Source organism: Primulina tabacum, chromosome 7 (genome assembly GCF_025594145.1).
Source record: "Primulina tabacum isolate GXHZ01 chromosome 7, ASM2559414v2, whole genome shotgun sequence".
NCBI classification, from domain to species: domain Eukaryota; kingdom Viridiplantae; phylum Streptophyta; class Magnoliopsida; order Lamiales; family Gesneriaceae; genus Primulina; species Primulina tabacum.
In genome coordinates this window covers 29,503,400-29,575,488 of record NC_134556.1, presented here as the reverse complement: position 1 = coordinate 29,575,488, position 72,089 = coordinate 29,503,400, and the positions used below count along the sequence as shown (strand labels likewise).

The 72,089-nt window shown below is 36.3% G+C and overlaps 2 protein-coding genes and 1 long non-coding RNA gene across 8 annotated transcripts in view; 2 read left to right on the top strand and 1 right to left on the bottom strand.

The window, feature by feature from the left end:
- Positions 1-38,223: 38,223 nt before the first annotated feature.
- LOC142551221 (uncharacterized) lies at positions 38,224-40,393 on the top strand. The gene is made up of 2 exons (XR_012821537.1): positions 38,224-38,513; positions 39,476-40,393. It is a non-coding gene; the product is annotated as an uncharacterized LOC142551221 (long non-coding RNA).
- Positions 40,236-44,822, bottom strand: LOC142551220 (CDK5RAP3 protein homolog). 2 transcript variants are annotated; one of them, XM_075660338.1, is made up of 10 exons: positions 44,658-44,822; positions 44,446-44,580; positions 44,259-44,353; positions 44,050-44,144; positions 43,808-43,943; positions 43,572-43,724; positions 42,937-43,473; positions 42,530-42,738; positions 42,060-42,192; positions 40,236-40,445 (listed from the first exon to the last, which is right to left on the bottom strand). In XM_075660338.1, exons 1-10 carry the CDS (start codon positions 44,722-44,724, stop codon positions 40,437-40,439), a joined length of 1,569 nt encoding a protein of 522 aa, XP_075516453.1. In that variant the 5' UTR covers positions 44,725-44,822; the 3' UTR covers positions 40,236-40,436. The 2 variants fall into 2 exon arrangements, with proteins under 2 accessions (XP_075516453.1, XP_075516451.1); XM_075660336.1 differs by lacking the exon at positions 40,236-40,445 and adding an exon at positions 40,537-40,744.
- Positions 44,823-70,257: 25,435 nt separating this feature from the next.
- The window catches only part of LOC142550844 (uncharacterized), a 2,675-nt gene continuing 843 nt past the window's right edge, over positions 70,258-72,089 (top strand). For 2 of the 5 annotated variants that reach the window (XM_075659891.1, XM_075659889.1), the window contains exons 1-3: positions 70,261-70,428; positions 70,552-70,666; positions 71,445-71,718. In XM_075659891.1, the coding sequence (XP_075516006.1) occupies positions 70,349-70,428; positions 70,552-70,666; positions 71,445-71,718 (469 nt within the window). In that variant the 5' untranslated portion in view covers positions 70,261-70,348. Of the gene's footprint in view, positions 70,429-70,551; positions 70,667-71,444; positions 71,719-72,089 lie in introns of all 5 variants that reach the window. The other 3 variants (XM_075659893.1, XM_075659888.1, XM_075659892.1) reach the window with 3 other exon arrangements.

Below are 72,089 nucleotides of genomic sequence, written 5' to 3'. Positions count from 1 at the left end.
GTCTGATGATGCAGGCAGCACAAGTCTAAAGGCAGAAGACCCTGTGAGTGGTTCTCTAAAAACAACTCCAGACGTGGGTCTGAGAGTCAGAAAAGAAGTTGAAGTGGTTGCAGTAGAGGTGGCTGCTGGTTTTGATAACGGGAGAGATTCTGGTTTTGATGATGTGACTTCTAGAAAAACTTGTCTCAGAGGGACATTGTCAAGATCAGCAAAGGCTACTATATTTTGGAGACAAATGGTGGTTCTGGGTTTCTTTTTGCATGGGGTGGTTGGGAGTGAGGCTTTGGTCGGAGCAGCAAATTCTTCAGATATGGTCTTATCTGAATCAATCACGACAATCACTCTCTTTCTTTTGACCTTATTCTAAGGAGCTTGTGCCTCAGTTTGATCATCACCAATCTTCTTCTTGAGAGCAACAAAATTAGCCACAATTGGCGTTGGCCTTAAGGCAAGTACGTTATCAGCATCATCCATTGTGACATAAGAACCATCCAGTTCAGAAGTCAGTGAAAAACCAGCATCCTTCAACATTTTTCTGATTTGAACAGCAAAACTAGTACCTTTCCACAAAATCATATCCTTCATGATTTTGAATAAGAAGTGACTCCAATCAATTTTAGCTTCAGAGGTGATGGCTATCATCACTTGAACTTTTTCCTTGGTCAGCCTATCCAAAGTACCAGCCTTGACCAGAAGCGCCTTTGCCACAATATCGACAAGTACTTGATACTCCATCTTCATAAGCTTCTTGAAGCAAGAGGGAGAAAGTTCCTCTCCAGAAGCTGAGAAAGAGGTAATAGCAGAAGACATCTCCTCTTTAGAAACAACTGAACATTTAAAATTACCTGAAATTGGAAGAAAGAAAGTTGACCCCAGTAGTGCAACATCCATGGTAATAGATGCATCTCCCTGTGAGTAAATGATCTTCTCATCCTCAACGGTCGCTTCAACATAGAAATCCAAGAGGGTAGTCTTGTAGATGATAGTGGGTTCTTCCAGAAATCTTCTGAGACTAGATTTTTCAATGGCCTTGAACATCTTGACAAGGGTTTCATCCTTGATGGTCAGAACTGATGCAAAGTGACTTGGTAAGCGTTGAGTGTGTAAGCTCCAGCCATTTCTGCAAATAAGATGGATTCGAAGTAGATTCTGTAGTAGAGAAATGCGAGAGAAAGAAGTAGCTAGTATGCAATAGTCTGAAATCGTAAAAGTTGAAATGAGAGAGAATAGGCGGTTAATATACAAAATGTACAGCAGTCAGTGTAGACATAAGGACACATGTTAATATGTTTACGATTGAGTTTTTGAAAAGTTAAACAGTGAGTGTCAGGTAAGCCAATGATTTTTAAAAATTTTGAAAATTAATGAAAAGGCTGTCCAAAGCGGTTAATAAATTAAATCAGAAGAGGATTTGCCATTTTATGATAATATATACTGGAAGTCATAAAGTACTGAAATATATCAGCACCTTGATAAAAACCAATAGACACATTGTTTTATCGAAAAGACAACTCTCCTTCTATTTTTCACAAGGCACGGAAATATCAGTCAATAAAAATAATATTCCCCCTAAATTAATGCAAATAAACAAATATTAAAAGCGAAGATTCGAGATCCGAGGAATGACAGATGACTCTTGATATTTTTGCAGGAGGTGAACAGTCACTTGACTCTTCGACTACCCCCGAGAATAAATATAAATACCTGCAAACACACAAATGAAATCATTTTAGTCTCTTAACAAATGGATAGTGCAAGTAATTCATCTGAGCCTTCTCCTGAGTCGGATGCAGCAGAGGAGTTCCAAAGGAAACTTCCGGCGTATCGTAAGAAGATGTTTGAAGACATCGTTCTCCAAGAGATGAAGACTTGGAAGAAATTCATTGACCTGTAATCTAAATAATCAGTTAAATTATTCTATATAATTAGATCTAAGCTGCGAAATCATCACATTCACAAACCACGATCATGCAAAGAGAGTGGGGTGATTCCAGCAGGTCTTAGTTATGTTTTCTGCTGTAAATCTCAGTACTGCTGATATCAACAATTGTAACTGCTTATCTATTGTAACACATATGATTTTATGAATGAAAAGGTTTATTTTGTCAGGCTTCTTGTTATCTAGTGTTTCTATTAAATGCATAAAGAAAACAGAAGATAGTAATCAGTAGTTACGATAAATCAATTAAACCAAGAACATTACGAAAATAAGAAAACTTATTCTCAGAAAGAGGTTTTTAAAGATATCTGCTGCTTGTTGATCAGTAGGGACATATTCCAGACGAATGTCCTCTTTCTGCACATGATCTCTAAAAAAATGATGTCTGATGTCAATGTGCTTCGTTCTGGAATGAAGTATTGGATTGTGTGTAATTGCTATAGCACTGGTATTGTTACAAAATATAGGTGATTCAGAGGCTTGAACTCCATAGTCCTTAAGTAGTTGTTGCATCCAAAGTAATTGAGAGCAACAACTTTCAGCAGCAAGGTATTATGCGTATGCAGTAGACATGGCTATGGAAGTCTGCTTTTCACTAAACCAGGAGATCAACCTGTCACCAAGAAATTGACAAAAGCCACGGGCGCTTTTTCAATCCAGTTTGCAACCTGGATAGTCAGCATCTGAATACCCTAATAAGATTGAAAGAAGAATCATTGGGATACCATAGGACGACATTTTCAGTACCCTTTAAATATTTCAGAATTCGTTTAGGAGCAATATAATGCGATTGCTTAGGGTTAGACTGAAATCTCGCACAAATACAAACATCAAACATAATATCATGTCTACTGACAGTAAGATATAACAATCAGCTAATAAGACCACGATACTGAGTTACCTCTACTGAAATTCCATTTTCATCTTTGTCAAGCTTAGTGGATGAGCTGTTGGAGTGGAAGCAGCAGAGCATGTTTCCATGCCAAACTTTTTCAGTAGTTCTTTTGTGTACTAAGCCTGATTTATGAAGATTCCTGTATTGAGTTGCTTGATCTGTAGTCCTAGGAAGAATGTCAATTCTCCCATCAGTGCTCATTTCGAATTGTTCCTGCATTATCTTAGCAAATATTTCACACAATTTGGGGTTAGTTGACCCAAAGATAATATCATCAACATAAATCTGTACTAATAGAATGTGTTTATTTTTAACTAATGTGAATAAAGTCTTGTTTGCTGTGCCGATGGTAATATCATGATTTATAAGAAATTGTGAGAGGGTGTCATACCAAGCCCTAGGTGCCAGTTTCAGACCATACAAGGCTTTGTGAATTTAAAAATATTATGCGGCAATAAATGATCAATAAAACCTGGGGGTTATTCAACGTAGACTTCTTCTTGCAGTAGACCATTTAGGAAGGCACTTTTCACATCCATCTGATAAACTTTGAAGTTCTTGAAAGCAGCAAAGGCTAATAATATTCTGATTGCTTCAAGCTTTACTACTGATGCATAGGTCTCATCATAGTCTATTTTTTCTTTTTGTTTGAAACCTTGAGCCACCATTCTTACTTTATTTCTAACCGCAATACCTTCTTCATTTAGCTTGTTTCTAAATACCCACCGAGTTCCAATAACTGCTTGATGAGATGGTCTAGGTACAAGAAACCACACTTCATTTCTTTTAAATTGATTCAGCTCTTCTTGCATAGCTTCAATCCAACTGGGATCCAGAAAGCTTCTTCAATCTTCTTTGGTTCATCCTGAGAAATAAAAATAGCATGCATATTCATTTATCATTTGCCTTCTGGTTCTTAATGGAGCTGCTGGAATTCCAATAACCAAAGATGGAGGGTGAGATTTTCTCCAAACAAAAGGGTTTAGACGGATTTCTTCCTGATTTAATGGATTCGGATCATGCTCCGCTAAAATAGTAGCAGGTTCTGGAATGTCAGCTGCTAGTTCTGGTACATCCTGTGTCTGAACAACTGGTTCTACCAGAGGAATGTCTGGTTCTGGATTTTGAGCATCTTTGACACTTGGTTCTGCATCATCTTCACTATCCAGTTCCAAATGAATTATGTCTAATCTGTTACTTATATTTGACATGTTAGAAATTCCAAGAGCACTGCTATCTTCATAAAAAACAACATGAATAGATTCTTCAATATTAAGAATTCTATTATTGAAAATTCTATATGCTTTGCTTACTGCTGAATATCCAAGAAATAGTCCACCATCTGATTTTGAATCAATTGCAGACAAATAATTTTTACCATTATTATGCACAAAACATCTGCAACCAAACACATGAAAATATGATAAATTAGGCTTACTCCCTTTCCAAATCTCATATGGAGTCTGATTATGCCTCTTGTTGATCATGGTTCTGTTTTGTGTATAACACGCTGTGTTGATTGCTTCTGCCTAGAAACGCTGAGAGATGTCTGCATCAGCTAACATTGTTCTAGCAGCTTCCTTAAGAGTTATGTTTCTCTTCTCAGCTACTCTATTTTGTTGAGGTGTTTTGGCAGCTGAATATTCATGATGAATACCCTGTTCATCCAAATATAACTCAATATTTTTGTTAGTAAATTCAGTGTCCCGATCACTTCTGATTTTAATGAAAGAAACTGATTTTTCATTTTGAATATTTTTCAGAAGCTTGTTCAGGAGGCTACTGGTTTGATCTTTTCCAGCAAGAAATATTACCCAAGTAAATCTAGAAAAGTCATCAACAACAACAAGAGTATATTTCATTCCTCCTAAGCACATGATAGGGATTGGACCAAACAAGTCCATATGCAATAATTCCAGACATCTTGACGTTGATTTACTACCTTTATTCTTGAAGCTAGATCTTACTTGTTTGCCAAGTTGACATGCAGAACATACATGATTCTTAACGAAACTAATATCAGGTAAACCATCAACTATGTTCTGCTTCTTGAGATTATTGATTGACTTGAAGTTAAGGTGATTCAATCTCTTGTGCCATAGCCAATGTTTATCACTAAGGGAGGCAACTAAACATGTAGGAACATTAACATGATCTTTGTTCTATGATATTTTGTAGGTGTTGCCTTCTCTTTTTCCGGTTAAGACTATAGACTCATTGGCATCTTTAACTTTGCAGGTGTTCTTTTGAAAATATACCGAGTAACCATTACCACACAGTTGACTAATACTGATTAAATTGTAACAGAGATTTTCTACCAAGGGCACATCATTTATAGTGATATTACCATGGATAATCATACCCTTACCCACGGTTTTACCTTTTGAGTTGTCCCCAAAAGTTATCTTTGGTCAAGTACAACTCATTATTTCTGAAAGTAGACTCTTTTGTCCAGTCATATGTCTGGAACATCCACTGTCCAGATACCATGTAGAGCTACTTATCTTGGCTTTCTTCTCCTGTTCTTGCAAGCACAAGTTTTAGTAACTGGTACCCAATCTATTTGGGTCCAAGCCTTATCAGTCCTTTAGGAACCCACATTTGTGCAATTCTAGGTGACCTTGTACTTCGGGTATCCCGGAGGTGTGTGAAACAGATGGTCTGTTATTTCTAACAGAATTCATTTTAGGATGTTGTTCTTCCCTTCTGTTTTTATCGTCTGGTCTGTATCTCTTCTGAACTGATCTGAAGTTACAGTACTGGTAGTTTCTAACCTTCATAGAGGGTTGTCCTCCTGAGTTGAATCCTCTACTGGATCCAGCATTCTGATGGACTCTTCTCTTAGGTTCAACAATACCCAGACCATGATTCTTACTTCTGTTCGTCTGATCTACAAACATTTCAACTTGAATAGTTGGTACTACTGGTTCATGAACTACACTGGATTTAACAAAGTGAATGTATTTGCCTTTTCTCGTATCCAGTTTTGGATTTGTACTTGTTTCAGAAGTGCTTTCATCATTACTGAATCCTAGACCACTCCTGTCTCCTTATTGCTTCTGTAATTCTTGCATCTTCTCTAATGAAACAGAAGACTTTTTCCATGCATTTATCATAACCGATAGCTTCTGATTCTCAGACCTCATCGTCTGGTAATATTCATTTACTCTGTCATTCTCAGTTCTTAATTTACTTATCTCAACTTCCAGATCGCTGCAGCTGTTTCCTTGCAAGTAAGTAAACTTACTGATTTGATCTTTCAAGTTTTGATTTTCAATTTTAACATCCTCGAATGACTGAGAAAGTCTTGAGTACTCTTTTACCATGTCATGCAGTGCTTTAACCAAATCATTTCGTGTAAATTCATCAGAATCAAAATCAAATACCTCTCCAGATGTCGAGGCTGATTTAGTGTTTGACATGAGACATTTGAATTTTTCTTCATCACTATGACTGGAGTGGCTATCTGAGTCAGAAGACTCATAGCTAGAATCCGCCCACTTTGATATACTTTCCTCAGCAATCATTGCTTTGCGGTCTCTTCTGGATTTCCTATCATTCCGCTTGTACTCCTTTTTCTTCTGGTTATCCTTCTTAGGGTTCTGGAAATCAGCAATAAAATGTCCAATTTTTCCACAGTTGAAGCAAGCCATATCACCAGGTGGTGATTCCTTCTTGAAGTTCCGGTTTGGGCTTTGATATGCTCGGTTATTCTTCTTCATGAATTTCGAAAATTTCTTCATGGATAAGGACATTACACCATTGCTAATTTGTTCAGCAATCTTGTCAGATGTGCTTTCAATAGCAGCAGCAGGTGAAATATTTGAAACAACTACATCAGTAGTAGTAGCTGCAAGAGCCTTGGTAGGTGGATTCGACAAGGGCTCTTCTCCGCTTCTTACTTCCAGTTCAAACTCATAAGCTTTCAAGCCTTAAAACAAGTCATGTAGTTCCAAATTGTTCAGATCTTTTGAGACTCTCAGTCGCCATTATCTTGACGTCCCATTCCCTGGGTAAAGCTCTCATCATTTTGAGTGCTACGTCTCTATTGCCATATTCTTTTCCCAGAGCTGCTAGCTTATTTACTAAGCTGCTGAAACGTTCATCAAACTCGCTCATAGTTTCTCCAGCTTTCATCTTAAGATTTTCAAACTTTTGCATTGTCACAGACAGCTTGTTTTCTTTTTTCTGTTCATTTCTTTCACAAATCTGGATAAGTTTCTCCCAGATCTCTTCGGCTGTAGGACACAACTTGATTTTGTTGAAGGTGTTTTTGTCAAGAGTTTTGTAGAGAATATCCTTCGCAACATTGTCTAGGTTTGCTTTCTTCTTGTCCTCGCCTGTCTATTCACTTCTTGGCTTTTCAAGCATTTGTGGTGCACCATCTGTGATGACAAACCACATGTCATCATATTGGCCTGCAAGATGGGATTTCAAACTGATCTTCCAATGATCGATATCTTCTTTTGAGAACATAAGGACTTTGCTGAAATGTGACATTTTTGTTGTAAATTTTCAGAACAAGAAAAATCTACTCTGTTACCACTTGTTGGAGATCGATATAGAGTTTAGAGGGGGGGTGAATAAACTCGTTCCTTTGTTGGACGTTTCTTCAAAGGGTGCTAGAATCTTGTTAGAGATTATAGCTTATCTTGTTCGAATAAATATCCAGCAGATCAAAATAATAAGTGCGAAAACGATCTGATGGTATGAGGGTGAAAACAATAAAATATTAGGCAGTAGACAGTGGTTGTTTCTGGAAGTTCGAAGATGAAATCTTCTACGTCTCCCCTTCTTCTGTTTCCAGAAGGTATCACTAAAAGACTTTGGCTATTACAGTACAACTCTTGTACACACTCACTTCAATAGGACTTACCCTTAGCCTACTGAAACTCTTAGCTTCACAACACAATAAGACGAATACAACAAAGTTTTGGAAAAGACTCTTTTCCAGATTACAGGACTCTTCTTGACAAGATGTAGTAAAGTGTATAGCTCTTGAAGAGATAACAAAACAGCAGCACAATATGATCTCAGAAGATCAGATAAATGCTATAACGAGTGTGCTGCTTTTTCGTATGTTGAGCTTTGAATATAACGAGTAGTTCTTTGATTTGCTTAGAATTACGTTGGATAGATAATGTGTTACTTGATAAAAATGATCGTCGTTTCTTATATAGGATTGATTCCTAAATATATAGAAACCTTGAATCCAACGTCTATAAACAAAACGGCTTCTTTGACTCTGAGTAAATCAGCTTTATCACCGAAAAGGGTCCTGCAGAAAGCTTCAGAGTAATCAGTCTTTGTTTCATACCAAAATTAGTAAGGAGCGTTAAATGTCTTCTTATAGCATTAATGGTGCAATTAATACTAGTACTATGTAAAGTAACGGTAACATTTAAGACTTGTAACTATCAAACAAAAGACGTTAAGTTCTTCTTGTTTAAGATAAGTTCTGCTTCTGCTTTTCTAAGTTCTGATTCTGCTTTTCTAAGCCGTTAAGTAATCGAAAAGTACTGCTTCTGTTTAAGCGATGCAAGAGCTTCTGCTTATTATACTGTCTTCTGATTTAGCTATCAAGGCCTACTGGTTTTGATTCTCATCACCACAATTAAATTAAGTCTAACACATTTTCCCTCACAAAGAGCTCACCGCACACACAAACTTCCACAAGGAAAGCTTCGAAAATTCAAGGTAAATTCACCCAAGGTTTCTCATCGTCGTTCTTCCCTTCGTCAACGAATAATCGTGTGTTAGATACGCAAAGGCACACTATATTCTTTCCTTTACTCATCATCACACCATAATATGTAATTTAATTATGAATTGAAGTTAATCTTTTATTTATTTTTGTTTTTGTGCAAAACATGAATTTTAAAGCATGGTTTTTGATCCAAAATTGTTGTTTTCATACATAAAGGGGCTGCCATGTTTTAGGATTAAAGGGCAATGTTTTTACACGATTTAAAGAGTCCTAGAATGCACTAATATGCTGCACTTGAGACACGAACAAGCTGGAACCAAATTGAACGTTATTTGTCATAGGGCTCGGTTTCAAGGGTAAACCTTGCATGGCTCGGCTTGGGTACGACCAGGGCTGGGCTGGGTCATAGCTGGATCAAGGAAGGAGTCCTGGCCATGCTAGGACTTGAGCACGGTGGCTGGGAAGGAGTCATAGCAAGCTAGGACTCTTCCCGAGCCAAAGGCGCATAGGGCCTGCAACATGCGCTTGGGCATGTGGCTCGGACACAGGGCTTAGGGCTAGGCTACGCTAGGTCTTTAGGGTCCTAAGAGGGTGCACAAGGGTCTGAGTCAGGGGCTGTCTCGGTGGTTAGGGTCCTAGGCGAGTTTGAAGAGTCCTAATTCAAAGGGGTTTCTCGTCCGAGTGCTTGCTGCTGGTGTAGGAGGCGTCAGGCGAGTTATGGTTCGAGTCCTAGGGGTTATAAGGGTCCAGTAGGGTTCCTAGAGGGTCTGGTCAGGGGTCGGCACAGGGTGGTTCGAGCATGGCTCGGTGGAAACGCAAGTTGGCTCATAGGTTCCTTAGGTGGTTCGAACTTAGGGTTTTAATGGCTAGGTTTTGAAACATGGTCCAATGGGGGTCAAATAATGGTTCACGAGGGCTAAATAAATATTAAAAGTCGATGTTTTAAATTTGAAAATTTTATATTAAAGTTTGATTTAATTCGGGATTAAAACGCATAATAAGTAATAATTAAAGAATAAATAAAAGCAATCGATTTCAGCTAAATAAAAATACGAAAAAATTAATGTAAGCTTAAATAATTATTTGGGATGGCCTAGAGTCCACGGAATTAAGAAAAAGTCAAAATCGTGAAATTTTACGTCTAGGGGTAAAACGATAATTTTACACCCAAATATTAATAAACGTCATGGCAGTGTCCTGAATGCAGTTGTATATGTTATAATGATTATTTTAAATGTTTATGGAATTTTATGATGAATTTTTAACACTAAAAGATATGTTGCATGTTTGGTTTAAAAGAAAAACGATTATTATATGCATGAATTTTATAAAGTGATGAACATATGAACTGTTGAAGGAAGTGAAGTAATTGTGACTAATATGAATACGATGATATGTTAATACGTAAGTCCAAGGCTCAGTTTTCGGATGAGAGTGTTGCTGATATCCCTGTCACCCAGTACTGTGGTTATATGTAGATGGATCCATCGCCCCCAATACGAATACAAAAGTCATAATTAACGATCTGGACTCAACGAAAAGAAAATGAAATACGTATATGAATATGATGAATATGAATATGTTGATAATGGTATGAAAATGTTTATGAAAATGTTTATGTTTATGTTTATGCATCATTATGAAAACGTCATTTTACGTAAAAGTATTCTCACTGTTGCATGTATTCTGTATACGTATTATTTGTTATCATGATTATGGTTTGCTGAGTTTTTAGACTCACTAGGTGTGATTGATGCAGATAATTATGATAATAATGATATTGGATGAGGTCTTGAGGTTTGATATGACTGGACTGAAAGTGCACATAAACCGAAGATCAGCGCTAATAGTTTTCCGCACACGATTTATGATTAAAGATTTTAACAAATTTTATTATTTTTGAGTGGTTTTTAATAGGTTGTTAGGAGTTGAAAATGTTTGACGATTTTATGTTCTTAAACTATTTCCTTGGGATTTTCAAATATAGTTGGTTATTTTATTTTTAAAATGGTTTCAAAAATATTTTTTATATATATGTCTGTAGCGGCCGATTTATGGGAGGTTTACAAAAAATATCCTAGTATTTTTTAAGAAAAAGAGTAGTGGACATTTCATGTTTGATCAATTGCAAGGAGCTTTGATATTTTCAAAGATAGATTTACGGTCTAGATATCACCAGCTGAGAGTAAAAGAGACGGATGTGCACAAGATGGCTTTCAAAACACGTTATGGACATTATGAGTTTTTAGTGATGCCTTTTGAATTGACTAATGCTCCGGCGATCTTCATAGACCTCATGAATCACGTATTTCAGCCGTACCTCGATCAGTCTATTATTGTTTTCATCGATGACATTTTGATCTATTCCAAGAGCCGAGAGGAGCATGAGCAGCACTTGAAGACGACCTTGCAAGTGTTACGAGATTGGAAATTATATGCAAAGTTCAGCAAGTGCGAGTTTTGGCTAGAGAGGGAGGAATTCTTAGGCCACATCATGTCAAAAAAGGGAGTAGAGGTCGACCCATCCAAGGTCGATTTAGTTAAGCAGTGGCCAGTTCCGAAAAGTGTGACATAAATCCACAGTTTCTTGGGTTTGGCTGGCTACTATCGTAAGTTCATCAAGGTTTTTTCGTCCATTGCAGTACCCTTGACATCATGAACGAAGAAAATGCAAAATTGTACGGGGACCGGAGTGTCAAAATAACATTGATCAGTTGAATCAAGCACTCAATACCACACCAGTTCTAGCAATGCCGGCAGAACAAGGGTAATATGTGTTGTACACCGATGCTTCGAAGCTAGGAATGGGCTTAGTTCTTATGCAACATGAGAGAGTCATATCATACGCGTCTAGACAGCTGGAAGTACATGAAAAGAATTATCCGACGCATGATCTTGAGCTTGCAGCTGTCGTATTTGCATTGAAAATTTGGAGGCACTACTTGTATGGAGAGAAATGCAATTTTACGGACCACAAAAGGCTCAAATATTTCTTCACGAAAAAGGAGCTGAACATGAGACAAAGAAGATGACTAGAACTTGTAAAGGACTACGACTACGACATTAGCTATCATCCTGGCAAAGATAATGTAGTGGCAGATGCTTTAAGTAGAAAATGGTCAGTCTTGGCCCATTTATCAGTACAGAAGCCTCTACAGTGGAAATTCAGCGGTTTGATCTTGAAGTTTATGCTAGGGTAAAGGCCCCTATTCACTACATTGACAGTACATTCCACCCTGCGAGATAGAATTCGAGCTGGACATTTTAATGATGAGCAATTACAGAAATAGAGACAGCGAGATGAATCGAAGGGAAGCATGTTATATTCAGTCGAGGATGGCATTGTTAAGTATCAAGGTCGACAATTGGTTCCTAGTGGTTATTTACTTAGAGTTGACATTATGACTGAAGCTCACAATACCATTTATTCTGTTCATCCCTGAAGTACCAAGATGTATAAGGACTTGCAACTTTTATATTGGTGGCCGAGAATGAAACGAGATATTATGAGCTTTGTATCCGAGTGCTTAACCTGTCAACGAAGGCAGAGCATCAAAGACCAGCGGGAATTCTTTGACCCCTTCCCATCCCCATTCCCGAGTGGAAGTGGGAGAATATTACTATGGATTTCGTGGTAGGAATGCATGGAATTCCTGTCTCTATAGTGTCGGACAGAGACACATTATTCACTTCATCATTCTGGAAGAGTTTACATGCGGCCTTTGGAACCAAACTACTATTCAGTACCACATTTCATCCTCAGACAGACGGTCAGTATGAGAGAGTCATACAAATTTTAGAGGATATACTCTGAGCCTGTGTGATCGAATTCCAAGGGAGTTGGGAATCGAAACTACCTCTAGTGGAGTTCACTTACAACAATAGCTATCAATCATCTATTGGAATGGCTCCATACGAGACACTCTACAGAAGGAAATGTAAATCTCCTATTCATTAGGACGAGGTAGGAGAAAGGGCTACGATGGGACCCGAGATAGTTCAGCACACCGCTGAAATGGTTGCCAAGATACGAGACAATGAGAATTGCTCATAGTCGATAGAAGAGCTACGCGAACAAAAGAAGACGAGATCTCGAGTTTGAAATAGGTGATCATGTGTTTATAAAGATAGCACCTATGAAGGGTGTTATGAGATTTGGCAAGAAAGACAAACTTAGCCCAAGATTCATTGGACCATTTGAGATACTCTAAAGAGTGGGAGCATTAGCATATTGAGTGGCGTTGCCACCTAATATCGCCGGATTCCACAATGTCTTCCACATATAATGCTCCGTAAGTACATGTCAAACCCTTCACATGTACTGAACTTTGAGCCACTGCAACTTACACCAAACATGTCCTACGAGAAGAAACCTAATCAAATCTTGAGTAGAGAAGAGAGAAGGTTGTAGAACAAGGTAATAAAAATGGTCAAGTCAAGTGCCTGAATCACTCGGAGGAAGAAGAAACTTAGGAGACCGAGTCAGAGATGAGGACTCGTTTACCCGAATTATTCGGTAAGTCTTAATTTCGAGGACAAAATTTTATTTAAGTGGAAGAGGATTTGTAACGTCCAAAAGTCAACCCACGTAAACTGCAAGTATGCAAATGTGTTAAATTGTTTAATTGTTTTATTTAATTAATTTTAAATGCTTATTTGATGTATATTATATGATTATAGGTCTAATTGGATGATTAAATGATTAGATTGCACGATTTCATGATAATTGAATATTTTATTTGAATATTCGATAATAACAACTTCGCCACATACCAAATAGCAAATGACACAAAATAATAACAACAAGATATCATTAAGTATCACAAAAACAGATTTCTCCCCTTCTTAGACCTAGTTAACACACAAATGAAATCCATACACGTGTACGACCATAGCTCACTAGGAATAAGATATAACTGATGCATGACATATGAATACAGTCGACATGTCATTCTCCCACACACAATGCATGTATCACAATGACACTCAACATGTCGTTTCATATGCAACCAACACATATAATCATGCATTTTATCAGCAATTAAACCACCACAATATTCCTCATTAGCACGTAACTCATGCAATGAATATAGAATGAAGGATTTATTCTCCTTAAATTGTATTCATTATGAACATAAAAATTCTTGTATTCATTCATGCTCTTTTCAACGCCATCATCAAACAAGTATGAATCATGCAAATAGAACACACTAGTTGTATTACCCATGTAAACATTTTACTCATCACAAAGATTTGAACATGATGCATACCATTCATTGTCATAACTAAAACTCATCAATTTGACAACTCTTGAAAAATCACAATCACCAACATTTAAATTTGATCTATTCAATATGTCATCATTCTCAAATCTATGACACTTAGGCAACAAGGTTAAATCACAATCATACCTCCTAAATATCACATTTTAGACCCGTTTTCCCAATTCATGAAAACAAAACAATAATGACTTAAGGTTTGGCCTCTTTTTCCTTTTCTGTTTTTCTTTCTATGGTCATATCACTCTTTTGTTCACTCATTCTTTCGACCATATCACATCTTTTTCCACGCATTTCAATAACTTTCAATTGATCATCAAGAAGTTCTTTTCGTTTCAATTGATCAAAGGAAATATGTTTTTCTTCAAATGTTTGGATCAACAAAGTTTCTTCTTGCCTACTCTCCTCCTCCATAGTAGACAGATTAGGCGCTTCGTCCCCAGCTAATGATTCAACCTCCACTATATATTGTTCAATATCATTCGACTCATCAACTAGTGGAATACTATCATCAACAACTTTCTCAACTACCACCCCAAATTCAGGCTCAACTAACACCTCATCCTTCATTCGAGATTCAAAATCACCCACAACATCAACCTCCATTTGAGAGTTAAGCTCAACTGGCGATTTTATTATGGTCACCTCATCACGTGGACATTGACTGATATCATGCCCGACCTCAAAACACCAACAACATATAACATCACAAGTACTAGAAATTGAATTTTTAAATGTACCTTGATATTCATATCTTGTAGTTTCACGTCTCGAGTCCTTCTTTGGCCTACCACTGATTTTCTCTCTCAAGCTCCCCTGCCAAGTGGATGTCAAAGACTCCCTATGCACAACACGCTCACCTCTCCTGCCCACTCCTCTATTCTCTGTACATCGCCTATCATCATCATGATGCAAATGCAATGCTCTACTTCTTTCAATTCCACTACCTCGACTACTCTCATCAACATGCCTATCATGCATCGCCTCTTTTTCACATCCCCTATATTTTTTTCGTAGAGGTTTAAACTCTTTCTCCCACATTCTATCCAACCCTCCTAACATCAATTGAAATTGACGTTCGTCAATCATTATACCTGCAAGAAAACGTTAGTAGAAAACAAATAGTCCTCACCCAAATTCTCATTATCACTCCAAAGAAAATTCACTCGTCTCTCCTTTCTTATTTTTTGCTCACAACAAATACTCACTAGTTACTCCAAAGAAAATTCACTCGCACTCAAGTAATTTCACTCAAATGTGATAGTATTCTCGAAAGTGTGCTCAAGCTTTGTATTTGTATATCAAACAATCAAGTTCAACTTGTGAACAATTGTGATCGACTCACTTAGACTGCGTAGACAAGCAATTTGAAGATAAATAATTTTTTATTTTTTTTTAGACTGTGAGAGCCAATTGAATATGACTCTCTAAAGGAAATAGAACAAGATATCAAAAAGAAATAATGGAGAATTTTCGGAATTTTTGTATATTTTTTTTTGGCTGAGTACTTGCTCGAAAATCACCCAAAAAAAAAATAAAAATCAACTTTTCTTCGAGAATCACAGATTCACGAAGAGATGAAGAACGATAAAAAAAACAGATCTGGAAACGAACGAAGAAATAAACAGATCTGAAAATTGAATAACAAGATACTTACTTGAATTCAATGAATCTAAGCTCTGATACCAAATGACGCGATTCTTCAAACCACGAAAAGCAAACGCACTCAAAAACGGAGTCACGCCCTCGATTCGATGAAATAAAGAAACGGTTGTGTTATCCCGATCTTTTTGAACAAGTAAGTGTGTAATATTCACCTCTAAATTACGAAGAATTTAGCAACAAATATTAACAAATTAAACAATTGGAATTCAAAACGAACCTTCAAAGAACTCGTCTTTGACAATCCGAGTGAAGAACAATCGACAAACGCCACAAAGTCTTAAACTTTGATAAGTTTGATTTGAGAAACACACGAATGTGCATACAAAGCCACGCTTTGAAAAAGTTGAGAGAAAACTCAAAACTATGATTAAACTCAATGATTAATTAATTACAATGTCAAATTTTCGTGTATATATTGTTTCAAAAATCAAAAGATATCAAAAAGATAATTTGTAAACAAAATCTAAACCAAATCTGCGCCAAATCTTCGCGTGTATCTTAAGACACGGACCCCGTGTAGGCCTCCGGGTAAGGGTCCGTGTATACTCGGGAAAAAAATACTCTCCGGAAACAATGGACACGGACCCCGTGTACAGGTCCGTGCTCGGGTCCGTGTAGGCTCGGTAATTCTCATCTTCGAGGATGACGGACACGGACCCCGTGTACAGGTCCGGGATGGGGTCCGTGTAGACTCGGTCGTTTTTAATGGTATTCGTTTGGCTTTCAAGCTTACTCCCATGCATCACGACTCCTTCAAGGCTTGAAACCTTGCTCGCAAGCTCTTCTCGATTGCTCATGCCCCAATGCAATGCATCCTTGAATCTTCTTTCAATCATTAGCACGTCATGCCCGGCCAGATTCATATCAGATAGTTTAAAACGTTTATGATGAAAATATGGGATTTTGTGATTTATGATAAAGCTGTGCAATTTTTACTGTTAAAATGCTATTTTACGAATTTGGAAAAGACGCGATATTTTATGATTAAAAAGAAAAGACAAATATTTTCGAAGGATATGAATTGACTGTGACAAAAAAGATATGATATATGATTATTGGGAATATCGTGAAGGAGTAGGACCAGAGAGGGCCCGTTTATGGGAAAAGACCCAGAGGGAGCTGAACGATCGTATTTCAATTTACTTCGGTGCCTAGTGCCCGTCCCCATTCGCAATGGTGAGCTAAGACTGATCAGTCGACCAAATGATACAACTAGACACTTTCAAGGATCAAACTTCACCCAAAACGATAAATGATGGAAAGCTTTATGATTTGACGATTTATGATGCTTACAAAAGGTTTGAATGTTGTGGATGAGTGAAGGATCGTTTGCAGAGCACCTTGAGGTGCTTCAAACAAAATATTCTCCAAGAGCTGCAATAGCTCATGTTCTAAGAATGTATACATCGATGAATTATATCGAGTTTGGTATAGAACCAAACGGAAAACACTCGAAATGATCCTTCGTTAAGAAACACTGATATATTTGTATATCTTGTATAACTGAATAACCAAAAGACTAGATTAGTTTTTGCATTCATTAGTTCATTTAAGGTGAGAACTGAACCAACGGATGCTATAAATAGTTAAATCAGTTTGAAAACAATAGTTAAATAGTTAAATACACAAGATATGTTTGTGGATGTTCGGAGACTTCAACTGTTCCTACGTCACCCCTTCTACCACTTCGGGTAGGATTCACTAGAAGACTTTGATCGATACAAATACTTGTACAAACCCACCCAACTTACGACTTACCCACTGCCTTAACTGAACTCCTAGACTACCCAGCTTAGGACTTACCCACTGCCTTAACTGAACTCCTAGACTAGACTGAAGGCAGCACCTTCTAGTAAACACTTCTTTAATTTCTATGTGAGAAAGACTACATACACAAATTTAACGTCTTTGTGCAAGACTGTATTTGAGTTGTGGTGTGTGTGTGTGAGAACTGATCTCTGAAAACTACACGAAAGTGTTCTCACACACTGAGGGAAATATGCTTCTAATCTAAAGCTGATCACGTTTAAGTGTTCCATCGACTGGGTTGAATGCTTCTCTCTTAAGCTGATATGACTTTGAAGCGTGCCCTTTTTCTTTTCTCTCTTGTGTATTGTATATGTCTTCACTGATCTTCACCCTCTATTTATAGGCGCGAAGTTAGATCGTACAGTGAGATCCAATTATTGTATCCGTTGCATTTTGAATCTGTTCCTCGAAATTTGTCTTGTTCTTTCTGAACACTTTGTCTTTAAGCTCTGATGCAACGTCCACTATTGTCCTTTGACTGGACAAATGATTTTGTACCTTTGCGCACAGCTGGATTCCACTTAGTTCAGCTTGTCTTGATCTGCAACTGATTGCTCCAAACTGATGTTCTGAACTGGTCAGTTGAGCTAGTCTTCAGTTAGGCTGATGAAATCAGTTGACTCGTCAGTTGAACTCATTTCATTCTTGTTCAGTTGAACTGATCTTCAGTTGGGCTCTTCATCAGTTGAACACTCCTTCAGCTGGCCGGGCTTCTGAGGTTCTCCTACTGAACCACCTATCAACTGAACAATCAGTTGAACTCATTTACGACACATCCGTTGAACTGGTCTAGTTTTATTGATCAGTTGATGCTTTCAGTTGGCGTCTTCGGCAACTTCAGTTTTGGCTCGTAACTGATTATTTCAGTTTCAGTTATCTGCGCACTAAGGTAGATTATTAAAAACAAACAAACAAGTTTTGTTCACATCAAAATTAAGATTGCGAACATGAAATGTTCCAACAATCTCCCCATTTTTGATGATCACAAAACTTCAACAATTGGAGTTTTAAAAAGAAGTTCTCCCCAATGAGAGAATCAAAGAAATAAAGAAAAGCTTTCTAAAGAAAAGTTTTTCAGTTCGAGGAATAGTAGAAAGAAATGCTTCCCCCTCAACAACTGAATGAAATAATTTGAAAATAGTTTTACAGTTCGAGGGATGATTCTAAACAAAACTCCCCCTCAGAATTTGAATGAAAAACTCCCCTTCAAAAATATAATCATTTACGCGATTGATGAAATTTTGGTATCAATCAAGGACTTTAGGCAACAAATCTTAAAATAGTAGTTCAGTTATGTAAAGTCTAACTAGATGAACAAGACGTTTATTTAATCAAATAAGCGTCCCTTGTATTATACATCTGCGCATATCAACCAATGTAACGGAAACTGCTACTCCACTAGCAAACTTTAAATAACATCAAACATCAGTTAATTTACACATAGAACTGAATATAATAACAACTGGTTGCCTTGAATGCTTTGAATGTTGCAAAGATTTTGAGTTTTTTTTTTCCAGAAGATCAGCTAATTTGCCTTCGGACTTGATCTCTGTGCTGGCTAACTGGTCGAGCTGACTCAAACTATACTCAACTGGTGCTGAACCGCATTGATCATCTATATTTGATCTGATATGGCAATTGAGCAGCGGCACTACTGATGATTAAGCTCCACTTAACTCATCAGTTTCAGCTTGTAGTTGGGTTTTGTTTGTTTATCAGTTGGACTGGTAGACTTGCAACTGAAATATTGTCCTTTGAGCAGTTTATATGAACTGCTGTCAGTTGAACTCTGAACCCTGCAAGCTACTTAAAACAACAAAGTTAATGAATCGAGAGAAGTGGCTACGATGTTAGTTGCAGAGCCAGGAACCTTCTCTTTCCTCATGACAAACGCATAAAATATTTAAGAGGATTTTGAAATCCATTTTAAATAACATTTTAAAATATATTTTGAAATATCAGTTTTCAAATGTCCTTCTTAGAACAACTAGCTCTGATATCAATTGAAGAATCGTTTGCAGAGTACCTTGAGGTTCTTCAAACAAAATATTCTCCAAGAGCTGCAATAGCTCGTGTTCTAAAAATGTATACATCGATGAATTATATCGAGTTTGGTATAGACCAAGCGAAAAACACTCGAAATGATCCTTCGTTAAGAAACACTGATATATTTGTATATCTTGTGTAATTGAATAACCAAAAGACTAGGTTAGTTTTTGAATTCATTAGTTCAGTTATGGTGAGAACTGAACCAACGGAATGCTCTAACTAGTTAAATCAGTTTGAAAACAATAGTTAAATAGTTAAATACACAAGATATGTTTATGGATGTTCGGAGACTTCAACTGCTCCTACGTCACCCCTTCTACCACCTCGGGTAGGATTCACTAGAAGACTTTAATCGATACAAATAACTGTACAAACCCACCCAGCTTAGGACTTACCCACTGCCTTAACTGAACTCCTAGACTAGACTGAAGGCAGCACCTTCCAGTCAACAATTCTTTAATGTTTATGTGAGAAAGACTAGATACACAAGTTTAAGGTCTTGGTGCAAGACTGTATTTGAGTGGTGGTGTGTGTGTGTCTGAGAACTGATCTCTGAAAACTACCTGAAAGTGTTCTCACACACTAAGGGAAATATGCTTCTAATCTAAAGCTGATAACACGTTTAAGTGTTCTCTCGACTGGGCTGAATGCTTCTCTCTTAAGCTGATATGACTTTGAAGCGTGCCCCTTTCTTTTCTCCCTTATATATTGTATATATCTTCACTGATCTTCATCCTCTATTTATAGACGCGAAGTTAGATCGTACAGTGAGACTCAAATATTGTATCCGTTGTATTTTGAATTTGTTCCTCGAAATTTGTCTTGCTCTTTCTGAAACACTTTTGTCTTTAAGCTCTGATGCAACGTCCATTATTGTCCTTTGACTGGACAAATGATTTTGTATCTTTGCGCACAGCTGGATTCCACTTAGTTCAGCTTGTCTTGATTTGCAACTGAATTGCTCCAAACTGATGTTCTGAACTGGTCAGTTGAACTGGTCTTCAGTTCGGCTGATGAAATCAGTTGACTCGTCAGTTGAACTCATTTCATTCTTGTTCAGTTGAACTGATCTTCAGTTGGGCTCTTCATCAGTTGAACACTTCTTCAGCTGGCCGGGCTTCTGAGGTTCTCCTAACTGAACCACCTATCAACTGAACAATCAGTTGAACTCATTTACGACACATTAGTTGAACTGGTCTAGTTTGATTGATCAGTTGATGCTTTCAGTTGGCGTCTTCGACAGCTTCAGTTTTGGATCGTAACTGATTATTTCAGTTTCATTTATCTGTGCACTAATGTAGATTATTAAAAACAAACAAACAAGTTTTGTTTACATCAAAATTAAGATTGCAAACATGAAATGTTCCAACAGTGATGATGAGATTCAAGGAGGCGCTGATACTTGAGTAGATCGAGTCTAGCAGTATACTCCCCAGAGACATTATTTTTCGCATTAGCTTGATAGTCAAAGTATTAAAGATTTTGTTAATGATTTAATTAGAGATTTTTATGCTTTATTTTGAAGTTCGTGTTGATCATATTAATGGTTGACGTATGATTTTTTTTAATTAACTATTTATGGCTTTATGCACTTGAGATTTTAAATGTTAAATTAATTTTTGGGTTTTGGAAATATTGAATATTTTAAACTTCCAAGTTTCGAATAATAATAATAATAATAAATATTTAGTAGGATTTTAATGTTTAGAAGTAGTGGACGTTTCAGGTCTACCCTAGTTAACCTCATTCTTTTCATCAACTCCTTGATCAAGAATGTCAGAACTCATTTTTTATTGCACCCGTCAGATCATGATAAGAGCGTCTAGTAGCACCGTCTCATGATCCCCTAGGTATCACTGATAGTGCCTAAAAGAACTTTTAGTCATGGTTAACGTACAGTACGGTCTCTTCAACATCCATATGTCCATGAATTGAATAAAGAAGGAAATGTCGGTGAATGATATATTAATGGTTGTCTGAAATATTTATAATAAATCGTTGTCTTTTTCATTATCTTATGTTTTAGTTTGGTCTTGTAAAACTCTATCGTAATTTCCTAGTACTTTGTTCGATTCGCTTCCTGCTAATAAAGTTTAGAAGTTTTTTTTACTGCCTACAATACTTCAAAGGAGCATTTCCGCACGTTATGCTATTAGGGATGGTGGAATTTCTTGATGGCTAAGTCCCGAGTTGGGTGCCACAACTGCACTTTGTCAATTATAGAAATCATTAAAAATATAAATTTAACCTCACTACATGTGGTAAGCATCACATTTTCATTCTATAAATGAGAGAGAAAACTTCGTTACAAAGTTCGTTCAAGTGTTGTTGCAACAACTTTCATAACTTAATTTTCTCTTTGAATCAAGATCTTGGAATCTCCAGTCAGCAAGGTTTGGTTACCACTATGATTATTTTATTTATATATTTTTGTCTCATTCCTGATGTGCAATATATTGATCTCTATTCAAACCTTTTGTTAACGAATCCATCAATTTATCTTTAAAATTTTCATGTATTCTATTGAGATAACTTCACTAGAGATCACGTGCCTAATGATATGATGCCTATGTCAAATATGTTTTGATTTACGAATATAATTTACGCTCTTCCAATTTTCGATTCAAAGTAACTATCTTAGACTAGCTCGAGATATCGTCCAATAAATTTCTTAATCATTCATCCTCTGCTGCAGCTTTATCCAAGGCTATAAACTTGAATTCCATAGTGCACGTTTGATTAAAAATTTCCATTACATGGCTCCTGTTATATAAAATTTGCTAAAAACAGTAGCGAATAAACGAACTTGTAGAGATAAAGCAATAATCGAAACAAGTGTGATGTTTACAGTATGACCATTGTGTAAAAGAAAACAAAACCAAACCGAGGCATGTAGCATGTACAGTTTCCTTAAAACAGATTCGTCCCCTCCTGTATGTGCTTCGAGGATCGTCTTGGACGTCTGTCTCCCAGGATACAACGGAACAATCAGCAGTGACTTAGCACGAGACACTACTACGATGAACTGAAAACGTACCTTTACTTTATCACCGAGATTTAACGGAGGTCAAATGGAAAGATAACAATATTAAATGCAAGATAATACTTTAAAGAGAAAAGATTTTCATGTACTTGATATGAGGAAATGAACCCACTATATATAAGCCCCAAAATGCACAACAAGAGTCATGGAAGATTAATTAACTCAATTAATCTTCCCATTAACTCAATAATATGAAGAACCAAAGGTCTTCAAGTAATTTAAGAATGTGGAAAGCCAAAAGACACTCCACAATAATGAGCCACAATCAACTCAAGAATGTGGAGAGCCAAAAGACACTCCTACATTCATGAGTTATAACTTTCATTCAAACTCTAAATTTTATTAAAATTTCCAACAATCCCCCACATGAATGAAAATTGATACAAATCTTGGTGACAAAGTTATACAGTTTAATCCTGCATAGGATAGGTAGGTGTTACCCTTTGAACCTTCCCTTATGAAATATATTTGCTTTACTAGCTGACCAGTAGACATGTTGTCCTTGAACTGTTCTGCCGTTTATGTAAATTAAAATATACTTCACACTAGACTCTCCCTGATACTATTCAGTTCTCATGATCGTGTTCGTTTTGGCTATGAACACACGCCTGGCTCTGCAAGAGGGTCTAGAATTGAGCCCTGCAATTCCTTCGAAGCGGCCCCACTTCTCTCTCACATAGGTGATTCTATATTGCTTCTTATCAGAATCATTAAAAGCCGTAAGCTTATCCTCAACATTCACTGTTTCATAATAGGAATGGACTAGGGATAACCCCCACAGTGATTTTCCAAATTAGTGCGATTAGGTTTTCCCATTGAACCTAGTTCTTGGGATCTCCAGCCAGCGTAGGTTGGGTTTTCCTTCGCACCAATTTATTCTATAGGCTGAGCCTCATTCCCCTTGACGATTTCACAACTAACTCTCTGTTTAACCCTTTTGGTTAGCGGATCCGCTATATTATCCTTTGACTTTAGATAGTGAGCAGAGATAACTCCAGTTGAGAGTAGTTGTCTGATGGTATTGTGTCTACGACGTATATGCCTAGACTTACCATTATACATTTTATTTTGTGCCCTTCCAATCGCAGATTGGCTATCACAATGTATGCATATAGCTGGCACTGGTTTTTCCCATCCTGGAACATCTTCTAATAAGTGACGCAGCCATTCAGCCTCTTCAGCACACTTGTCAAGAGCTATAAACTCAGATTCCATTATGGACCTGGCTATTACAGTTTGTTTAGAAGATTTCCACGCAATTGTTGCACCTCCTAAAGTGAATACAAATCCACTTGTAGATTTTGAGTCTTTCATATCAGATATCTAATTTGCATCGCTGTATCCTTCAATAACAGCAGGATATCTGGTATAGTGCAGCCCATGATCACGAGTGTACCTTAAGTATCTTAGCAATCTGATAATTGCTTTCCAGTGTTCAACTCCTGGATTACTCGTGAATCTACTCAATTTTCTTACTGCATAAGCTATGTCTGGTCTTGTACAACTCATTAAGTACATCAGACTTCCAATGACTCGAGAATATTCTGATTGAGACATACTCTCACCTCGATTCTTTGATAGATGCTGACTGATATCAATCGAGATTCTAGCTAATGCAGAGTCATCCTTATTGAATTTCTCAAGTATTTTGTCAACATAATGTGACTGACTTAGAACTAGCTCTTCTGATGTTCTATTAATTTTAATTCCAAGGATTACATCAGCTAAGCCCAAATCTTTCATGTCAAATCTTGAGTTCAATAACTTCTTGATGGATTTGATCATCTTATCATTACTACCAATGATAAGCATGTCATCTACGTAAAGACATAAAATGACATATCCATTTTCAGTGGTTTTTATGTATACACATTTGTCACATTCACTGAATTTAAATCCACTTTCTATAATGGCTTTATCAAATTTTTCGTGCCATTGCTTTGGCGCTTGTTTTAAGCCATACAGAAACTTCACCAGTTTACAAACCTTGTATTCTTGCCCAGTCGCAGAAAATCCTTCAGGTTGTTCCATGTAAATTTCCTCTTCTAAATCTCCATTTAGAAAAGCTATCTTTACGTCCATTTGGTGTACTTCAAGATTCCGCAATGCGGCAATCGCAAGTATCACACGAATAGAGGTTATTCTCGATACAGGAGAATATGTGTCAAAGTAATCAAGCCCTTCATGTTGATGGTAATCTTTAATTACCAATATGGCTTTATAATTATCTATGGTTCCATCTGATTTCATTTTCCTTTTGAAAACACATTTACAGCCTAGTGGTTTGCTTCCCGGAGGAAGATCTACTAATTCCCACGTATGATTTTGTAAAATGGATTCCATTTCGAAATTGATAGCCTCTTTCTATAGAGGTCCCTCAGATGAACTGATTGCTTCCTTGAAACTTTGAGGTTCACTTTCCATCATGAAAATGATGAAATCCGGACCAAAGTATTTCTCAGTCCCAGCTCTCTTGCTACGTCTAGGTTCAATATCTTGATCAAGCTCTTGTTCTTTATCAATTGTCTCATACAATCTTTTGGATGAACTTGGTTCTTCCTTAGATTTGTATGGAAACATGTGTTCAAAGAACGAAGCATTTCTTGATTCCATTATCGTATTCTTATGAATATCAGGTATTTGAGATTCATGTACAAGAAAACGATAAGCGCTACTGTTTTGAGCATATCCAATGAAAATGCAATCGACAGTTTTTGGTCCTATCTTTACTTTCTTTGGAGTGGGTACTGCTACCTTGGCAAGACACCCCCACACTCGCAAGTATTGGTAAGAAGGACTTCTACCTTTCCATAACTCGTATGGACTCTTATCTAGCTTCTTTCGGGGTATCTTATTTAAAAGGTAATTAGCTATTAGAATAGCTTCCCCCCACAAGTTCTGTGGCAAACCAGAACTTAATAACAACGCATTCATCATTTCTTTCAATGTGCAATTCTTTTTCTCTGCAATGCCATTTTGCTGAGGAGAATAAGGTGCAGTTCTTTCGTGTTTGATACCGTGTTGAGCACAAAACTCAGCAAATGGTGATTCATATTCACCTCCACGATCACTTCTTAGCACCTTAATTTTCTTGCTAAGTTGGTTTTCAACTTCACTCTTATATTGGACAAATTTGTCAATAGCTTCATCCTTACTTTTGAGGAGATACACATAACAAAACTTTGTGCTATCATCAACAAAAGTGATGAAGTATTTATCTCCATCACGAGTTTGCACACTTTTTAGATCACATATATCACTGTGAATTAGATCAAGTGGTTCACTATTTCTTTCAATAGTTCGAAAAGATGATCTCGTTAGTTTTGCCCCAACACAAGTTTCACATTTGTGTTGTTTATCAATTTGGAATGCAGGAATGCTTTTCATATTAATTAATCTACGTATTGTATCGTAATTAATGTGTCCAAGTCTACCATGCCATAAACAAGAAGACTCAAGCAAGTAAGGAAAAATATTAACTTTATTCATCACGGGCTTAACAGCCATAACATTGAGTTTGAATAACCCATTACAAACATAACCTTTGCCAACAAACATTCCACTTTTCGACAAAACAACTTTATCTGACTCAAAGACAATACGGAAACCATTCTTGTTAAGAAGCGACCCGGACACCAAGTTCTTACGGATGTCAGGTACATACAACACATTGTTCAGAGTCAGTTTTTTTCCAGATGTCATCTTTAAGACGACTTTTCCTTGATCCTTAATTTCAGAAGTGGCGGAATTTCTAATGAATAGTTTTTTACCATTCTCCGATTCCTAAAGAGTTGCAAACATATCCTTGTCAGAGCAACATGGCGAGTGGCATCAGTGTCGATCCACCACTCCCTTGGGTTCGAACCCACCAGATTAACTTCTGATATTACAGCACATAGATTCATATTCGAAACCTCTTGAGATATGTTCTCGACCACATTCACCTCTCGGTTCCTCTTTGGCTTCTTACACTCAGATGCCTTGTGACCCATACCATCACAGTTGTAGCATTTTTCGGAGAACTTTTTCTTCGAAATGCCTCCCTTGGGTCCCATGTTCAACCTTTTGTTCGAGGAGGAAAATGTTCTCTTTTTCGAGCTTTGACCATGCTCGACAACATTTGCCTTAGCGGCAACAGGAGAAAACAATCGTCTTTCCAAGCTCTTGTTGTCTTCCTCGATGCGAAGTCGAACAATTAGCTCTTCAACATTCATCTCCTTTCGCTTGTGCTTCAAGTAATTTTTGAAATCTTTCCAAGCTGGTGGTAGCTTCTCAACATTAGCTGCCACTTGGAATGATTCGCTTAACGTCATCCCCTTGGCGTGAATCTCGTGAAGAATCACTTGGAGTTCTTGAACTTGGCTGATAACCGGCTTAGAATCCACCATTTTAAAATCCAGAAAGCGGCTTACAAGAAATTTCTTGGCCCCGACATCCTCGGTTTTGTACTTTCTGTCAAGGGATTCCCATAACTCTTTGTCTGTCTTCTTTTCGCAGTACACATTGTACAGCGAGTCTGCCAATCCATTCAGCACATAATTTCGGCATAGGAAATCAGAATGATTCCAAGCCTCCAGTGCACTGACGGATTCAACATCTCCCTCACCCTCTTTCAGGTTAGGAGCATCCTCGAATAGGAATCTGGCCAGGTTCAGTGTTGTCAAGTAAAACAACATTTTCTGCTGCCACCTCTTGAAGTCCACACCAGTGAACTTCTCAGGCTTTTCACCGTGACTTGCTGGAACTAGCAACCGCAGCAGCACGTGGGGTACCATGAGGTACAACTTGAGCCACAGTAGGGACAACATAACCAGTTTTCCTTTGCACGCTGGTTTCAGTAGCCATATCTGAAACAAACCACGTAATGAGTAATCTGTTTTAATTTTGTTATATAAAATTTGCTAAAAACAGTAGCGAAGAAACGAACTTGTAGAGATAAAGCAATAATCGAAACAAGTGTGATGTTTACAGTATGACTATTGTGTAAAAGAAAACAAAACCAAACCGAGGCCTGTAGCATGTACAGTTTCCTTAAAACAAATTCGTCCCCTCCTGTATGTGCTCCGAGGATCGTCTCGGACGTCTGTTTCCCAGGATAAAACGGAACAACCAGCAGTGACTTAGCACGAGACACTACTACGGCGAACTGAAAACGTACCTTTACTTTATCACCGAGATTTAACGGAGGTCAAATGGAAAGATAACAATATGAAATGCAAGAGAATACTTTAAAGAGAAAAGATTTTCATGTACTTGATATGAGGAAATGAACCCACTATATATAAGCCCCAAAATGCACACTAAGAGTCATGAAAGATTAATTAACTCAATTAATCTTCCCATTAACTCAAGAATATGAAGAACCAAAGGTCTTCAAGTAACTCAAGAATGTGGAAAGCCAAAAGACACTCCACAATAATGAGTCATAACCAACTCAAGAATGTGGGAGCCAAAAGATACTCCCACATTCATGAGTCATAACTTTCATTCAAACTCTAAATTTTATTAAAATTTCCAACAGCTCCACCATCAATGATAGCTTCATATCCATTTGTGGATATAATTCGAATAATATTGGATATATCGTATAAAGGTTCTAGGTTTCTTGACCGCGTGGGCAATATTCAAACATGTATTGTTTATGTTCATTAAACTCTCAAATTACAAGTGAATATTCCAAATAAGATATGGCTTTGTCCATTATTCTTAGCCAAATGTAGATTTATATATACTGGAGTTTCAACAAGATTAAGATCATAAGCATTGAATCTTATTTTCAACCTCAATTTAATGAGATTTTGTGAAGACAGTTCCTTTAGATGTCTTAATGAACTTAGTTCCAAGTATAACATCTATTAGATCCATATATCTCCCGTAGTCAACAAAATTTTCACGCTCATATTTATATTATGATCATTGTTCATAATGCGAATTCCATACAATATCATTTTCATGATTGTTTGTTGTTTTGTTTCTTCTTTTGTTGCGACAACTGTTGAGATAACTTGTTATGCTGAAAACTGAAAATTCATAGTTATTTTCATTGCAGCAAACTTCAGTTTTGTCTCTAATTCCCATAGAAAGAATTTCAGTATAATATTTGTCGTCAATTTGTTGTGACAAAATTATGTCTCAATGTTATTTGCCATAGTTGTCGCGACTAACTTTTTCTTACTTTTCTTTGCAAGGTTCGATTTTTGCACCACATACTGATAATCATTAGTATTACTCGTACAACCAATAAATGCAATTATTCATTTTTTGTCCAATTTTTGTTTGCTTCTCTCAAGCACTTCAATATTTGCCAAATACCCGCATACTTTAAGATTTTTGAAAAAAAAAACTTATAATATGTTCGCAATTCATAAGGAGTTTAGTTTTTTTTAGTGTTGAGAATACGAGTGGTCGACGAGTCGTTTCATTCCACAATTTTGGGTAATCATAATATTTCAAATTCTAAGCATTGTAAACTTAGAAATCCAAATCCAAGTTTTTATATCTTGCAATGTTTGGAATTAAGCATGTTTGCTTAAAAAATTCTAAACTTTTTTCAAATTCAAGTATTATGAACTTAAAAATCCAAATTTAAGATTTTATATCTTGCTAAGTTTGGATTTAAGAGTGTTTGATTAAATAATTCAATGCTTTTCCAAATTCTAAGTTTTTTGAACTTAGAAATCCAAATTTGGAATAGATATCTTGCCAAATTTGGAAAATCCAAATTTGGATTTAAGCGTTCTTACTTAAAGAATTAAAAGTTTATAAATTATTCTTGAATTCGACAATTTTGTATTCTTCAATTCTCTCATTTCAACTGTTGTCAGATTGATATTTACATTTCCAAGATTTCCAAAAGTTTATAAATTATTCTTGAATTCGACAACGTCATATTCCTCGAATATATCATTTCAAATGTTGTTAGATTAGTATTCAAATTTCCGAAGTTTTCCAAATCTTAAGCATTACAACTTAAAATTATAAATTCAAGTTTTAATTTCTTGCAAATTTAGATTTAAGTCTATTTGCTTACAAAATTCAAAACGGAGACTCTTGAATTGAAGTCACAATTTGAATTGCAAGTGCACAAAGCTAGTGTGTCAACTAAGGTGGGTTCGGATCGGGTTGAAGTATGGATATTACAAAAAATTCAACTATAATCAAACAATAGAGAGTATAATTTCAAGTTTCTGATAGTCTAACATTTTTTATTATGAGGCATATTGAGTCTTTTAATAATTTTTCAAGGTTTGGAGGGACATTTTTATGATTAGTGGTGTCCCTAGACTAAGATTCATTCTGATATGTCAGATCTTGATCTAATGATATAAATGACACCCCATTTGCTGAGCCACAACTACTGGATCAAATCCCTTAATCGAATTGAATTTAGTGTGTCCATGTGAATTGGACGATCCAAAAATGCATCTCTTCAAGATGATCGCGGCCTTTGGATATAACCCTAGATCTAGCATATCTCAACCATCGTTCTTGATCTAATGGGTCCAGATTTCATCTCCTTGATCTAGATCAATCCCACTCATGTGATCATCATCCAACGATCCTCATCACACCCACCCTTGAATCACAAGACCTCTTCATCCCACCATTCAGATCATGATCCAACGACTATTAACCGTTACCATCTCACTCTTCCTAGTGGCACACAATCATTCGCCACATCACCTCGTCACTGTCATATGTATGTTGGTTAGACCATAGACCACATCACCACCTACCACGTCATCGAACCTAATTTCCAGATCATATCATAGTAGTTACTAAATACACCAAATGATAAATATGGAAGCGTTGAAAGCTTTAACTTTCCAATGTTAAGTACTTTCTCCTCCTATATACAACATTAATGAACTTTAATTGCTCAATTTTAAATATTTAATTTCTCCTTCACCGAAATCCATTTTGGGAGTTGGGGATTTCTTCCATTACATTATGTTATGGGGAAGAGAAAATATATCATTTTATAATGAGTATGTTTCTTGTGAGACGGTATCACGAATCTTTATCTGTGAGACATGTCAATCATACCGATATTACAATAAAAAGTAATACTCTTAGCATAAAATTTAATATTTTTTTATGGATGACTCAAATAAGATATATGTCTCACAAAATATGAGTCATGAGACCGTCTCACACAAATTTTTGTATTTTATAATTACGCACACCGTAACATAAGTATCAAACCAAAGGACCATCTCAAAGTTTTATGTGTCCATTTATCGCCTTTGCTGCCTTAAAGAATATTTTTGCCATTCATGAAATTGGAAGATAATCATTACCAGTTATTTTCTATTTGAATTACATTTTCAGTGTTAAGTATCATCGATCTTTCTTCATATTTTATTTCAACTAATTCTTAGATATTTAGTAAATCGCTTTTTAATTATATTTAAAATAATTTTTGAAAAATAAAAATATATTATACATAAGCAATAAATAATATTTATTTAATATATTATATAAAGACAACATGAGTACCACATCAATAGTATTAATCAATATCAATTCCTGTCAATAAAGAGAGTTTTCTTGTATATCATTGTAGAATTTGACTCACCCGTTTATCATTGAGGTTGAGGGTGTCAATTCGGGTAGGTTTGGTAGATTGGGTCGGGTTGAGCAATAGTATTATTTAAAAATTATTCAACCCAAACCCAACTCGAACCCGAGACAACCCGAACTTAAACCCGATCAACCCGATTTTAATTTTTTTAAAAAAAATTAATAATAATATTTTAATTTAAATACATAATAACAAAATCTCCCTCGTATATATGTTTTAAATTTGAAAGAATAATTGTAGAAAAATAAAATAAATTTACTAAATCAAATAAATAATTGTTTAGAAAATAAAAAAATGTTCAAAATAAATATTAAATTATGAAAATTTATGATATAAATATACAATAAATATTTTTTCAGATATACAACATATATAAATGTAGATAATATTTATTAATTATATTTATTTTTAAAAAATTAAAATTTTCGGGTCAACCCTAATCCAACCCAACCCGATCATTTTTTTCGGGTCAGCTATCGGGTCCAACCCGATCTGAACCGAACCCGAAAATCTCAAACTCAAACCTGATTTTTTTCGGGTTGAAACGTGTCGGATTGGTAGGTCGTGTCTGATTTTGACACTCTTAATTGAGGCTTTAAAGAACGTTGCTTATTATATTTCAAGTTTGGGTTTGATCGTGGAAGATTGTAGAGTCCTAATTTCGAAACTACATTCTTGTTCTTTTATTTTATTGGTAGATTAACGAATCAAATGGCTCATAACTACATAGTTGTTCGATGAATGATTGTGGAAGCCGGGTTAACCTTAATTTTTGTCTGATGTACTGTATCTACCTCTTAGTAATGAATTTGATGTTCATGTTAAAAAAAAAAAAAAAAAGCTTTATCGCAAAGAGACATAAACAGGTGAAAGAAAGACGACAGTTGAGTTAGTAATTGCGCAGAATGAGATATCTGAAAAAGAAGCATTCAGCTATTTCATGTGTATTAAATTACTTGTACAGATACAGGACTTGAAGGGGATGCAGGAATTAGTGCCCATTGTCAGGTCAGGTGTGTCTACTTTATATACCTTCACACTCACTCACTTTTAGAGTTTGCTGTAATTTTGATGCTTAATGAATGAAAATTAAGCAAATAAATCAATGTGTTTGATTGGAAAAATTCGAAACGAAGAACGAAGCTTAATGAACGAATATTAAGTTCGGTGGTTCTGAATTAAACTCGAAATGAGTTCATCAAATGTTGAAAGAAATTCAAACGAGTAGTAGAAACATGCAAGGGACGAAAAACGGAAGAAAAAAAAAATTCGGTCGTGAACAGTAGCAGGCACGCACCCTGCGCGCGGGTCTGCGCACATGCGCGCGGTCGCGAACAGCAGCAGGCGCGCACCCTACGCGCAGGTCTGCGCACATGTGTGTGCTCGACAGGCGCTGTCGAGCGCTGCCGAGCGGCAGCAGGGGCGTCTGCACGCGCCCCATTGTGGTTTTCGTGTCCCTTCGAATTTTTCTGATATTTTTTCGTTTCCTTGGCATTGTTTGATGATTGTGATCAGTTACAATGGCCAAGGGACACAACTATGAATGAAAGATCATGTCTTTTCACATGAAAAACATTAAATGTTTGATTTATTGAAAATCAAAAACACATACACAAAAAACATATCATTTGCATATTGTTCTTCTTCCTTCTTCAACAAGAGAGAGTTCCATTTATTTCCTTGTTATAGAACTTGAATATTTGAGTGCTCATTATTCAAGAGTTGTAGTTGTATCTTGGGAGAAGATTACCACAAACCTTTAGCACATTGTGAGGGGCATATTCTTCTTAAGAAGAAAGTGTTCAACACTTGCCTCTACAAGCCATTTTCATTGTTTTCTTCTTACTTTTCCTATCAAATTTGAATAGCACAATCAACAATCTTAAGAAGAATTTCTAGATTTTTTATCATTTGCAAGAAAAATCTCAATGGCATCATCATCTACAACACCACATGCAACCGTTGCACCAGGAGAGAAACCGGAAAAATTTTCTGGTGCAGATTTCAAAAGATGGCAACAAAAGATGCTCTTCTATCTCACAACCTTGAGTTTGTCAAGGTTCTTGAAGGAGGATCCTCCCACCGTTGTTGAAAACGAGACAGACACCAACATGAGGGCCGCTTTGGATGCATGGAACCAAAGTGATTTCTTGTGCAAGAACTACATCCTCAATGGACTTGACAATGCATTTACAATGTGTATTGTCAAGTCAAGACCGCCAAGGAACTTTGGGATATGCTTGATAAGAAATACAGGGCGGAGGATGCGGGCTTGAAGAAGTTTATTGTTGGGAGATTTCTGGACTACAAGATGGTGGACTCAAAGTCCATGATGAGTCAAGTGCAAAAATTACAACTTCTCTTGCACGAGATTCATGCGGAAGGAATGAGTCTAAGCGAGTCTTTTCAAGTTGCTGCTTTGATCGAGAAACTCCCTCCGTTGAGGAAGGATTTCAAAAATTATTTGAAGCACAAAAGGAAGAAGATGGGATTGGAAGATCTCATTGTGAGATTGAGGATAGAAGAAGACAACAAGAGCACAGAGGCCAAGGCAAGTAAAATGGCAGCAAGGGTGAACATTGTTGAATCGAGTTTCAAAGGGAAGAAGAGGAAGTTTGAGAAGCAACCACAACAAGGCCAACAACCACCAAACAAGAAGAAGTTCAAAGGCACTTGTTATAACTGCGGAAAACCGAATCACATGGCTAAGGATTGTAGGAAGTCAAAGAAGGAAAATCCTCAAGCCAACGTAGTTCAAGAAAGGTCGATACCTTTTGATTTTTCTGAATTTGATTTATTTGTAGTTATTTTGGAAGCAAATTTGGTGGAAAACCCCAACGAGTGGTGGGTTGATACCGGAGCAACTCGACACATATGCTCCAACAAGGGATTGTTCTCCACATATACTCCATCCACCGGGAGAAAACTATACATGGGAAACTCCGCTACATCTGAGGTGGTGGACACCGGAAATGTAGTACTGAAGATGACATCGGGTTTGGAAGTAACCCTTGTTGATGCACTTCATGTATCAGACATAAGAAAGAACCTCGTGTCTAGGTCTCTGTTGGTCAAACACGGGTTTAGACTAGTATTTGAGTCTAACAAGGTTGTATTGACCAAGAATTGTCATTTTATTGGAAAATGATATCTCGATGAGAACCTTTTCAAGTTGAATGTAATGGCTACACGCCAAAACGTTGTTGAAAGTAATAAAGACAAAAGTTCTATTTACTTGCTTGAGTGTTCTCATTTATGGCATGTTCGTTTAGGACATGTAAATTCTAATACCTTACAACGTTTAATGAAACTGAAATTATTGCCTAAACACAACGTCGATTCAACACACAAATGCGAGATATGTGTTGAAGCAAAAATGACCAAAGCGCCTTATCACTCGATTGAAAGATGTACAAGTCCTCTAGAACTAATACACACCGATCTTGGCGCTTTAAAGTTTGTACAAACTAGAGGAGGGAAAAGATACTACGTGACATTCATTGATGATAATATAAGGTACTGTTACATTTATCTTTTGAGGTCGAAAGATGAAGCTCTTGAATCATTCAAAGGTTATAAGACCGAAGTTGAGAATCAACTAGGCAAACAAATAAAGAGGGTTCGAAGCGATAGAGGGGGCGAATAGGGAGCACCGTTTGATGAATTATGCACATCTGTGGGTATAATTCATGAAACGACTGCTCCTTATTCACCACAATCGAATGGCATTGCCGAAAGAAAGAATCGAACTCTGAAAGATATGATGAATGTTATGTTAATAAGTTCAGGACTACCCCAAAAATTGTGGGGGGAAGCAATACTATCGGCTAATCACATCCTGAATAAGATACCTCACAAGAAAAATGAAAAGTCACCTTACGAATTGTGGAAAGGTCACAAACCTTCCTACAAGTACCTCAAAGTGTGGGGGTGTCTAGCTAAGGTTGAAATACCAAAGCCTAAACAAGAGCGAATTGGACCAAAGAAGGTCGACTGCATATTCATCGGATATGCACTTAATAGTAGTGTCTATAGGTTTATAGTGCACAAATCTGAAAATGCAGAAATGAATACGGGCATGACAATTGAGTCAAGAAATTCAGTATTTTTTGACAATATATTTCCTTGTAAAGAAAGGAAATAAAATGGCTCTAGCAAGCGAAAATTTGAGACGGAGCATGCCGGTCAAGTACCTACACATGAGCCAACTCTAAATGAAAATGATATACCATTGGAAGACTCTTCAAAGGAGCAAGAGCCAAGAAGAAGCAAACGGGCTAGAATCTCAAAGTTCTTTGGTACAAACTTCCATACTTTTATGTTGGAGAATGAACCCAAGGACATACAAGATGCTCTGGCTAGCCCTGAAGTTCCTTATTGGAAAGAAGCCATCAACGCTGAAATGGATTCCATTTTGCAAAATCATACTTGGGAACTAGTGGATCTTCCACCAGGTACCAAGCCATTGGGATGCAAATGGATATTGAAAAAGAAAACTAGAACTGATGGAAGTATTGAAAAATATAAAGCCAGGCTTGTGGCCACAGGCTTAGACAAAGAGAAGGACATGATTTTTTCGACACGTATTCTCCAGTTTCAAGAATAACATCCATTCGTGTGCTCATTGCTATTTCAGCTTTGCATAACCCTGAGATACATCAAATGAATGTCAAAACGGCATTCTTAAATGGTGAACTTGAAGAAAAAATATATATGGAGCAACCTGAAGGCTTCATTGTTAAAGGACAAGAAAGAAAAGTCTGTCGTTTAATTAAGTCACTATACGGACTTAAACAAGCGCCCAAGCAGTGGCATGAAAAATTTGACAAGGTATTATTGTCAAATGGATTTAAGTTTAATGAGTGTGAAAAATGTGTTTACATTAAAGGCACTCGAAAATCTTATGTGATAGTATGTCTATATGTGGATGACATGCTAATAATGGGGAATAGCCAAGAGTTGATTAAGGGTACAAAAAAATGTTGACAAAACAATTTGATATGAAAGATATGGGTATTGCTGATGTAATTCTAGGGATTAAAATCTTTAGAACTCCAGAAGCAATAGTCATATCTCAGTTTCATTATGTAGAAACAGTGTTGAAGAATTTTAACGCTTATGACTCTACCCCAGTAAAAACGCCTTTAGACGTGAATGTCCATTTGGCGAAGAATCGTGGAGAACCAGTTTCCCAACTGGAATACTCCAGAATTATTGGAAGCCTTATGTACATCACTAACTGTACTAGACCTGACATCGCTTGTGCGGTTAACAAGTTAAGTCGGTTTACCAGTAACGCTAGTGATGCACACTAGAAGGCGTTGACAAGGGTGCTTAGATTTTTAAAGCACACCTCAGAATATGGACTAAATTACACAAGGTATCCTGCAGTACTTGAAAGATACTGTGATGCAAATTGGATTTCTGACACCAAGGACTCCAAATCCACCAGCGGCTATGTATTTAGCATTGGTGGAGGAGCAGTCTCTTGGAGGTCATCGAAACAAACTTGCATTGCTAGATCTACTATGGAATCGGAGTTCATAGCGCTAGATAAAGCTGCAGAAGAAGCTGAATGACTTTGCAACTTTCTAGAGGACATTCCATGTTGGACAAGTCCAGTGCCAGCAATCTTGATACATTGCGACAGTCAGTCGGCAATTGCAAGAGCATAAAACAGTATGTACAATGGCAAGTCTCGACACATTCGTCGAAGACATAATACTGTGCGACAGTTGATCTCTAATGGAGTTATATCCGTTTATTATATTAAATCAAAGGATAACTTAGCGGATCCGCTTACAAAAGCATTAAATAGATATCAAATGTATTGTCTGTCAAGAGGAATGGGTTTAAAACCTACCAAATAAAGTTTACATAGTGGCAACCCAACCTTGTTGATTGGAGATCCCAAGATCTTGGTTCAATGGGACAACTAAGTTATGAAAACTTGAGGAATCACTCCTCATTCCTAAGACGATGAGTGAAGTTGCCTACAAAGGTAGTGAGGTTAAGTATTGTACATGTAATGATTCCGTAGCTTACAAAAACGGGGTAAGTAGGATACCCTTTTACAAGGATATCACCTATGTACGCGTGAGGACGGGCCGCCTTGATGAAACGCATATGAAGCCAAGATGTGTTCCATAGCCAAAACGGACACAACCGATAAAACAAAATGGAAATGGAAGGAATGTTATCATGTGGGTACAGTTGTCTGGTTTACATGAACCGCCAAGAAGTTCAAGACATCAAGTTCACTTCGTGGCCTAGTAAATCCGATTGTATTCCACTAGGGAAGGTTCAAAGCCAAAAGCTACCTTTCCTGATGCGATAGTTTTTCGTATATACTCTCTCTTATGCATCACGAGCATTCATGCATTAATTTCATTCACGTGGGGGATTGTTTGAATTTTGATGCTTAATGAATGAAAATTAAGCAAATAAATCAATGTGTTTGATTGGAAAAATTCGAAACGAAGAACGAAGCTTAATGAACGAATATTAAGTTTGGTGGTTCTTAATTAAACTCGAAACGAGTTCACCAAATATTGAAAGAAATTCAAACGAGTAGTCGGAACATGTAGAGGACGAAAATAGAAGAAAAAAAATTCGGTCGTGAACAGTAGCAGGCGCGCACCCTGCGCGCGGGTCTACGCGCATGTGCGCGTGCCTGCCAGTAGCAGGCGCGCACATGCGCGCGCCTGCCGAGATCTGAGAGATCTCGGCAGGCGCTGCAGAGAGCGCTTAGCAGCGCGCATGCAGGGGCGCCTGAACGCGCCTCTTCCTGGTTTTCGTGTCCCATCGGATTTTTCTGGTATTTTTTCATTTCCTTGGAATTGTTTGATGATATTAGTCAGTTACAATGGCCAAGGGAAACCACTATGAATGAAAGATCATGTCTTTTCACATGAAAAATATTAAATGTTTGATTTATTGAAAATCAAAAACACATACACAAAAAACATATCATTTGCATATTGTTCTTCTTCTTTCTTCAACAAGAGAGAGTTCCATTCATTTTCTTGTTATAGAACTTGAATATTTGAGTGCTCATTATTCAATAGTTGTAGTTGTATCTTGGGAGAAGATTGCCCCAAACTTTTAGCACATTGTGAGAGTCATATTTTTCTTAAAGAGAAAGTGTTCAACACTTGCCTCTACAAACCATTTTCATTGTTTTTTTCTTGCTTTTCCTATCAAATTTGAATACCACAACCAACACTTTCATTTCAAGAAGAAAATAAACCCATATTTAGTCGTTGCGACTTACGCCCCTCTGCGTCTGCTGGCCAGAATATCTACTTCTAAGGTGTGGTCGTTGTGGTTTGCAGCCCAAAACCGGTTCTGGGCCTGCAAAGAAGGGGCGTGCTGGGGTATCGCACTGTGGTCAGCCGTCGAGGTGCCAGGTGGAGGGTTGTGAGATAGATTTGAGCGATTTAAAGGCATACTTTTGGAGGCATAAAGTTTGCGGTATTCATTCCAAGTCTCCAAAGGTCGTTCTCGCAGGTATTGACCAAAGGTTTTGCCAGCAGTGCAGCAGGTTGTTTTTTTTTTATTCTGCTTGTTTTCCTCCTGATGAATATGATTTAAAGTTTGATTTTTATTGAATTCATTGCAAGCATGAGTGCTAACGTGCAGTCCAATATTTGCTTGGTTCTTTCGGGTTGATTTTGATGAATGAATTGTCTCGTTTACTTTTTTTATGAGATGATTTACTTTTACGTGGAGTTCCTTTGGATTTGCTTATCTCGAGTCCTTCGGGTTGATTCATATGGATAATCATTGTGAAGATATACTTGTGAGTTCTATGAATTTTTCAAAAGATGAAACTTAGTTGGTGTTTGTTGCTTCTGGGTTTGAGTGGATTTACTCTTTTCAGTATTAATAATTTGTTCAAAAGCTCAATCATTTAAACTTATGTTCATGTTATCTAGACATATGCATAAATATGGATTATGGGTAATGTGTCTTGCTTGATACAGCACAGAGAGAGTGATGCAGGGGAAGTAGAGTTGGACTAGAGAGATTATGCTATTTGTTCAATTGCAACTTTAAATATGAAACTCTAAACTGGTCATATGTTTCACTTTGAAGAGAAATGTCGTGAAGAACCTGTTAATAAGTAAGGAAATTAGTCGGGATGTTTTGTAACTGTTATCATCAAGATTATGTACATGATGCATATGGATCAATTATTTCAAGGGGATCTGTGGTGTAAACGAATTTAAAAATGGCCTCTTGCCTACAAAATAAAATCCATGAGATATTGGGGGTTGATGACAAATCAAGTTTCATTTGGTAGCTTGATATGAGCTGTGTTTACTGAATTTTGAACAAAATTGTCGCTGTAGACTGTCAAACATGTGTTTACATGGTGGAATTTGGTACTAAAATGGTTCTTTGACAAGTTTAGCTGTCATATTTCGAGGTTGCATTCTAATCTTTGTGGTAATTAATTTACTTCTTGCTGAGAGAATATTACATAGACAAGTTTGTCTCCAGGTTCCATCAGCTGCCTGAATTTTACCAAGGAAAGCGAAGTTGCTGCCAACGCCTTGCCGGCCATGACGAGCATCACAAGAAGCCCCTTTCTGGATCTTTATTGTCTCCTTGACATGGAAGTCTTTCATCATCCATACATGGTTAGACATCATTGTCGCCAAAAAAACAAAGACAAACAAACAAACAATCCTTGCTTGTATTGTATTTATCAAAATTATGGCTCTACTGCAGAAACCTGTTCACTCAATTGCGCTAGCCATACTAGATAAGCATAGCAAAACAGGAAGCTTTTTACAATGGACTTTAGAGTATCATACCCAAGTCTAACTGGAAGAGAATCATGGTCAAATACTCCATCATCAGATCGATCTGATCTTCTGCAGGGAAATTACACAGTACCTGGAGTAGTACCATCAGAAGAATGTTCAGCGACTCCAGCAGTGCTTTCTCTCTTCTGTCAAATCAGCCCAGCTGCGATCGCTCGAGGCTTGGGATGGCCAGTTTTCACCACTACAAGCACTCCCATAGATCAGCAATTGTTCAACCGGGGTGCGGCCACCATGCCCATGCCCATGGGTTTCCCAGTTGCAAGGAAAGTGGAGCTACTAATACTCTGCTTGTGATGGCTTCTGATCTGGGATCAGGGCCAATTACTCAGCCTTCTAATACTCAGTATACAGGAGAACTAGGGGCTAGATAAAAAGTTCTGTGAACCCGGGGGGGTCTGAGGGCTTTGATTCTTCAGTTCAGTACATGCACTTGGTCACTTTGAATTTTCCTGAATCAAGGTTACTGCCACCTGTGTTTTCAATAACCAATATGTTTATTTATTTATTTATTTCCTGATAGACCAAAGACTTTCTGTGGTTTCTGTGTTGTGATGTAATGCTGATTGGCATGACATTTATTTGCTGTTTATTGATCTCGCTTGTCTCTGACGTGCCACCATAACATGTTCTCCTCAGCATACCTAAATGTGTTATGTGAAATACCAAAACTGTTGTGAAATGAATATATTTAGCACAGTTTAAGACATCGAAACAAAATAAGGTTCTACCATGTTGAGTAACAACAATCAAGTCGGTTTCAAATGTTTTAGATGTAAAATAATTTGTTCTCAGTCCGCACAGGATTTTTATATGTTTAAACTACACCGCTTAACAAGGTATTGATCTCTCCAACGATATTCACAGTCCTTTCATCGAACATTCTTGAAAGGGTACTCTCGCAAAGTTTCTTCAACTCCATGCTTTTCACAAGGGCTGCTTCCTGCACTCAAGAGAGTAAAATGCTATATTTGAGGTCAAAAAAGCATTATGATCTCTCCCTTGATAGAACAGTCTGGTAATAGGGGGAAAAAACTAAGAAACCGTATGTTGTGAAAAAATATATGAACATTTCTAGCATGGAGGTGAAGTCAAATATCAAGAGTCAGAAAATGGAGAATACAAATTAGAAAGCGTCAGAGACTTGAGGAGATTGGGACTGAATAGTTCCGAGAGTGGTATTTTGTGAGGAACCTTTGAACATGCATTGAAGATCTGTTTTTCGGATTTTTGTTTTGCTATCTTTTAAGTTGGTTTAATAGGATTTGGTTCTTTTGGTTTGAATTAAAATAGGAATACGAGGGGTTTATCCTTTGTGGCATTTATGTATTTAGAGTTTGAATTAGGGAAAAGTTTTGTATATTTTTTCGGTTGAATGGAATAAAGAAAGCATCGGAAATTTTATCAAACACAAACTCTCTCAAGATCCAAGGTTCTCTTGTTCACGAGCCTCAAACTAAACAAAACAACATATGGCGCCAAGGCCGAAAACGAAACAAGAAGGAAATCCTTTCCGACTTGCAAGATTTTCTGCCGCATCGTCCCGTAACAAGATTCCAAACACGAAGACATAACATATTTTTATGGGTTCATATATATCGGGTCTAGAAGTTACTTGGATAAGTGGAAAAAGAATTGAAGTTACACCAGAGTTTGTTAAGAGGGGGTATGTCTTTCTTCTCGTAAAAGGATTTAATCCTTGGCTGCGCGTTTCACTACTAATAATTTTCTTGGTGCACAACAATTCTTCAAATTCTGCCATCTATGGTCTAATGCCGAAGATGTTCAAGAGGGAGCTTTTCGCTAGAGAGAATTTTGGGGCCCAACAACAATTCTTGTAAGGCATCTGGTAGTGTCAGTATTTACAAAGTTCATGTAGGTGTAAAACAAGTAGAGATGTTAGAGGATGAACATTCCATCTCGAATACTAAACAGGGAGCAATGGGAAAGACAATACAAGTAAACAGTTCCAGGATTTTCTGGGTGTATCTTTGAGTGGCTCGATAGAGGCTAGTAACTACTCTTATGCATATTTCGACCATAACGCTTCATTAGTTGGAGCTAGGGTAGGGAGAGGGGGAGTGCCTTTCTTCTCGTAAAAGGATTGAATCCTTGGCAGAATGATTAATTTTCTTAGTGGATGAGTTTATTTTCAGTTTTATCATCGCAATTTCTTGTTTGGAAAAATCGCGCGTATCAGAAAGCACGCAAATTGAAAAATGCAGCATTTTCTTAAGTTCTGAAATAGATCAGCTAACCTGCTTTGGCCACGACGAAGATAATGAATTCTGAAGCTCCATCCGTTTAATGTAAAGGTCTTCTAATCCTCCCTTTAACTTAACCTCATGGTGCTTCTTTTCCTCCAGTGTGCTAACCAAACGATCCAAAAATCTGTGATTTTAAATGAATTAATAATGAAATCAATTGATAACGTCAGTACGAATAAATATATATAAAACGAATAAGTAAACCGAATGCAAAAAGGAGTTACCATGCAAGGATTTTGAGGCTATCTAAATTAGCCATGATGCCTAGCAGATTCCAAATGAAGAAGTTTAAACACTGAAGTATGATTTGGTTCATATCAATTTGGTTTAAGAGGATGATGAACTACAGTGTTTGATGCAACGAACATCATAAGACAGCAAAAATATTACTAAGTCCTCACAGGAAGAATAACACATCGGATAAGGAAAGAGAGACAATCACAGCAAATAATTAAGAAAACCTTTTAGAATTGAGTATCATGATCAGGTCCCGAGTTTTCCTATTTGTTAATAATGAAATGGCCGAAGAGACATCAGTGACAATTGCTTGGATTGAGTCAGAAGTGTATTGCTGCAGCACAAAGGGAGCTACTGACTGAACTTGGTGTTGTAAGGATAATGTTTCTTCATTCGTCAATTCAAGAAACCGCTGGTTCAAAAACGCCTTGGCCTGATGTTGGTAGTGCAAATGACAAATGAAAGATAAGTAAAATAAATCAGCATACAAACATAAATAACAGGTTAAGATCATTTGAGAAGTTGCGCTAAAAAAAAGTGAACAGAAAACCCCACACAGAAAGCTAGTCAGCAAGATTCATATCAATGTCATGGTTCAATGTGATAATCAATTCAGTGTGTCCATTGATACCTCAAATAAGTCATCGAGAATCTTATTCCTATATTCTGTCTCCATAAGCAGACTCCTGTCATGGTTATTTCCAGGTTCTTCAGTTTTATGGTGGTGATGTCTTGTACCAGATTCCATGGAGACATTTGGTTCTGTGGCTCCACCAAATTGCGCAGTTTCAACACTAACATCCCAAGACATCTCTTCCACAGAGACATCTGCATTTGGTGAAACCTGAGGATACGTAACACCATATTCGTGAGGAGAATTTGGCGAAATATCACTGGCATTAACAATTTCATAAGGACCCAGTCCATTGCCGTTATCTTCTATTTCTTCCACAGTACCAATATCCCAATCAATCTGAGAGCTCTCTAAAGTAATATCCCAGTCAATGCTGTCAGACAAAATGTCCGCTGAGCCAGCTATAACAGCAGGCTCAGGATGGAATGCTCGAGCATATAAAGAAGCAATAACTTCAGGACTCGCAGAAACATGAAGGGAAGGAGGATTTTGACGAACATTCTGCAAGTTTGTTAAAACCGACCCAGGTTTTTTCTGCAAACAGAATTTCTTAAAAAGGTGGCAAAAATAATGGCAAATGCATTGAAATGCTTCCAGAATCATTTAAGTAAATAAATATGCAATTTCCTCACATTCTTTTCCGTATGAGCATCTCTAACAAAGGTTGAGTATAATTCAATGGCCCGTGAAACAGAATTATCGTTCAGTACTTCTACGATCCTGCTAAAAATACTTGGAAGAGATTGTATTGCAGTTTCAACCAACTCAGATCGCACATTAATACCCTGCAATGTTAGGACACTTAATAATAAATTAGAAAAAGAAAGTTTAAAAAAGCAATGACAGCACTCCAGGCCCTTGGCCATACCTGCAATCCTAACTCCAGACAAGCCTCTGTATATTTTGCAGCAGAAAGAGTAGCATTTCTTTTTATATCAATTTCCTTCCTCTCTAATTCTGCAAGCTGATGTTGGGCCTTTTGGAGTTGCTTCTTTTGATATGGACTTCATAATGGAAACAAATTTGAACGATAAAAGTGAGAGCATATAACAGGCTATTAACAGCTAATTCGAAGCTGAATACTGCCTAAAAGACTACATTTGTTCTTACATTTCATAGTTCACATTTTGGACCATTGTCTGAGCAGCCTCACCAAGAAAAATATGATCTTTCTCATAAGCACGCACTATTGTTTCCCAATCACCCTATAGTACTTGTAAACATTTGTCACTACTTCTATGGAAAAAGTTCAGAGGCACAAACAGACAGCAGAACAAAATTCACATAGCTATGAATGAGACTGAAATTGCGTGTCTTACAGCTGGACCTGAAAGCCGGCCAAATATATTACGGCTTTCTCCAGTCGACTTGAGAAGAATTTCATATATTTTCTTCGCCTCCAGGTAGCCAATCCCTGAAAACTCATAATGCTTGCAAACCGAAATCACACAATTTCTTAAAAACTACGAAGGAATATATTAATTAACATTGGAAGAAATGAAAAACCTTCGGGATCTAGGGTTAGGAAAAAAGGATCAATGTCTTTCGGGAGTGAAGAAAACGCAGTCGTAATCTTTGCCCTCAGAGCAGCCATTCGCTTCCTCCAATCCAATGGAATTCTCTTCCGATCCACCAACCATTCTTCAATAGCGTAAACCTTTTTCTAATTTAACCGAAAAATCATCTAAAAATGATAAATAACAGATTCAGTGACATACCTCCGAGACGAGTAAATGCGATGTCGATAGGGAGGTTTTGAATTTCATCTTGTTTTTGCATCTTCATTCGAGTTCGCGCCGCAGTCGTAGGTCGACTCCACAAAGGCAAGGCCTATGCATAAACTCTCAAATAAAGCCCAAAACGTTGACGCGTTGATGACACTACATGTAAATCGCGCGCCTAATATTATAAGTTCATCCAAAAAAGTTCTAGATAAAAGAAGAATTAAACTTTTGTCATTTGTCAAACATTTAACTATTCCATCAATTTTCATTTACTCCATCAACTCGATCTTTATACCACTGAATGATAAATGTGTTACAATATAGAGAGATATCTAGTGCTAATCCAATATCTTATAAATTCAAGATAATTTTTTTACTCCAAATAAATATTGTTAAAAAGAATTTTAACAAGGGCATGTTTGATAGGTGATATGAGATTATTAATGTAAACCAACTTTGATTGATAACTACGTAATAGTTGAGATAAAATGATATTTGTTAAAAGAAAAAATTTACGGTGAAAAATAAAAATTCAAACTCACAGAATATATTAAACTACACAATTTATAAAATTTTCTCCACTCAATTGTGTTTTTCTTCACAAATTGAGAGACTTATTTAAAGAATTTCTTTAAAAATAATCCAAAAATAAATACATCATTACATAGATCATCATACGCTAATTTTCAATATTTACAACTCTTAATTTCAACATTCAATTATTTCAATACTCCCTCTTGTGATGATAATCATGATATAATGATTGTTTTCATTACGTGTTTTTATACTGCCTCGTTAAAAATCTTACTAGGAAAAAATCATTGGGATAAAAATCATAGAAAGGGAAAAAGAGTGCAGTCATGTAAACTCTCACTCAAGTTAACACGAACGATTATTCACAAATTTCATAGATTGCGCATCCCAATGTTATATATGCTTTCTGAATATTGTAGTAAGAAGTGCATTTGTGAATAGATCTAATGAGTTTTCACTTGATTGAATATAACAAATATCAATATCTGTATTCTTCTCAAACTCTTGCGTGAATGTGAAGAATTTAGGGGGAATATTTTTAGTTTTGTCGTTTCTATGTATCTTTCTTTCATTTGAGCAACACATGCAGCATTATCTTCATATAGTGTCACAAACTTCTTGTCGAATGATAATCCGCATGAAACTTGAATATTTCGGTCATTGATTTTTGCCACACTTATTTACGGCTTGCTTCATGTAGTGCAATAATCTCGACCTGATTTGATGAAGTTGTTACGAGTGTTTGTTTCTGTGAACTCCAAGAAATTGCAGTGCCTCTACGAGTAAATACATATCTAATTGGGGAACGTGCCTTGTGTGGATTAGATAAGTACCCAGCATCAGCATAACCAATTATACTTTGATTGGTATCTTTTGAATACAAAAGTCCCAAGTCTGTCGTTCCTCGTAGATAACGGAATATATGTTTAATTCTATTTCAGTGTCTCTTTGTTGGATATGAGTTAAATATTGCTAATAAATTTACAGCAAAAGATATATCAGGTCTTATACAATTTGAAAGATACATAAGGGCACCAATAACACTTATATATGGTATTTCTGGACCAAGAATAACTTCATCGTCTTCACATGGACATAATGGATCATTTTCTATATTTAATTATCTAACAACAATTTGAGTACTTAAAGGATTTGATTTATCCATATTAAAACTTTTAAGGACCTTTTCTATATAATTTGACAGATGAACAAATATTCCACATTATTTTTTTTCAACTTGCAAACCCAGACAATACTTTGTTTTTCCAAGGTCCTTCATTTCAAATTATTCCTTCAAGTACAACACAACTTCTTGAATTATTTCCAATGATGTTTAAATCATCAAACATACACAGCAATAATTACGCATTCGTATGTTGTTTTCTTAATGAAAACGCAAGAGAATATTGAATTGTTTACATATCTCTTTTTCATTAAGTGTTCACTTAGCTGATTATACCACATTCGACCGAATTGCTTTAACCCATATAATAATCTTTGCAATATTCTTTGGGTTTTGAACTTTGTTCTTCAGGCATCTTAAATCTTTCGGGGATTTTCATATATATATTTCTATCGAGTGACCTGTATAAGTAAGCTGTGGCAACATCCATTAGACGCATTTCTAAATTTTCAGGTACCGTCAAACTAATCAAATACCGAAACGTAATTGCATCCATAATGGGAGAATGCATTTCTTCATAATCAATTCCAGATCTTTAAGAAAAATCTTGTGCAATAAGTCGAGCTTTATATCTTACAATTTCATTTTTCTCATTTCGATTTCGAATAAAAACTCATTTGTACCCAACAAGTTTTACACCTTCAGGTGTAACGATTATAGGTCAAAAAACTGTACTTTTATTTAGCGAATCAAATTCAACCTGGATGGCGTCTTTCTATTTTATCCAATCCTGTCGATTTTTACATTCACCAAAAGATTTTGGTTCATGATTTTCATTGTCATTTATGATGACAAATGCCACATTGTAAGAAAATATATCATCAATTTCTTTTATATATGTTAGGTTCCATATTTTTCCAGTATTAATATAATTGATAGAGATTTCACGATTTTCATCAGTTTGTGGTTCTAACAGAACATTTTCATCATCATATATTTTTGCCGGAATATCATTCTCTACTTTGTGATCATCGTATTTCTCCATGCTTTTTCTTTTTCGAGGATTTTTATCCTTGGAAACGATTGGCATTCTATGCTTCAATCGTTTTATGACATCATGAGTGTCTTTATATTTGTTTCTTTGGAATTTGAATTCGAGCAGAGACATTTATAGCATGTATATATGATTTAGTTACCTCTTTTGTGTCTACAAATGCATCTGGTATTTGATTTACTATTCTTTGCAAGTACACAATTTGCTGTAAATCTTTTTTACATTGTTTAGTTATTGGATCTAGATGTAACAATGATGATATATACCATGTAATTTTTTTTTCGATATGTTTCTTTTCTTCCCCTAACATTTGGAATATTTCCTCATTAAAATGATAATCAGCAAAACGTGTTGTAAACATGTCGCCTATCTGAAGCTCAAGATATCAAATGATTGATGGGCTATCATAACCAATATAAATTTTTATCTTTCTTTGAGGCCCTATTTTTGTTCATTGAGGCGGTGAAATAAGCACATATACCATACATCCAAAAATTATCATATGAGAAATGTCTGGTTCTTTACCAAAGACAAGCAGCAATGGAGAGTATTTATGATATGCACTCGGTCTGATACGAATTAATGCAGCAGCATGTAAAATTGCATGTTCCCATATAGAAACAGAGAGTTTTGTTTTCATAATTACTGGTCTAGCAATTAGTTGTAGATGTTTAATCATTGATTCAGCTAATCCATTTTATATATGTACATGAGCAATAGGATGCTCAACATTGATTCTCATTGACATACAATAATCATTGAAAGTCTGGGAAGTAAATTCACCAGAATTATCAAGTCTAATTTTCTTGATTGTATGATCGTGAAATTGATTCTGCAATTTTATTATTTGAGCAAGTTATCTTGCAAATGCCACATTCTGAGTTGATAATAAACATACATGTGACCATCTGCTAGAGGCATCGATCAATACCATAAAATATCTAAATGATCCACATGGTGGATGAATTGGCCCACAAATATCACCCTAAATACGTTCAAGAAACATGGATGATTCAATTTGGATTTTAGCTGGTGATGGTTTTATAATAAGTTTTCCAAGAGAACATGATTTGCATTTAAACTTATTATTTTGAAAGATCTTCTGGTCTTTCAGCGGATGACCATGTATATTTTCTATAATTTTTCACATCATTGTTGAACCAAGATGTCCTAATCAATCATGCCAATTGATTAGTATTGAAGAATTATCAACTATCATGTTTAATTCAATTGGACTTATATGTTTATAATGCAATCCAGTAGAAAGCATTGATAGTTTTTCAACTACATATTTTTTTTCCTGATTTATATATGATAAGACACATATATTTCTCATTTCCTTCATTTATTGACTGAGTATCATACCCATGAGAATATATGTCATTAAAACTCAACAAATTTCTTTTCGATTGTGGTGAATACAAAGCTGTTAAAAAATTATTATTACCCAAGAATTTTGGTGTATGACAAAATCAAGACAGCACGGAAACACCTGCATTTTATAAACAGATATCAGTTACACCGCTCAGCTCAACATAAGTAATATCTTTCTAACCGGCTAAAGCTCAAGTAAGTCTAACCGTATAAAGAGAAGCTTGGACTTAAATGATCCTCCTCTGAACCGGATCATTAAAGAGAACCATTTATTGCTCAAAGACATTATCTGACCGGCACAATACATTCAACGTATTACACCGCCTCGAAGTCAACTTATACTTACATCAGTCCCAAGAGTGATCTGTATTTATGTCTCTATCCCAGAAAAAGAAGACCAAGTATAGACTTCAAGTTCTGATGATAAAAATAGTTACCATAAAAGGAACTACTCAAGAAAAGCGCTTCAGAACTATGCTGAGCAAAAGGAACATTAAATGCGTTTATTGGAGAACAATTAATGCTCATAAAGAAGACAGCAACACATCTGTTCAGAGGATCAGGTTAATGTTGCTTGTCCTTCCCGACCGTTAAGAAAATCGTGTATATTAATAGAGAAGTGGGCTAGACAAACCTCACGTTGCTAGTTTACATAAAAATCTCAAGAGCGCTATCAAAAGTTTACAAACTTCATCGCTCAACCAGCACGCTTTGAACAGAAATACATTCGATCATCTAAGGATCGTTTTCATGCTACTCAAACAAAATTATTTATTCATATCAGTAACCTTTTGGTTATTTGATTAAGTCGTGGTGTCTGGTGAACTAAGTGTTTTTAAAAATCCAGAAGTGTAAAGTGATCACTAAGAGTTCCAAAACAAACAATGTGATAAGTCCTGATTGGAGTGGGCTGTTGCAAGAAGTTTGTAAAGCCAAAGTCTTTTAGTGGAATTTTTCCTAAAGAGGAAGAAGGGGTGACGTAGGAGTATTTATTCTCCGAACATCCATAAAAACCTTGTGTCATCTTACTTTTCGCAAGCACTTCCTTTTCCAGCCTCTAGTTATTAATTAAGCTTGTTAACGTGTTTAAGTTTTATTGGAGAGTGTGAACCGTTTTTCACACTTAATAGTGGTTCACATTTCCAACCGTTTGAGAAGAATTTTCAACCGCCTAAAAACGGTTAAAATCAACATTTTAAGAGAGAAAATTTGAAAAAGTTCATTCACCCCCCTCCCTCTAAACTCTTTTATGATCCTAACAAGTGGTATCAGCGCGGGGTTTTCTCAAACATTGATATCTTTTAAACACTTATGGCATCCTTCAACAAAATTCCGATGTTTTCTAAAGAAGATTATGAAGACTGGAAAATTCGTATGCAGGCACATTTAGCAGCTCAAGTTGATGACGTGGTATATTATCACTGATGGGCCGATGAAAATGTTGAAAGTAAATACAACTGCCGCTACAACCGAAAGTGCTCCTCAGATGGTAGAAAAGCACATATCCGAATGGACAGCTGAGGACAAAAAAAGGCAAATCTGGACAACGTTGCAAAAGACATCCTCTACAAGACTTTGGACAAAAATATGTTTGCCAAAATCAAGACTTGCACTACTGCTAAGGAAATATGGGAAAAACTCACTCAATTATGTGAAGGCAACGATCAGACAAAATAAAACAAGTTAACTGTTGCCATCCAAAAGTTTGATAATGCAAAAATGAAGCCAGGAGAAACTCTGGCAGAATTTGACGAAGAGTTTAGCAGTATTATCATCGAACTTATTTCATTAGGTAAAGAATATTCTAACCGTGAAATTGCTCTAAAGGTTATGCGAGCTCTTCCCAGAGAATGGGATGTAAAGACTATAGCAATGCGAGAATCCAAGGATCTAAACAAGCTGGAACTTCATGATCTCTTCGCCGATCTTAAAGCGTATGAGTTTGAGCTTGGAATACGAACTGAAGAAGAACCATCCATCTCTCAACAAACAAAGGCCTTGGCAGCTACCACAGTAACTCTTCTGGTCGAAGAGTCCACAAGTAAGAAATCGGCCAAGCAATTAAGCAATGAAGCAATGTCTCTATTTGTTAAAAAAATTCAGCAAATTCATGCGTAAGAATCAATCACAGATGAATAAAACTCACTTCAACAAGGACCATACTGATGATGATCAAGCTTGTTTTAATTGTGGAAAGAAAGGACATTTTATTGCAGAATGCAACAGGCCAAGAAAAGATGAAAAGAAATCAAGTGACAGAAGACGAGTTAAAGACAACAAAAGATTCATCAAAAAGAAGAATCAGCGAGTCTTAGTTGCAGAAGAAGATAAAGGCAAATGGGCTGAATCAGAATCAAAAAAATCCAACTCTAAAGAATCTTCAAGTGAAAGCGAAGATGAAAAAGTAGAATGTCTCATGACCAAAGAAGATCAAGAATCTACAGATGAAATGATATTTAACTTTAACTCTGATTAATTCACACGAGAAGATCTTGTCACTGCACTACACGACATGGTAAATGAGTTTAAAGGGCTATCACAGCAGTTTAATGAAGCTAAAGCAGAAAAATAAAACTTGAAAAACAAATTGACTCTCTCTAGCTGTTCGCAGCAAAAAGAGGTTGACAATTTAAGAGTAAAGCTAAGTCTGCTGACAGCTGAGAACGATGACCTGCGAAGATTGTTTCATGCCACTTTAAAAGAAAATAAACGGCTGATAAACACAGTCAACACTTGGAACAAGTCATCTGTTTCTCTTAACAGGATGCATGAAATGCAGAAACCGGTCGGAGACATAACCGGACTAGGTTATAGCATTAATGAATGCAGCACCTCTGGAGGAGCAACTCAACCGTTACTAGAAAAAGACAGTTTAAAACCAATTAAATTTGTCAGATCTAGTACAGTATATGAACATGATAAGACTGAAGATCAAGGTACTCAGAATGTAAATCTTGAAAATAACAGAAGGCGATGTGGTTTAGGATACGTTGAAATTGAGAATGCAAAATCCAACCGATCATGGATCAGACGCAGGCCAAATACAACCATTCGCAACGGTTCAGGTTGGGCCAGCAGAAAGTCAGGTTCAACCGGATATCATTCAAAAACTAAACCTAACCATTACCACAACAGTCGACATCAAAAGAGATACTGGTTGAGTGACAATGACAGACGGTCAAAACAGCATACTGGAAAAGAAAAGACACTGCATACACCACCTGATTATGCACATAACAGTACTCACCTTAGGACACACCATGAAAAATCCTTCAGGATAATTCAAGTGTGGATTTCTAAATGACTAATAAACTCAGGACCCATATAGAAAAGGGTACCAATCTCTTATTTCAATAATGTCAGGTATCAAAGAAAAAGGAGTAGGAAGAATCCATCTGGTTCTTGGATAGCGGATGTTCTAGACACGTGACTGGAAGTAAAGATCTTTTATCAGAAGTAGTCAATTATAGAGGTCCAACAATCACCTTCGGTGATAATTCTAAAGGTAGAGCTGTGGGTAAATGTAAGATTATCCACGACAAAGTTATTATTAAAGATGTGCTTCTTGTAGAAAATTTATGTTATAACCTGATAAGCATAAGCCAACCATGTGACAAAGGTTACACCGTTGAGTTTCAAAAACTCATATTTACTGTTAAAACCACAACTGGTAATATCATGTTAACTGGTCATAAAGAGCAAAATACAAATAAAGTAAAATGGAATGATGATTATCTGAATGCACCTACCTGCTTTATTGCCTTAAATGGAAATAAAAATTGGCTTGGGCATAAGCGACTCAATCATCTCAATTTTAAATCCATTGCTACCATTAGCAGACTTAAACTTGTATCTGGCTTGCCTAAAATTGACTTTGCCAAAGATAGAATTTGCAATGCCTGTATATTAGGTAAACAAGTCCGCTCAACTTTCAAAAGCAGAGGAAGAAACTCATCAGCAAGATGTCTGGAACTTCTTCATATGGATTTGTTTGGATCAATACTCGTAACGAGCTTAGGGGGAAAGAAATATACTCTTGTAGTAATTAATAACTTCTCCAGATTTACATGGGTAACATTTCTAAACTCCAAAGATCAAACCGCCGATCAACTAATCAAGCTGCTCAAAAGACTTCAAAATGAGAGAATCGAAGCAATTGACAGAATCGGGAGTGAAAGAGGAACTAAATTTCTGAACCAATTCCTGTCATCCTATCTTGAAGATCATGGCATAAAACATGAACTGTCAGCTGCAAGATCACCTCAACAGAACGGAGTAGCTGAAAAAAAACCGCACATTGAAGGAAACAGCTAGAACCATGCTAGCCGAATCTAGTATTTCACAAAGGTTTTGGTCAGAAGCTATTAACACAACCTGTTATACTCAAAACCGGTCCATGACCAATAAAAATCATGAAAAGACTCCATATGAAATCTAGACCGGCAAGCAGCCAGAAGTTGAATACTTTTGCATTTTTTGTTGTAAGTGTTTCATTCATATTAATGGCAAAGCACATCTCACCGCATTTGATGTAAAAACTGATAATGGTATCTTTTTAGGATATTCAGCAGTGAGCAAAGCATACAGAGCTTATAACCAAAGAACTCTCACTATTGAAGAATCCATACATATTGTATTTGATGAATCCTCTATATGTCATGACAGTAGTAGTAGCAGCATAAATGATTTAATAAATAATCTTGATGCTACTAACCTTGAAGCCAGCAGTGATGACGAGGTAAAATTGAGAAAAACAGGTGAAATCATATCAAAGGAAAGTCCAACCGTTTAAGAACACACTCAACAGATGAACGAACCAGAGGATAACCAACAGACACAACATATTCAAATAGAAGAAGAAGCACTGGAGCAAGAAGATGAAATCATTCAACCAACCGAGCAAATTAATCCATACGGACCGTGTCTCCAGTGGAAAAAGGATCATCCACTCGAGCTGGTCATCGGTAACCCTACTGCTCCTCTTAGAACTAGAAATCAAATGATCAATGAATTTATGCATGTTGCATTTGTTTCTCAGATAGAACCTGAGAAAATCAATGAGGCATTACTCGACACAAATTGGATAGAGGCCATGCAAGAGGAACTTAATCAATTTGAAAGAAGTAAAGTTTGGCATCTAGTCCCTCGGCCTAATTGTACTCACGTAATTGGAACTAAATGGGTATTTGGGAACAAAATGAATGGGAACGGTTTAATCATAAGAAACAAGGCTAGCTAGTAGCTCAAGGCTATAGACAAGACGAAGGTATAGACTTTGATGAATAATTTGCCCTAGTAGACAGATAAGAAGTTATTAGAATATTTCTGGCATTTGCTGCATTTAAGGATTTCAAAGTATATCAAATGGATGTTAAATATGCATTTTTGAATGGGTTATTAAATGAGGACGTTCATGTAGAACAACCACCCGACTTTGTTAGTCATACTCTCCCTGATTATGTTTACAAACTTGACAAAGCACTGTATGGACTCAAGCAGGCCCCGAGAGCATGGTATGACACATTAACCAAATTCTTACTTGAGCATGGTTTTTCAATTAGAACGATTGATAAAACTTTGTTTAAATTCTCAAAAAATGATCACTCACTGTTTGTACAAATATATATGGACGATATTATTTTCGGATCAACTAACCCTAAGCTATGTGAGAGATTCTTTAAGATGATGTAGGAGCAATTTGAAATGAGCATGATGGGCGAATTAAATTACTTTTTAGGACTGCAAGTCAAGCAGTCCGAAAACGGTATATTTATCAATCAAGTCAAATACACTCGAGATATGCTAAAGAAATTCGGCATGGAAAATTGCTCTCAAGCCACCACCCCAATGAGTTCATCAATCAAACTGGATAAAGATGAAGGGAGAATCTCTGTGGATACAAAAATGTACAGAGGGTTAATTGGTTTTTTGCTATATTTGACTGCAAGTCGACCGGATATTATGTTCGATGTATGTCTATGCGCACGATTTCAAGCTAAACCTATGCAATCTTATTTTATTGCTTCTAGATGCATACTTAAATATCTTAAAGGTACTACTAATGTGGGTCTTTGGTATCCCAAAGATTCAAGTCTTAATCTTATAGGGTATTCAGACGTAGATTATGCTGGATGTAAAATCGATAGAAAAAGTACGAGCGGTTCATGTCATTTCTTAGGCGAAAGGCTAATATCGTGGCTTAATAAGAAACAGATGTCGATTGCAACATCAACCGCTGAAGCAGAATATCTTGCGGCTGGAAGTTGTTGTGCTCAGATGTTGTGGATACAACAACAATTAAAAGACTATGGCATACAAGCTACTGAATCACGTACTTTCTGCGACAACACCAGCGCAATAGCAATCACATACAACCCTGTTATGCACTCTCGGACAAAACACATTGACATCAGACACCATTTCATCCGAGAACATGTCATGAAGAAAGAGATTCAGCTTGAGTATGTTCATACGGAACAACAAACGGCCGATATTTTCACAAAACCATTACCAGAGGCTAAGTTTTCACATTTCCGAAATATTCTTGGATTAATTGATTTATCTTGATATGATTACTTCTTGCGTATGTTCAGTTTGTAATGCAGGAAATAAAAAGATAGATAGAGAGACAATCGGTAATACAAAATAAGATATTTTATTACGACAGGCGTGCACGTACAACATCAATCTCCCCCCTAACACCATCATCCATGAGGCCAACCAAGTAGTCAGCCCTCCGGTTGAGGTACGTAAAAAGTTCTCTGAGAAGGCAATCCTTCTCAGAGCCCTCTGCTCCTTTAGGAGCATGAGGAGGTAGACGTCATCATCAAAGAAGACATCTACAGTATCAACCACGCGAAGGCGTCGCTGATATTTCTTCAGAGTTGCCACCCCTTTGGGGGTGGCAACAAGGCGTCGCTGATATTTCTTCAGAGTTGCCACCCCTTTGGGGGTGGCAACTGGTCCTTCCCATAGGGAGGACTGAAGCTTCTGGACCTTAGTCCAAGTTGACAGCGTCTTCTCAAAGACGCTGTCCTCCAACGGTGCCTTTCGGGAAGTCACCACCGATTCCATGAACGCTTCAGCCAATTCTGGCTCGCTGAAACTGCTTGCTTTAGCCATCCTAATTTTATCTGCTTTGTATTTCAAGTGTTTGTGGAACTAACCCCTCTACCTGTATTTATAGATAAAAACCATACGAAGGGTCTCTCTCATCATGGCTGATACAAGTAGCTTTCTGTCAAAGCTACCGCCGGTTCATCTTCCAAGATTAGTTTTAATCCACATGTTTAGGGGAAACATTGGTTAAGTCAATAATTAAATAGACTTCTCAACAGTTTCCTTCTAATCACATTATTCATCCGGTTCATTTTCTTGGGCACGGTACTTCCACGTCATTTCGTAAAAATTACTCAAATTTTTCGACTGCCTCTGATTGACGTGACGGTTAAATTTTTGAAATTTGAAATTAATGATTTTACCGTCGCCCAAACTTTTTCAAAACTTTTAAAAATTCCTTCACTAACAGTCCTCCACGTGGACTGACTTGTGATTAACTGAACCGTAAATACATACTCTAAATTTTCAGCATTGGTAGTCTTACCTTGCTATTATACTCGATTGTGCTTAACCTTATCTTACAGGTGCTTATTTCGATCTTTCTCTGTCAATCAAGAACATGGCTGCCTCCATTGCTCAAAACACAGTTGCTGTTAACTGTGTGTCAGTATTTGCCATGCCCAACAAGTCTATGCAAGCCATGTTTCGTACGATCGAACATTCTGGGCTTCGCTCTTTTCTGGGTTGCAGCTACTATTACTCCGACACACTATTGAAGGAATTCTTTGATTCTGCATACATGAAGAACGGAGAAATTGTTTGTGATGTTCAAAACAAAAACCTCCAATTCACCCAGAAGATGTTTGCTTATTTGTTCGGCTTACCCACAGCTGGAATTACTGATTTCTCCACACTGCTAGACAGAAATATTGACATTTGGTGAAGTACCTTCTCAATCACAGATTCTCCGATTTCTTCTCCAACATGTCAAAAACGCGATTTGAAGATCGAATTCAGACTGTTGGCTGATATTGTGGCAAAAGGACTTCTTGTCAAGGCTGGTGCCTATGATAAGATCATCTTAGAGAAATTTCTTGTTATGGCCACCATGTCATCCAAACTGCGGATCAACTGGTCTGATGTTTTATTCAAAATATTGGTAGCTATGATCAAGAAAGAAAACCAATCGCAAGGCTTTGCGATTCAAATTTGCCACATGCTGATTGATGCAGGGGTTCAACCGGTTGATATGATAAAAGTTGGAAAAACCAAGCTGTTCAACTGGGTAACGGTTGAAAAATTCGTCAAGAAAAATCGACCGGCTGATGAGGAGATAGTCTCCATCAAAACCGAGACTGGGGAAGAATTTGTGAAACAGAAGAAGAAATCAAAGACTTTTTCAACTCCCAAAGAAACCAAGAGGAAGTTGGTCCTAAAATCCAGTTCGGATGACGAATCCAAGAACGACATTCCCGTCTCTCAAGTCTTTAAGAATAAACGAACTGAAACATCAAAAACAGCGAAGATCAAACTGATTAAGCATCTTTCTGCACCATTAATTCCTGCCCCGATCCCCGCAATCTCAACCACCATGCTTAAAGGAATTCAAATTACTGAAACAGAGATTGAGTGCTCTTACTCCGGAGTTCCTATTATTCTCTCCACATATAAGGGTAAACATGTCATGATCAAAATTCCACCAAAAAGCAATTCGGTACATACAGCTATAGTCCTCACCAGTGAACGTGTCAATGAGGCCGTTCAGAAGAAGATGGAGATGTTTGATTAATGGGTTCAATATCGAACCGTTGTAACCTTTGACTCATGGATTCAAACCGGAAAAATAAAAGAAGCTTGAACGGTCCATCTTGGAATGGACAGAATCATCTGATATTCAAACCGCTCTATGTCACCGAGACTTTTTGGAACTTCAGATGAAAGAAAGCACTCTCCGAGCCATCATTCAATTAAAAAGGAACAATTTTGATCCATTTTGTCCTACCGCAAAGAATGATTCAGCTGTTATCTCTCAACTTGAGATGGATGCCTTATCACTTGCTACGCATGTTGCCCTACTGCGACAGGATCTCCACCTTCCAGCAGCTACAAAACAGAGTAACCTCGACTCTACATTGGAACTACACGAAGACCTGCGTTCTGAACAGCTCAAAGACACATCCACAATTCAGGATCATTCATCTACATCACCTGGTACGAGCACTAAGCCTTCATCACCAGTACTTACAGTAATCGCTCAACTGGATGATGAGGAGAACACTCTGCCTCCCTCTGAAAAGATCACGCCGGAAGACATTCCCAGTGCTGAAAAACAATGCCATCAGATAGCTCCAGAAATCCTATCTGTTTCACAAACAATCTCTGACATTGATGCGTCTGCACAACCGCCTCCACTTCATCTTTCAGAAGCTCAAACTCTTTCTGTTGACGAGGCAGTAAAGTTCTTATCCGATTTTGATGAAGCAGCCACATTTAAAGAGAAATCGGTTTCCCCAAAAGGCCCTCCCACTAATGATGATCCAACCGCTCTTCAAGAACCGTTGATGAACTCTCCCAAAGAGTTACAGGAAGCTGAACTGACTATTTCATCAATGCCTACTCATTCTCCTCCACCAAGTCCTTCATCAGCAAAACCAGATGAACCAGAAGTCACCGGCTCTAAACCCTCTGATTTGACTGAAGATATCGACCAAATCATTGAGAGCATTACGACTGAACTCCACGAGCCTGAGCCGTCAAAATCTGCTGGTAAACCATCTTCTTCGACACTGATCTCTTTCAAGAACAGTTTGCTATCCGATCAAGGTGAACCTGAAGAACAAGAGTTTCTAGAAGAAAATTGCCAACAGCAGATTCTGACCAGAATAATCACTATGGATCAATCCATTCTGGCTCTAAATCGAAAACAATTCGATCTAAAGGAGGACTTTCAATCAATGAAGTCTGCTCTCCACAATAATCTTTCCACCCTGGAAATAAGTGTCTCCCTCAAGCAAGCAAAACATAATTCTGCACATCTTAAAATATGCCTTGGCTTATCGGAGAAAATGACTCGTCTTCAAACAAATCTAGAACAACGCATAGATGCCCAAGTTGCTCAGCTTGCAGAGATTATGACTTTCCTTTTTCATGGTTATGTCAAAAAGGGGGAAAGAGAGCGACAAAGGGTAATTCAAGAAGCAAAATTATCTGTTATGAAGGAACTGCATGACTTGAAAGAAAAGGAAGTGTGGGGACCCGGACGCTAATTTATATTCTTAAATCATCATTGGATTAAATGGATCTGTTAAATAAACTAGGTCGAAATTTTTTTTTTATTGAGCACTTCATAAACAAGTGTCCCAAAATACTACAATAAGTTATGCATCATTTTATTTGATTTACAAGATCAAGTTCAATAACTACAACATGATCTAAAGATACAGATTTGTTCAAACTAAAGTCATAACAAACTAGTGTTTATCAACCCATATCAAGTGTTGAACAACCAATTCTAGATCTAAGCCCGGATCACCACTCTAATCTCGATCTTTTATGCTCTTCTCGACCCTGATCATGTCCCACCTGTTTCCATGTACACATACAAACACAACAACAGCCGGATAACTCCGGTGAGAAACATATTTCTCAGTATAAACAACGTATACATGCATTTCATATAAACATATATCAAAGCATGAAATATTTATCAAGCAACATGTATCATAGTCTAAGAAACATAAATCGATACAAAGCTTTAAATCAAACTTTTATAACTCTTAATCTTTGACTCGACTCTAAATCAAACTCTGTAACTCTTAGTGACGTTTATCTAGGGATCTCGGTTTGAATAAGAACGTAACAAGTCTCCCACCTACTCTCCCATTCGAGGTAGCGGTACGTCCCTATTCTCGGACTTCGGTACACTATATCGAGTGCCTACAATAGGAGTCGATCTTCTACTAAGCGCATCGATATAAACCAAACGTCCAGTGACTTGGCACCTCTACCAAAGACTCATTCACAAGGTCTATTTCATACTATATGCTTTTCTATAACTCAATATACTAATCATATTCAACTCAAGCATTTCAAACACATCAAAGCAATAGCAATGTAGTATGTGGTTTTGGGAACTCAAGTTATATCTTACTCGAGTTATCTCTCCCGATTAACAATGATTTATACCTTTCTTTTCTCGGTGTTTGGTTGGACACAACCAATCTCAATCTTGCTTTGCTCGGTCTTCTACCTTTCGAAGTTGAAGTCTCGAGTTCGAAGCCTTCAATACCAAATATGGGATGACATTCGATAAGCACAATATCACATATAACTCAAAGCAAGACTTGATTGATCAACACTCAATCTACTTATGTTTCGACGGCATAACGACACAATTTCGGTATATCCGGCAATTCAAACAACAAGAGGCAATTATCAATAAACCGTAACCATCAATAAATATCAACCACAATTTCAAAATTTGCACCACCCCAATCAAACATAGACTGGAAAATGATAACAATTCCATACGTTGTCCGTTCTTCGATCATGTTTCGATTATATGATTACCACAATCTCAAGAACACATAATATCAATCCAACTATAATTCCTCCAACACTAAAATTTCGAACCATGCAGGAAAGTAATAAAACTTATATCCCTTCGAAGCTCTTGGTGAGAGAAACACGGAACTAAACTCGGATTGAAAATCGGATGACCGGACTTGCACAATCACAATTCTAGGCTATGAAGAAAACTTTAAGATTTCCACCATGGAGGGTCTCGGTTCTTGATTGTTAACTTCTGAAATGAATGGAGAAGGTTACATGTTTTAATATGCATGGCAAGACATGTGTCCTCCTCTAGATTCACGTTTAGCACTTCTCGCGCATATGCGCATCCAACATTGGCGCATATGCGCGAGACTCTCTGTCTCGCAGCTCGCGCATATGCGCGCCCTATCTCGTACATATGCGCGGGGTCTTCTGCCTCGGTGTTTGGCAGCTCGCGCATATGCGCGCCTCGTCTCCGCGCATGTGCGCGAGAATCTCTGGTCTCCACACTTGCCCATGCTTTTCCACTCAAATCCCCTTAATTGCACTTCAGCCCCTGAAATCTTCACTATTTGCAATTCTGTCAATTAATTAATGTCTGATTATAATGATATAATCTCAGGCCTTACAGAAAGACAAGGCCAAAGTAGTGGAACACAGTAAAGATCCAAAGAAACATTAAGTTGGTTATGTTCAAGATTGTAATTTCATTTACTTAATGAAATACAATATTTTTGTCCCTATATATCTCCTTAAAAATCATTATGTTATATAGCTTTGCAGCTGGGTTTTGTCATCACCAAAAAGGGGAAAATTGTTAAGAAATTATTATTACCGAAGAATTTTGGTGTATGACAAAATCAAGGTAGCACGGAAACAACTGCATTTTATAAACAGGTATCAGTTCAACCGCTCAGCTCAACATAAGGAATATCTTTCTAACCGGCCAAAGCTCAAGGAAGTCTAACCGCATAAAGAGAAGATTGGACTTAAATGATCCTCCTCTGAACCGGATCATTAAAGAGAACCATTTATTGCTCAAAGACATTCTCTGACCGGCTCAATACATTCAAAGTATTACACCGCCTCGAAGTCAACTTATACTTACATCAGTCCCAAGAATGATCTGCATTTATGTCTCTATCCCAGAAAAAGAAGACCAAGTATAGACTTCAAGTTCTGATGATAAAAATAGTTACCATAAAAGGAACTCCTCAAGAAAGCGCTTCAGAACTATGCTGAGCAAAAGGAACATTAAATGAGTTTATCGGAGAACAATTAATGCTCATAAAGACGACAGCATCACATCTGTTTAGAGGATCAGGTTAACGTTGCTTGTCCTTCCCGACCGTTAAGAAAATTGTGTATATTAACGGAGAAGTGGGCTAGCCAAACCACCTCTTGATTCACAGCTGAAAAATCATGTTTCTAGCTTACATAAAAATCTCAAGAGCGCTATCAAAAGTTTACATACTTCATCGCTCGATCAGCACGCTTTGAACAGAAATACATTCGATCATCTAAGGATCATTTTCGTGCTACTCAAACCAAATTGTTTATTCATATCAGTAACCTTTTGGTTATTTGATTAAGTCGTGGTGTCTGGTGAACTAAATGTTCTTAAAAATCCAGAAGTGTAAAGTGATCACTAAGAGTTCCAAAACAAACAGTGTGATAAGTCCTGATTGGAGTGGGCTGTTGCAAGAAGTTTGTAAAGCCAAAGTCTTTTAGTGGAATCCTTCCTAAAGAGGAAAAAGGGGTGACGTAGGAGTATTCATTCTCTGAACATCCATAAAAATCTTGTGTCATCTTACTTTTCGCAAGCACTTACTTTTCCAGCCTCTAGTTATTAATTAAGCTTGTTAACGTGTTTAAGTTTTATTGGAGAGTGTGAACTGTTTTCCGCACTTAATAGTGGTTCACATTTCCAACCGTTTGAGAAGAATTTTCAACCGCCTAAAAACGGTTGAAATCAACATTTTAAGAGAGAAAATTTGAAAGAGTTCATTTACACCCCCCCTCTAAACTCTTTCTCGATCCTAACAAAAGCATCATTTATCATAAATTTTGTACTATTAGGTAACAAAAAATGTGATTTATCACAACCTTTGATCAAGTCTACAGGACCTAATATTGTATTTATCATTGTTTTTGTTGGTTTTAGTTCCAAAAAATATCTTTTATCTCGGAGAATAGTGTGCGTTGTACCATTTTCAGATATGCAAACTTCCATGATATTAGTTCTTTGTTTAGATTTGTTCATAGTAGTTTTCATATTTGAACTTCAAAAAAAATGCAATGAAAAAAATTACTGACAATACAGATGTAATTTATTGAAAAATATGAGGCATATCATAATTATACAATAAAGCATTGTATATGAGCACATGAAAAATAAAATATTTTACATTTTTATTTCACCAATATATTGATCATTTTCAGATAAATAATTCAGAAAATATGCAGAATCAAAATGAGTTGAATCACTCAAACGGTCACTGTGTTTAATGAAATCGGTCTCTTTTTTTTTCCCTTTATTGATTCTTTATAGAGCTTACAAAGATGCTCAAGGGATATTGGGGCATCATCCTATCACTGGGCAAATAGCTCTTTCAGGATGGATATTTTTCAAAACATATGAGATCCACACTTTTTTAGTGTATTACACGTGTGAATAAATGTCAACTTGTAGATACACTTTTAGGATATTATGTTAAGGGTAGCATGAAATTTCTCATAGTGGGTCGTTTGTCTGCTTGGCTCGTCAAGCACGAGATAATTCATATATCTTTGAGCTTTGATCACCAAAGAATCAATACTTTACAAATAAAGCCCGAGAATTGACATTTTTGTCTAAACTCACGTGCACAACAATTCGTATGTGTTTGTCACATTTTCCTCTTGGGTTTGCTCAACCACCAAAGTCTACTGTCTTTTTGATAGAGCGTCATTAATGAGTTTGTTGACTAGTGCTGTAACTATCATATGTACCCTTATAGTTGTAAATGAATCAAATGGTCAGAAAAATATTTGATTCGTATTCGAAATTATTGAATTCGAGCCGAACTTGAACATATTCAAACTTCTTTTTTTGTTTATAGCTCGTTAGTTGGTTGCGAGCTTTTTATTTAACATTATTATTATATAATAAATATATTTTTAATTATTTGTTAAATATGCTTTAAAATATATATATAATAACTTGAAAATTAAAAAGATAGTGCATTAGCATAATCTGCGGTAGTACTGAGCGGATTCTAACAGATTGCAGTGATTTTTTATTTTATGTATATATGTACGTATAATCTATAATCTCTTACTATGATATTAAAGATGAGAGCCCTATATTAAGTGTTTTTGTTTAAATTGTCATACCAACACAAAATTACACGTATATTCCTCGCAAACATTATGGCTTTACATCGTTTTAAATTATTTGGTTAATGACTGCGTTTTATGATTAAAGAATGTTGTGATTCAATAGTCACCATAATTCTTTTCTTTCCAAATTCCAAGTCTTTTATTTAACTTTAATTCATTGTATTTAATGTTCTTTCATGTATTTCTCCATAATAAACATGTATACTTTAAAAATAATTTAGAAGAAAATGTTGGATTTTTTTTAAACGTCTACTAATTTAAAATACGGATTTTTTTATTTTTTGTAAAAGCTCACATTTTCGTAAATATCATTTAAATATTTTGCATGCATGCAACTCAACTGAAAAATATAATATTTAAAGATAAGCGTAGATATTTAACAACTTAAAATATTGCAGTTTAAAATGGCCAAACTCGACCAATAGAAATGCGTAAACATAACGAGTAAAAATCATGTAATCATCATCGTATCAAAACCAAAGTATAAAAATGCTCATGCCCTCTCAAAACTCATAAAAACATAATTTGCGGAAGAAACGTGGTCCTCGGGTTGTGCACGAACATCCAGTCCTGCCTACTCAGAGTTCGGCACCTCCAGTCCCATCATAAGCATGCTCACCTGCATCACACACGTCTAGTGAGTCTAAAGACTCAACACACCTGTACTGGAAATAACAAGTACATATACATAGCACGCAGCAGTGATATACTCTAATCATCATACATTTCATGAACTTTAAAAGCGTAAAGGTAAACATGTCATATGAAATCATAACATGTTAAAACAGCTCATCATTATCATCATATACTTATATATTTTCTTTAATTGAATTCAGTTCATTAGTTGTGACTTTCATATCATCATTTATCATTATACGATGGATCCATCTACATAAAACCGTGGTACCCGGCGACTGTCGGATATCAGTGACAGTATTACCCATCCACTGTGCCTAGGCCTCATCATCAGCATTTACATAAACATCTTAAGCATTTACATATACATCGATAGCCACAACTAATTCTCATCCTTCAAAACATTATCATTTTCATCACTTATCAAAATCATGCACATGCGTAAATTTTTCTTAAAATCAAGCATGCAACGTATATTTCATAATTTCATAAAAATTATAATCATGATGCATAAACATTTAAAAGCATGATAAATTTGTGCTCGGGACGCTGCCAGGACTAAAATCTCTCCCCGGGTGCAAAATGACCATTTTGCCCCTGGAAACCCAAAATGACCGTTTTACCCCTGGACCTCTAAATTTCGACCTGAAGCTTACCAAATTCCTTAAAATATCCCAAAACATATTAAAATATATTTCTTAGATGTAAACTCGAGCCCGTTTCAAAACGTATTCGATTCGTTTTAAAACTTCGACTGGGGTCCCGGTTTTAACCCGAATCGAACTTAAACTTAACCAAATTTCTCCCAACATTTTACCACACCTTATAACATTACCAGCCTTAACCCTCAAGACCAGACCCCTAAATCTCTCGGCTACACCCCAAACATTGCTGGGAAAATTTTGCGTAACACAACTCGAAACCTTAGCCGCCCTCTTTCCCAAACCATCGATCCTAGCCTTTAGTCAATGGGACCATCCCCTAACCAACCTCACCTAGACCACTCTAGGATCCCTCTGGACCTGCTGAACCCACGGACACACCCCCATGAAAGCTGCAACTCGCCTTCATTCGCTAGTCCCCAAGAAAACACACCTGCGACCAACCTCTCTACTCCACGATCGATCGGCTTCAGGGGTGGCTCCAGCAGCGTTTGAGCCATCCTAAGCCATATCTCATACCCACCAGGGTCTGGTCCAAGCCTTGGATTGGCCCTTTCACTGCCAGTTCCAACTCCTTTCACGCGATCTCCCCAAAACTGAACCAAACGCAACCCTACATCTCACGGCCTCTAGCATACAACACTATACCTCGACTCCAGCCTATTTACAGCATGTTCCTCGACATATTCAGCCCCTAAAGACCCTTGCTCGGCAGCCCCTTGCACCCTGGTAAACAAAGAACGTGAGTTGGTGAAGATTTAAGCGTGCATCATGGAAAACCGAGACTATAAACCATAGTTCATGCAAAAATCGATCATTTCATATACATATCACACATAACAGCTTAATATCGACGTGAATGATGCGTAAAAGAAAATACATGGCGTGCCTTGAAGATTTAAGAATGAAAACGTGAAGGAATGCGCGTCGGGGAGGCATCGGAGGAGCGAGGATGAACTTTTCTTGAAAGAAAAAGTGGAGGGGTATCTTTTGTTGCTGAAAACCGATGTGGAGGCTGCTGAAGGAGAGGGGGTGGGCGGCTGCTATGATAATTAGGTTTAGGATTTGTGAAAAATAGGTTTAGGTTTATTTAAACGCGCCAATGGGCTCTCACTTAATTTAAAAAGGATAAAAATGATTTTTGAGTCCTTAGCAATAAAACAAACCCAACAAGACCAAAAATATTCCCGAAAAATATTTCGTTTTGGTACATTTTTGAAAATATTGTCCGAGCCCTCAAAAAGTCCTCCGAATCGTTAAAATTTGCGTACCGGTTAAAAATATGCTCCGACGGGTAAAAATACCCAACAAAGCACATTCTTGAAAAATACACTCAAAATACCTTATATTAATAAATAAAAATTAAACATGTAATAAAAAATAATTTTCCTGATAATTCTCCGGTCTCCGTTCCTCGATCGAACGCGAAATGCACCTAGAAACCCTAATGCGTGAACTTTTAAAATAATCGTGAAATGAGTCATATCATGCAATTTTTATGCTTTAAATGCATAAAAATAATTAAACACATCTTTTAAATAAAACCCTAGATTGCATATATCTAGGTTACGTAACTTAAATTTTTTGGACCTTACATTTTTTGCTGTTGTGAGGATTTCTGTTTTGGTATGTACAAAAATATTTGAAAACATGGAAATGTGAAGAGTTCAATTTTGATGATTGATCATATGCGCACACACACATATATCTATTATAAAGTGTGAATTATGGACAAAATTTTACACTATGAATTGTCAAATTTTTCATTGATTTGTATATATTTTAAAAGAATCCTAAAAAATAGGTTATGATGTTTTTGTAAAAAAAATTACTATGATAAGGACAAATTAGAAAAACATAATATATGTATTTATATTTATATATATATATATATATATATATGTGTGTGTGTGTGTGTGTGTATGTGTGTCTTATGTTTTTCAAAAAGATTCTAACTCTAAGGGACCGTTTGGTACGTGGGATGAGATAATTAAATGATTAATAATTTGATTGATATGTAGTTGATAAGGAATGATGTATAATATTATGTGATTAATTATTTCATGTGTGGTAGAATTTTTGTTTGTGGGATAAATTTTTGCTTGTCCAAAATGCCCTCCAGTACCTGAATCAAATTCCCACAATACCGTGCAATACTCAATCCATATTCCAGAATCGAATTTGACAGAACTAAATACCCTATTCTTTTGGATAGAGACTAGAAAATATCTTCTTCCAAGTCTTCCCTTGAAGATGTATTCAACGACGATTTTTCTTCTTGTACAGTGTCTCAAAGGAAATGAAGGGTGAAATCACCAAGCACTAATCAACGAGGACTTGCGATTCTGATTGTGTATGAGTATTTTCATATCTGCAAATACTGCAAAAAAAAAATTTTTGAAGTTTTACCCAGACCACACAACTTTTAGATCTGAAGATGGGTTGCAATCTGTGGGAGATGGATGGTTGTTGTAAGAAATTTTTTTGTGAGAATCTTCTGATTTAATTTTTTTGTATAGAGACAAAATCATAGACCCGATAATGTTTTTTGCCTTATTTTCTTCCATTTCAGAGCTTCTGTTTCTAATGTGGGTTGCATACGAAAATTTTCTGTCGGCAATGAAGAAAGAGATTGTGAATCAAAAGCTAGGTTTAGCAATTGTCAAATTTTGTTGCTTTAAAATGCAGGGACAATTTCGTATTTTTCCAACAATTATCTTTTGGACTGGGGAGGGATTGATTTAATCTGTGTGACAGAGTGATGGACCACTTTTCTAATAGAAACAGTAAAAATAATCTATCAAATTAACCGCCAATCTCCTTTAAATCGAGTCAAACATGGGGTACACAATCTATCAAGATTTAATCAACCCTATCAAACAGATCTTAAATGAATATCTACAAGATATGTTTAAGAAATAATTGAAATTAAAAAATAATATATTATTTAATTTAAAATCATAAAAATTATCGTGAAGTTTTTAATTTTCAAATTTCCAATTGTATCGAGAATCGCATTAGAATTTTGAGAAGTTAAAAATTAAATATATGGTAATTTGGAGTAAAAATTATAAATTTTATAAAATTTTAATGAATTTATTTAAAATAAAAATAATACTCCACTAAATATATTACATGTCAAGTCATATATTAGATATATTTTATGCAATAATTAAAACTAGATTATATTTATTACAATTATATAATTATATTATATAAAATATAAAAGTGTGTGGATGAATAAAGTATTCATTATTAATCATCAACTTTGTTTTTCATTGTATATATTTTACAAAGATACTGAAAAATTTGCCTAAAAGTTTCTTTAAAAATAAAATAAATTATTAAGATATGACGTAAGTTGAAAAATATCATATGTATTTTAAAGATAATGAGAGATGTTGAGATCGAAAAAGTGTTTGTGGGAGGGTGAATAAAAACTTTAAGTTTTTTTAAAGTAATCTGAGCTGGCTTAAATATTAGTTAGTTGTTTATTTTTTTTCTTGACCGACTAAAAATGATTTTCAAGTGCAAAAAATATCCAGCTAGTCCTAGTGATACAATATACTTTTAATTGAGCAATCTTTCAACAATGAGACCAGATTGAAATATATAATCAAATAGAAATAGGGATATAATCGAGTCGAGCCGAGCCGAATTCTTGAATGTTTGAGCTTGTTTGTTTATAATCGAGCCGAGCTCGAGCTTTATTTAACGAATATATTCATGGCTCACGAGCTTATTCAAGCTTTTATCGAACCTAAACGAGCTCAATAAATATGAATTGTACATTTAAATATTCATTAAATTCATTAAAAATAAATTATACATTTAGAAAAAAATATAATATTCTTATTAAAATTTGTCAGTTTATTATAATAAATAAATTTAATAGATTTTTCTATATATTTCATAATTAATGTGTTAAATCAATAAATTAAATATCAAAATTATTATTTTTCATCTAAGATATTACTTATGAATTTACTAACGAACATATTCACAAAGCTAACGAGCCGAATATTGTAGAGCTTGAACTTGGTTTGTTTATCTTAACGAGCCTCATTAAACGAGCTCAAACGAACTTTTATCGAATCAAGTTTCGAATAGCTCACAAACGGTTACATCCCTAAATAGAAAATAAACAACTAGAAGTTAGGAACACATAATTTTATAGAATTTTTAAAACAATTTTCTTCTATAGACTGCCTGATTTTTGTCTCTCAATCTGTCAAACATAGACCTTTACCAAACACTTGCAGTTTGGTTCCAATTCTTAAAAGTAAGAAAATTGGAATTGTAGTCGCGGTTGGAGATATAACCACAGTTGTAATTTAATTTTGAATATTAAGATTTTTGTAATAAACAAATTTATGAATATAAATTAAATTTAACAACTTATTTTATTTTATTTTTAAAAAATATTATAATATTTTACAGTTTAATTATTGAACATTTAATTTAATTATGTAATGTGTTGTATCGTTAATTTTCTTTTTACTACTACAATTCAAATATCAAATTTTAATTGAAATCAGTTCAAATCATAATCGAAAATCGTTATAAACCGAAACATAAACCATTAGAAAATAAAACTAAAATCATATTCTGCGGTTTGGTTTTGATTCCAACTTCTATCAAAACTAGAATCATCATCCGTTTAAAACTTGAGTCGAGGGCTATTTGGAGCACGAGTAGGTCTTTCATAGGACGGTCTTACGGATCTTTATTCGTGAAACGGAATAATCTTGTTCATATTTATAATAAAAATTAATATATTTGACATAAAAAGTAATATTTTTTCGTGAATGATCCATATAGAATATCCGTTTCACAAAATTTGATCCGTGAGACCGTCTCACATGAGTTTTTGTGTTGGAGTACATCCGAAGGTAGGTAGAAGTCTAGAACCATTTTTAGTCTAGAAGGCTGGGCTACAAATAACATTTAGATTTTGTTCGGAGAGATAAATTTGAAATTATTGATTTCGATTATAGTTTTATTATCTGAAACAACGATCAAATATTAAATTTACAAATAATTTATTTACACGTTAGTAAGATAAAACAGAATGTATTTCAAAAGAAAATATTATTGCGTTAACTTTAAATTCATCGTAATTAACATAAAATACTATATATAAATATTTAAAAGTGAATTTGAAATGAGTTCAACAAAAATAAATTTCAAATCGAAATGTAACCTTAAATTCAAAACATTGGCGCTAAATATAACAGTGGTAGTCTACAGACCAAAGGAACACGACTACACGAGAAGGATTCAGTTCAGAATAAGAATCGACATTGAAATGAAATCAAAACAGCCTTCGATCAGGCCGGCGGGGCAACGCTCCATAACTTCTACCGTTCTCTTCCGTGACCCAAAGCGGTAGAGCTAGGGTTTATTCATTTATTGTTATATATATATATATTTTTTTTCAAATTCTTGGATACCGGAGATTTCTTGTTTTCTGCTCTCTTTTCAGTTTTCAGATCTGGGTTTCGTTTTCAGGTCGAGTGTTTGTGACAAAGATGTTGGCGCTTCTACTCAACAGGGTTCGCAGCTTTCGCTATCGGATTTCCTTAAACGGAAGGTGCGGAGGACTTCCGCGCCACACTCTTCTCGGGTAATCCTCAAAATCATGTAATGGCCCATGTGTTTATTCACAAATTACTAAAAGAATATAACGGTTTTGATGTTTGAGAGTCTATTGCGATAAAAACGAATGAGCTACTAGTTGGAATTCTATTTTCGTGAATGGAAAAAACATGAGCCACTGGTTGGATTGTTTCACTGGTTTGCTAATGCGCGCTGACCCATGGCCCCCCGTTCATGTGGGGTTATTCTTTATTGGTATATGGCATAAGTTAATCAACAAGTAGGGGTTAAATCATAAGATTTTTTTGTTCGATTTCCATGGAGTGCTTAGGATATCTTTGTTGTTTTCTTACGATTCGTTGAAGAAGAAGACGAAGGAAAAATAGAAATAAGAGAGTAAGATGTTTTCCAAGTAATTGGCGGAATAAAATAAATAAATGTTGTATTCCCAAGTATTTGGTTTGCCAAAAGTAGTTGGAAGTTAGCTACAACGGGAGTGAGAATAAAAAGAGGGAAATGAAGTAAGAGTGTACTCTTATACAAATAATGGACTATTTTCTAAGGGAGGGAATGTCTCTTCTCTTCAACAACCTCTGCAAACATAACCAAACAAAACATTGAATTCAGAAATAATAAAACGATATCTCCCTACTATCAAATGAAGTTGGATCTTTATCTGTTCTTTGTTCATACCTTTTGGTTTCTCTACCAAAAAGTTGCGGAAGATGTCGCAAGTGCATCATTCAAGACTTTAGGCATGTGCTACATTTATTTAGACAGTTCAGAAGTTTTAAATATGTAAACAGGTAAATTACGTATGTACATACTGTAACATAAGGTACTATAAGCAGGGGAAGGAGCAGCCCTTTATGTCGCCCTTAAGTTGTGAAGTGTCAAATTCAAATGTAGTTGGAGTAAATTCTAATGATGGTGGAGAAGCAGATGCAAACCTGTCTATTGATAGTGTTCTTCAAATGTTAAAGAATAATGGCGAGGAAAAGAAAGATTGCTCAAACATCTCTGCTCCAAATGATACTCACGACTTACAACAAGCAAGAAACAGAGAAAATCCGTTTGAAGGTATGCAACCATATATTTTAGTTAGGTGATGAAGTTTCCATACACCACAACCCTGTTAAAAAGGATAAGTCGTAGTTAACCATACTCGATAAAAAATCAAAGCATTTCAATATTTGGTTATATGTCTACAAGTTGCTATGTCATCCGGACTTAGTATTCAATAGAAGGTAGTTGAAGTTGGCAGAACCATAGTACGCTAACACAATTTCCTCTATTGCTAGGATAGTGTCTATGGTGTGAACCAAGAAAACTAGAAATTTCCAGATTAATTTTCCCATCAATAGTTCATGAATCATACTGAAAATTTTGATATAGAGCATATAGTGATGCCTAAGATTTTTGAGAGCACATATGGATAGTGATTTAAGTGT

Bases quoted from the DNA above. Each gene is read 5' to 3' on its own strand.
- LOC142551220 (XM_075660336.1), bottom strand. From the start codon at position 44,724: ATGAAGATGCAAAAACAAGATGAAATTCAAAACCTCCCTATCGACATC. The intron at 43,725-43,807 runs GTATGGCCAAGG...CTAACATTGCAG, and splicing joins GTCTGGAGTTAGGATTGCAG to GGTATTAATGTGCGATCTGA. The intron at 42,193-42,529 runs GTTTTCTTAATT...TTAAAATCACAG, and splicing joins ATGATACTCAATTCTAAAAG to ATTTTTGGATCGTTTGGTTA.